Source organism: Abrus precatorius, unplaced genomic scaffold, assembly GCF_003935025.1.
Source record: "Abrus precatorius isolate BTA unplaced genomic scaffold, Abrus_2018 Scaffold7, whole genome shotgun sequence".
NCBI classification, from domain to species: domain Eukaryota; kingdom Viridiplantae; phylum Streptophyta; class Magnoliopsida; order Fabales; family Fabaceae; genus Abrus; species Abrus precatorius.
The window spans coordinates 4,764,460-4,826,210 of NW_020874417.1; the positions used below are offsets into that span (position 1 = coordinate 4,764,460).

Sequence of the window (61,751 nt, forward strand, 5' to 3'; positions counted from 1 at the left end):
AATATTGATTCCTTATTAATAATAGTATTTATTAATACCTTACTCAAATATTTACTAAATGGTTTCATAGTTAATAATCATTTTAATTTATTAAATAAATTTATCATAATATATTTTTAAAAATGTCATCTTAAAAGACTGATAATATAAAATAAAAAATATATTTAAGAGAATAAACATATTTTAAGAATATTACTAACTTTATCCATTATTATGAATTTTTTTAATAAAATTATGTTTTTATTAAGAGGTTGAAGTATAAGTTTGAATTAGCTAAATAATTAGATGAATTACTAGTAACAGATAGCTTAATATTAATGTATTGTTAGTGCAAAGAATTTTACACAGTGAACCAATTAAAATTTATCATGGACATAATTTTTAAAATATTTAATATAAAAATCAACAAGTTTTAATGACACAATGCTTAGTGATTAGCTGAAATTATATTTTAATAAAAATATAACTAAAAATAATTGAAGGGTTTAGAAATAATAAATAAGCTAAAATAAATAAAAATTCTTAAATAAATAAACAATTATAAACGAATCAATAACAAATAAATAATTTATCTGCTGAAACAATCAAAATCTCCAGCAAACACGTTTAAAAAGAACACGTAAATAGAGAAAAAAAATTGTACCCCTCCTCCTTTCAGAAAAAAAACTTAATTTGAAAGAACTTTTGATACAGGAAAGTCTTTAAACTATAGATTTTTGTGATTAATATTTTTTAAGTGAAAAAATATTTAAGCTAACTATCACAATTAGAAGTAATTATAAAAAACATTTTCTAAATTTAAAATGTATAAAATAATGTTCATTTATCTAAATTGGCTCTAGATAGAAAATGCCAAAAGGGGCAATGAGGGGTATTGGATGGTTGTTTCCTAGCTGTCTCCCTCGCCTTTCTTTCGTTCATCAAAGGAATGATTTGGAATCACCAAAAGTGAAAAGGGTAAAAAGGCTACAAAGAAATTCATGATTTTAGGTTAGGCTAACTAAAATTATGCTATTTGACTAATTCAAAAATTAGACACGCATTTTAGGGACGAATTCAACTTATATTTTTAAATATTTTAACCTAGTACGTTATTTCGTATTTTTCTAATTTATATTTTTAATAATTGTATATAAAAATTACATTTTAAATTTAATTAATGTTGTTTTACATGGTATGATAAAAAATTATATTTATATTAATATCCTACATTATTTTAGCCGTTAATTTTTTAATTAATAATTATAGCAGTTTTTTCCCTTCAAATTCTACTCACTTATACAAAATTAAAATCGCGGTGAGAGTATTCTATGTTTGGCTATCATTTACCTCAAACATAAGTTTAGTGATCATAAATGTAATTCTGAAAAATAAAAAAGTATATTTAATTTTTTAATTAGAATTAAGTTTCTTTTACAAATAGAATAAAATTTTACTATAAATATATAAAAATAAATACAAGTTATTTTATTTTATTTTATTCATAAGCGAAGTTAATTTAATAAAATTTAAATTATTTAAAATTAAATGTCAAAACTATTTGCTGACTCGAGTTGACGTTAGGGACAGACTGACATGACACGTGTTTCCTGCTTCTGTTTCCACGCAAATACTTAGGAAAGTTAATTAAATTTATTGATTAAAAATTATATAAATCATGTGAGTTTATTTTAAATTTTAATTTAATATTTTTTATAATTATATAATTTTTAACAAAATTTAATTAATAATTAATGTGTAAAAAATGTTTTAAAAATGTGTTATTAATATTTTTATATTTTTTGACAAAAAATTAAAAAACTTTTTTTAGTTCCATTTTTTTTAATTTCTTATTTGCGTCGGGTAGACATTGGACTTTTCATGGATTAATTCTTCCTTCAACAAATAATATGATTATATTCAAATTAGACTGCAGTTTTAACAATATTTTAAACGGTAGCATTTTATATAATTCACCGATGACAAAGTGTTGCGTATAATGAATTTAAACTAAATATTAACAAATATATTTAAGCAAAATCAAATTTCTCATACTTAGTGTTGTTTGTCAACCAAGTTTGATGTATTCAGAAATATTATATAAATCACGTGGACGAGATTATAAACGTAGTTAAAGTTTAAAAGCACCTTCATCATCACCTAACGCTGTTTACTTTATTGAATTATTCTTCATTAATTTTCAATAAGGAATAAAGTCAACTTTGTTAATCTAGCAGCAAACGAATGAATATTAATTCACTAAAATAAATTACTATACATATATACAAACAAATTTGTATCTACATTAGTTTCATTTAAAGAAAACATACTAATTTAAATATAATAAAATGTAAGGATAAATTAAATTTACTTGTATGTTTTATAAATAAAATTACTTTTACAGATGTATACAAATAACCGCGTTATTAGAAAAACAAAAACAAAAACAAAAACACCGCGTACGGTGTTCATTGTCAACTAACGTTTGACGTACAAATATAACAAATATAAACATTATTGCTTGACACTTGACAGTAGTGCTTCTAATTATGGATTTTCACTGTACATTCAAATTTCAAAATAAACCACAACCTACTAAAGTTTTCTGATCTACCTTCTACCTGACAATGACTGGTAGATTCAAATAATCAGAATTATGCACAATACTTAATTTCATGGAAGTTATACATAGAATTCCATATACCCCACGTAGCAGGGTTATTTTCTCCTTATTTAAATATATCAATTGATTTCACCTCTTTATTTTGCATTAAAAATAAAAAAATGAAATGAATGTCTTCATTTCAGTTTAAATTTGAATTCTTACAAACAAGACATGTAAAATACTCAAAGGACATTACTAATGTTCAAAATTATTTCGATATTCTTGGTAAAAGTAAAAAATAAAAAATATGAAAAAGATCTTCTCATGTTACATGAGGTTTATGTTCCGTATTTTTATATTTTTGTTTTATGTTTCATATTTTTGCATTTTTAAACACGGAATATGATCCTCGTATTTTCATATTTTTGCATTTTTAAACACGGAATATGATCCTCGTATTTGCGCGCAAATATGAGAGGATTTTAGTTGAATCAAATTTAACTTGTTCTTTTTCTTTTTTTTTTTCTAGAAATGTTGTTTTGAGACTCCGTCAAAGGCACTCGTGTGAGGACACGGTACACGTGCCCATTTTAAAATTTTAGGAGAGATAATAATTATAATAAAATAAATTATATGATATGTGCGTTCAAGATAGATATTTAAATAACATGGCTCTTTTTTCTCAATGACTTCATATACTATGTTTCATTTTTTCCAAAGACATTGATATTAAAATGGACAACCAATCTTTGTTGGAATGGAACTGACCTCTCGTTTTTTTTTAAGTACGAAAGATTCCAAGTTCACACTTAACATAAGAATAGCCAAATAGGGAAATAAAAAAATAAAGGATTTAGAAACCGAAATTCCATCATCTAGGAAGTTTCACTTTCCCTCACCGTTTCCTTAAAACATGTTAATGCTTATCAATGAATATATATATTGAATGCCCTTCCAAGTTCCATCTCCAAAAAATCCATTCTTTTCATTCCCCTCTTTCATCTTCTGCTGATTAATTGATTAGAAGTCCCTAATCTTCGTTATCTTTTGCTTCAAATTAACATGAAGCATCAAAGCAAGGTCACACTCTTCCTTCCAAATTTGTTAATACTATTAACCATCCTACTACAATCAACAATATGGATTAGAGCACAGGAAGTTGGTAAGCATAACAAGATCCTTTTTCTTCTTTTGATTCATTTGATCTATGTGGCTTAATTTGAGTCAGTTGATGTCTGTACGTACATTGATCTATGCGGGTATTGTGCAGAGGATGAAAGCGAGTTTGATTACATAAAAGGGAGTGAGAAGGGTCCCTCACACTGGGGGGAACTGAAGAAGGAATGGGCTACATGTAAAAGTGGCACGATGCAATCTCCCATTGATTTGTCAAGCCACAGAGTGAGAGTGGTACGGAAGTTAGGGGAGCTAAAGAAATACTATAAGCCTCAGAATGCCACGGTCAGAAATAGAGGCCATGATATTCAGGTAATCAATCAAGAATATCACTCGACTCAAAATTTTTCTTTTAACATGTTTGAATGAATACGAGTTACGTTTATTTTGAAGCCTATTAACTATAACATTTGTGTTAGATTTATATTTATTTGTGTTTCAATGTAATACAGTTTCTATAGTTTTGCCTTTAAGGATCCTTAGTTCTGTATCTGCACCTGGGCAATGTCTGCACAGTTGAGAATTTATGAAAATATGTTTTTATTTCACTCATGTGGTTAAAAAAGAAAAACCCTTCATTGTAGCATCTCTCTTTGAGTGTGTGTGGGTTTCCCCTCTCATCTGAAGATATTTGCAGAAAACTGCTGATTCCTGAACTCACCTACATAAGCGAGTGGGAGAGACATCATAGAGTCCCAATAATGCACCCTGAAAAATCATAGATATTTAGTTGTACAGTAGTATTAGTTTTTACAAATGAATAATATATATATTCCTACATTATTTTCTTAACAATTTTTTATTGATTTATAAAAAATAATTAGCATAAAATAACTGAACCTGATGCAATTTATAAATTCAAGGATTCTTTCTTATTTATTTAACTTATGTAAATTTTATAATAAAATGAAATGATATTTTATGTTTGGGATACTGTGTATGTTTTCTAAATTATTGACCACCCAAATCCTTTTGTCAACATCTCTAGCCAATTAACTGTCATCATATCATAGGTAGCTGGCACTTAATTAGCACTAAACGCGGTTTTGTCCGGATTAAGTTTTTCTTTTTTAATGACCGAGATTAAGTTAAGAAGATAAGATACAGTTTGTTTTTGAAAATAAGTTTGAAATATTTGTTAACATAGATTTAACATCTCAATTACAACTAATAACAATATAAATTTATATTTATTTAAACATGAATTGAAACGTGCTAACAATATATTATTTAATTTGATTCGTGACTTAACCTTAGATTACAATCTGAAATCTCTTGATATAAACATTTACTTATAACGGATGCAGCTGAAATGGACGGAAGAGGCAGGATCAATAAACATAAACGGCACTGAGTTTTTTCTGCAACAGTGCCACTGGCACTCACCTTCTGAACATACCATCAATGGCAGGAGGTCTGTTTTGCTTCACAATCATTTTCTTTTACTGTTTTCATTTTTTATCCACGTAGTGAGTCTCATTTGTTTTGTATAAAGGCATTCACTATTATTTAACACAAGAATTCTTCTTACTGATAAATATTATTTTACGGATAAAGATTAGGTATAATATATTCGTCTGGTGTAATTTTTTTTAAGTATAAATTTTATCATTGAATTTAGTTGAGTTTGAAATAGACAAGATACAATGGTACTATATATTTAATTTATTATTTTAGTATGCATCAAACGGTTAATAATTCTAATATTCTATCATATTATGTCTATCAAACAAATGTTGATAGTTATTTTTAGTGTTTCCTTTAAATTAAATTTAGAGTTATAAGTAAATATTAAAATTTTTGCCCTTATTTTATTTGAGGAAGAAGATTAAAATTAATTTTTTAAATTAAAAAACTGAAATATTAGGTATGACTTGGAGCTCCATATGGTTCATGAAAGCCCAAACACAAACGGGAAAAGCAAGACAGCTGTTGTTGGACTTCTGTATAAGATTGGTCGGTCCGATCCTGTTCTCAACAAGGTAAAAGCATTTTGTTTGATGATCCAAATTGAGGAAATGAAAACACACACAAATATGTTCTATAATGGATCAATAAAGATTAAAACGGGTTTTTTAGCATATTTATTTATCTGAATAAGTGTGCTTGAAACTGTTTCAGTTGTCAAAATACATAAAAACCATGGTGGATGAAGAAACAGAAAAGAGCATTGGGGTGTTTGATCCCTCAGAAATCAAGTTAGGTGGCAAGAAGTACTTTAGATACATGGGCTCCCTCACTGTCCCTCCTTGCACTGAAGGTGTCATTTGGACTATTAACAAAAAGGTTCCATTCATTATAACTTAACCTTCAAATACCCTTTTCATTCACTCTTTTAGCAGTTTTGATATTCTTAGCTATCAATTTTTTCGAATTTCTTATTCGTTTTTACATTATAATCTCATCACTCTGACGTCTTTTATTTCTCTCTTTTTCTTTCTTATTTCTTTTATTGTATCACCCTGAGATCTTTTTTTTCTTTTTAAGAAATTTGGATTAAACTATTTAAGGAAAATTAACTTTTAAAAAAGAGATACATGGACATCATTAAAAAAGTCTTTCAAATTTTTATTTGCATTGGGATTATCTTAATTAGCTGTTTACCTGAACATTTTAACTTACATGTCCTTTAGATAAGAAGTGTGTCAAGGGCCCAAGTCAGGTTACTTAGAGAGGCTGTCCATGATGTAAGTATTCTACTTTGATTTCCTGCATTAATAACACACACAATGAAAATAAACATATAAATTGAGTTCAATAATATTGAACAATTTCTTTCTGAGAGAAAAAAAGAAACTAGGGATATCAACTTCAACTGTCTCTAACTCACCTATGTATGGTCCACTCTATGGCAGCATGCAGAGAGGAATGCTAGACCAATACAAAGCCTGAATAAACGAGGGATACAACTCTATGCCCCCAAACGCAAGGAATAAATTATCCACATAATTTGTTTTTTTCAGCAATAATATTTTTTGCTTGCTAGTTTTAAAAATTCTTTGATTAGTCGTTGCTCCTGTAGTCTAAATAATTATGTTTATAGCATTTTGCTTTATATTCCCCCCAACCCTGATTGAGTTTTGTATACTCAATTATTCATATGGTTTCGGATGGAAGAACATAAAAGACGATTACATCAAAAGTTGTGTTTTATCACATTTACTTATTACTTATTCTCTCCAGAAGATTATAAAAAAACTACAGTCTGGTCTCTTAAATTGCATGTCTTCAAGGACGAGTAAATGAGTCGACACTGGGTGTTAAACTCAGGTATTTAACTTTATAAAGTTTCATAAAAAATAAAATTAATAAATATTTTGTCGTATTATTTTATTTTAATGAATAATATATTTTTAAAATACAAATAAATATTAAAATTTTTGAATAATATATTTATAAATGTTTAAAGCATATAAAATGATTCAACAAGTTGATTGACCTCGTACTTTATAAAAATTTATTAAATAGTTCAAACAAATAAGGTTGACATTTCGTATCTACATATAAAAATTGTATCTCTTTCAGTGTATTCAACTCTACTGAAGTATCATACTGAAAATATTCATTCAACATATTTAACTTGTTTTAAAAAATTATATTATACTAATTTGCTTAAAAAGCTGAGTCTTTCCAAACACATGTTTGATGTTAAATTAAAAATTGTCTTCATACTTCCTCTAATTTTTATTTTGACCTGTACATGAAAATATTTTACATTTAGATCTCTACATTAAAAATATTTATGAATTGATTCGTACGGTTTGCCAGCATTATAATGATATTAGATTTGGTTTCTACATTGAACGGCGTTTCTCATTTCAGTACACATAAAAATAAAACACCTCATTTTAATTCTTAAACACAAATAAGAGTTTAATTTAAATATGTCGAGAATGTAAAGATTTTTTATATTATATTATATATATATATATATATATATATCTATATAATGATAGCAAGTTAAACGACACACACACACACACACATATATATATATATATATATATATATATATATATATATATATATGAAAATAATTCTACATTTTAGTTCTAATTCTACATTTTAGTTCTCACACATCATATTATCTTTTAATTTTGGTCTTTATTTAAACAAAAAATATTTAAAAATTCATATAAAAATGTCAGGAATTACCTTTTAATTAAACCGCATAAATGTAAAAGCATTAAACAACTTCTGACGCTAAAATTGTGATTATAAAATATGTAATAATCTAGAAAAATCAGCCCATGTTTTGTATGCAAAGAAACCCAATATCAACGTGAAAAAAAGAAAAGAAAAGAAAAGAAAGAGGGACGATAAATGAAATTTTTTCTTGTCAAGGAATCATTTATTAAAAAATATCAAACAACATCGACAAAGTAAAATATCTTAAGATATTAGAGCATTATAGTAGTATAAGAATAGATAAATAAAAAAATTGTAAACTTGCATACATATTTAAATCTAAAAAATCTTTGCAATCTCAGAAGTTACAAACACAACAAAACAAAATCTTAATAAATTACAATTTTTTTTTTAACAAAACAACCTTAATAAAACAATAATAGATAAAATAGAGACTCTTTTTTCTCTTCCAAACTTTCTTGTATTGGAATGTTTTGTCACGATACATTGGCCCTGCAAAATGTTATAGATACTAAATATTTAGATTATCCTTAGTCCTTACCCTATTAATCACCCTCAAATCATTTTTAAAGTACCTAAATAGGCAGTTCACAACAACAAAAAATATTAAGGCGACTTCTTCATCTAAAATCCGAAAAGATAAAAATGGTTCACAGAAGTTCACTGGGAGCATAAAGATTGTCTCCTTTACTCAAATAGTGTCACCTTTTACTGTTTTTTTTTATAAATATTTTCACTCTGTGATTATTTATTCTATTCATGAAAAGGTCAACTTGTTAATCTACGTGAAGAAACGTACGAAAGTCTAGACATGCTACCGCATTTTTATCATGGGCAACTATAACAAGGGAATTACTCATTAACACCTAACAGCGCAGTATCAATATTATTAGAGTTACTACATAGTTAAATGATCTCTAAGAATTACAATGGCAATCATGTTAGTTCTTGAAAGATAAAATTTATATGTGTGATTGTTAAACATATTTAGTCCTCAAATTAGTTTCTTAAAGTTCATATATTTCATTAGCCAAATTAATCATATCAAAATTCATGACTTAAGAATTATTTTGAAAAAGAAAAGAAATTTAAAGACCTTAAAGCATAATTTCTATTGTTTATAGACTAATATTTTAATTAATGGTTTATATAGTATTTGACTATTTATTACTATTAGAGCTATAGAGTGAGTTAATCTAATAAATTGACTTGAATATACTTGAGAAATATGAAGGTTTGAATCATTTAAATTAAAGTTCGAATCAATTCAAATTTTTTCAGTTCAATTCATTTAAACTTGCATCACAGGTTCAAGCTAACTTGCACAAGCTTGAGTTGCCCATATTGGAATAGTTGCTTTAATATAATTGAAACTACTAAAAATATGTGTGTTAAATTTAGTTGATGGAGAAGTTTTAAGTTTTAATATGTTTGACTTTATTTTAAATTTATCAGATTATATTTATTGGTTATTTTTTACTGTAAAAACTAAAATTAAAACGCAATATTAATAAATAAAACATGTTATAATAATTTTTTTAAAAAAAGGAAAAATATAGAATGAGCTGAAAAGTAAGGTAGCATGCAAAAGTCTATCACTTGCATAGGGTTGAGTTTGAGTCATCATTTAAAAAAAACTGAATAATTTTATACTTAGTGAGCCTAACTCGCGTAAGTCTCCTATTTGTATAAAATTAAACTTTTGAAATTGAGTCCATTTAAGCTTTACATAATTGGTGAATTCAAATGGGTTGGCTCAAGCATGCTCAAGTTGCATATATTGAAGTGTTTGGTTTAAATAATTGAAACCATTTAGATTGATTTTGTTTAAATTTGTTAGATGAATTTGTGATGTTTTAAGTTTTACTATGTTTGAGTTTATTAGATTAGATATTTTTATTTATTTATAATGTAAAAGTTATAAAAATTAAAAGTAAGCTGTAATTTTGATAAGTATTGCTATAATAGACTTTTTTATATATAAAAAATATTATGGGTTGAAAAGTTGGTTGACTTGCATAGGTCTACTGCATATACAGTATCATGTGAGTTGCTGCTATTTTAAAAGTCTGAATAAACCTTACCTTTTTTATCCTCATGTTTTATAAGCTTGCTACTTGTACAAAGTTGGATTGAATAGCTTCAATTCACAATCAACTATATTTTTGTAGTTTTTTTTGCATTATATGTTTGTGACTTTAACATAAGTGACTTAATATTTATGTTAAATTTGACTTTTGGTTGTTGGTGTTTGATATCCACACAATGATATTGATTCATATGCTGAATAAATTTGGTTAAGTTTAATAAGTGTAGTGTAAAAGTAAATTAAAATTAGGTAAAATCAGTGCTTTTGTTTTTTTAGAGTGAGTTTCAATTTAATGCTAATAAAATTATTAAATTATTTTTAAATAATTTCGAAGGACATATTAGAATATGCAAAAATTTTTATAGAAGTAAAAGTATTAAAAGAGATTAACGAATTTTTTTAATTAGCATGCTTTAGTTATTTTTTGTTTATATTTGAAATCATAAAATTTATTTAAATGAGTGTTATATGAATCCATAATACTAGAAATTATAATTTTTATATTAAAATATAATTTGGTTCCCATTACGGTCCCTGATCCACGATACCAACGTGTGGCATTGACGATGACGAGGCGCGCGTGGGGATTTCATAGTTTTTCCTTTGCAACACAGAACCAAAGTGAAGGAACTGTGAAGTCACAAGTTAGCGGCGCGCGCACACACACACACACTCTGAACTGTAACCCACGAAAGCAGGATAATCTTTGTCCCTCCAATCCCGACTTAGATTTACTGTTAAACCGTTTCTTTCCTTTGCACTTCTTCAATCAATGGCAGCAACCTCAACATCACTCTTCTCCAATCTCCGTTCTCTCAACTCTCAACCTTTCTCTTCCTCTCTTTCGTTCTTCCAAAACGTCCATTCCAATCTCTCCTTCTCTTCTCATAAACCTGCGCGTGGCGTAGTTGCCATGGCTGGCTCTGGCAAGGTACTCACTATTTTTTCAATCAATTTTATTATCATGCCCTTTTTAAAAAGTCACAACTTTCTATGGGGGAGTTAGATTCGTGTCATTGTGATTTCACTGAGGAATTTTAATTCTTCTTAACGGGCTGCGTTTGTTAGTTGCTATCATTTCCATTGTCATTTGTCTGTGTATAACTCAATGTATTATGATACAATTTTGCGTATAAAATCTAGCTAGCGTTTATTTAATTCAGACATTTTATCCTTAGTTATTGGTTTAGAGATAGTTACCTAGAAAGTGTGTCGCTAGTATTCTTCTTATTGTATATATTGATTCATCTTTTCCTTTCTGTGTGGTTGCAGTTCTTTGTTGGTGGCAATTGGAAGTGTGTAAGTATAGTTTATACCCTATTTTCTTTTTGATTGATTGACAGGGGTTGTTCACTTATTCTTTACTAGTATGTAATACTTCGCATAGCTTATTTAATATTTAATTTTTTTAAAAATAAACATCTTGCTTATTTAGCAGCTCATTAGTAATTATTGGAATGTAAAGTCCCCATGTTAATTCTTCACATATCTTTTTTAGTTGAAGATCCATCGCCATGGTGAACTTGCTGAGTTTTCATCTTCAACTAAGCCCTCCACTTTTGATCTGTCCATAATTAGTCTCTAAGGACACATTTAGATAAATAGCTTAATCAAACGCTTATTTTAATAAATTATTATAAAATGTGAGTTTATTTATAAGTTCAGTTGTGAAGCTTATTGAAATAAATTAAAAAAGAGTTTCAAATAAGGTCATAAGACATTTTGATAAGCTTAAATAAGCCATTTCAATTGCCCCCTTCTTTCTATCCATCTCCCCCTTCCCAACCTGGAATTTATAGTGGAGCAAGCTTGTTTGAGATGCACTTTAGCAATGTTATAATCATAACTTGTTCATGTTATGTGATAAACTACTCTCAATGTTAGAGAATCAAGAGAACTCTTAAAGTTTATTTAATTATTCTTCACTCATTATGGTGGAGTGATGGATTGTTAAGTATAAACACGAGCTTTTTGACACTTTCTTAATATTTTTGGGAAATAGCTTCATGTAGATGTTATCTGTCTGTAAGATTTTTCCTTCATTGTTCAATGTTGAGTCTGTTTACCTATCATTCTTAAAATAACAAAATTGTTTCTTATCAGATTTCTGAGGTAGGAAGTCCCTTTTTGTTTTCTTTGTTCATTCTTCTTTTGTTTCATTTGCTCAATTACTTATAATTATGGATGGCACATTTATTGTCTTTAATCTATAAATATTTCATTATCTTTTGTTACCAGATTTCTGATATTGGCACTCCTTTTTTGTTTGTTTTGTTCAGTTGTTCTTTTGTTTCACTTGCTCAATCACCTATAATTATAGTTAACACATTTTATTCGTCTTCACACAATAGCTAATTCATTCAGCTACTAGCCTACTACTTTACATATAATAGTATTTTCTCCTTCAATACACTGCCTCACTGCCTCTATCTTTAAATACTTTTCTTAAAAAAATTATTTCTTATCTCTAGAATGGAACCAAAGACTCCATCAGTAAGCTTGTCTCTGACTTGAACAGTGCAAAATTGGAGCCTTACGTTGGTAAGATATATTCAATTTTCTACTTGAATTTGATGTGTTTCTAGTAGAAAGTTGAAGTAGACAAAATAAAAGGCTCATTTTCTTATTTTTAACTCCTAAAATCTGTAAATAAAAGAATATCAGTTACTGAGATTGAAAATGCTTTTTTCCCCTGCCATGCTGATACATTTGGGTTACCAAAATGTTGATATGAAATATAATATCTATTCCCAAATTCCTAATTATGTGATACCTTGGTTCTAAGTGGACTTTTTCTGTCATATTGAAATGGACTAGGTGTCTAGTTGAGATTAATAAAAGAAAAACAAAAAAGTACACATCTAGTAGGTGTTTATGCTAGAAACTTATTCTTGATAATCCTGTTGATTATATTGTCTTTTTATTCCATTTTTAATCCTTTCCATTTTGTGAGAAGTACAGATGTTGTTGTTGCACCTCCCTTCGTATATATCGATAAGGTGAAAAACTCAATAACAGATAGGATAGAGATATCTGCTCAGAATTCATGGGTGGGAAAAGGTGGGGCTTTCACTGGAGAAGTCAGGTTAGCTTCCCCGTTCCTGTTAAGTTTGGCATGTTAATTATTGTTGGACTTTTGTTATGTTAGGCCTGTTGAATAATGATTACAACAATTTGCAATAGATATTTTGAAACGAGAAAAAAGGAAGCTGAAATTGAAGGAAAAATGTTTATTTTCTCTTAAATCAAAGTCATCTTTTTGGTTGAGCCATCTCTCCCAAAAGCTTAAGCTATTACGTGAATGCTTATGAATATTTTTATATCCAATAGTTAAATTGCCAGTATTATAACACAGACCAAAGTGGGCGTAAAGTTTTCTTTTGATTGAATCTCTTTTTTTCTCCAATTCAGTTTGAGACAGAAGGTTTTCTTTGTGATTTACTTTGAACTTCATTGACCTTATGTGATCTTTTACTCATAATTGTTATATTAAGCTGAATAGTTTTTGGGAAAATGTGTTCTTTTGTTTCATATCATAACTTGTACTTCTCAGCTGTAATTTCTGAAATATTTATCCGAGTCTTATTAGAGAAAAGCTTCTGGAAAAATAGAGAAGCATATTTTGTTTCTAATTTATAGAAAAATTTTATTCATTTTTTATATTGCTCTTTCCTCCTATAAGGACTTCTCTTGAAGTTTACCCAAACTGAGCCTTTATACTTTTGGCATCATGCACTAACAGCACTGAAGTTTCACTTTATGGGTTTTCTGAAGACATGAATTTGGCAGATCACATGAAAGCTTAAAACCAATCTCTTTAGGTACATGTGCACACCATGATGAATTGAACATCTTCTATTCTTTTTTAGTATTTCACTAAGACATTAGCATCCAGAAATATATTTTTGTGCATGTTATATCTCACCTTTTATGCGCTTACATTTCCATAGGTTCTAACTGCTCCAAATTTTGAGATTTTCACCAGGATAAGTTCCTTTATTGGAGCTAGTTGGTGTCTTCCCCTGCATGGTTTCTGTACTGTTTTGATCTTTAATTTGGGTATCACTTATGGCCCTGCAAAATGGTTCCTTTTATGCTTTAACATTTTTACTTTTCTCATAAATGTATTTTTTTTATGGTGGAAGTTACTTGTTCACATTCTAGTTATTGGAGTTTTTTATATGATTTTCAATTCAAACCAATGATATCATTACCTTCTTGTGGTTCTTTGAACAAGTTCACTTGATTACCCCTGATTTCCATCTGACTCTTGTAGCGTGGAGCAACTAAAAGACCTTGGCTGCAAATGGGTTATTCTCGGACATTCTGAGCGAAGACATATAATTGGAGAAAATGATGAGGTGAAAAATTTCAGATATAATTTCTATAGTGGTTTTCCTGAAGATCAGTATTCTACTTTTCTTTTTAAGAGATGCAAATGTATAATATATTAACTGAAGATTGTGAACTCCAGTTTATAGGAAAGAAAGCTGGCTATGCTTTGAGTGAGGGTCTTGGAGTGATAGCGTGTATTGGGGAACTGTTACAAGAAAGAGAAGCAGGGAAAACATTCGATGTTTGTTTCCAGCAATTGAAGGCTTTTGCAGGTGAAAGTTTGTATTTATTTATAATCCATTTTCTTTTAGGTGGAGAAAAGAAAGAGGGAAGGGGATTGCAGTTTGATTCCATAACATCATTCATGTCCATTATGTGCAGATGCAGTGCCAAGTTGGGATAATATAGTTATTGCATACGAGCCTGTATGGGCCATTGGAACTGGCAAAGTGGCCACACCCCAGCAAGCCCAGGAAGTCCATGCAGCTGTTCGTGATTGGCTTAAAAAGCATGTCTCGGCTGAAGTTGCATCGAAAACGCGAATTATTTATGGAGGTATGTCAGTTTTATAACTTTGCATGTTGTTAGTGTCGGTGAAAGTTAAGATTCAGTTTATTAAGATTGCAAATTTTGATCAAAGTCATGTACTTTTGGGATTTTAAAACAATCTTTGCAATCTACCCTGGCCTTTTTTAATTAAGCATGTACCTCTAATTGATATTAGATTAATAGATTGACCCTGAAATTGTCAATTGCGAAACTTCCATTTAAGAAGTTTGGCTTTATTGACATCTTCGAAATTATTTCTTATTTAATAACACAAGTTATCTGTCTTGCAGGGTCTGTAAATGGGAGCAACTGTGCTGAGCTCTCAAAGCAAGAAGACATTGATGGATTTCTTGTTGGTGGTGCTTCATTAAAGGTACATGCTTTATTAAAAAATTCTTTGAGCTGAGTGTGCTTTATTCCTTCAGTTTATAAGTGAACTTGAATGATTGCTTGTCAATGTTTGTTTGCTGTACAGGGTCCTGAGTTTGCTACCATTGTCAATTCAGTCACATCCAAGAAAGTTGCGGCTTAACTACTTACTATGGTTAAGTTAGTATTATTTGTGGCAATACATGGAGTTTTTTTTCATTACTCGTAGCAATTTTCTCTGGCAACGAGGTGCATGTTTGATTTAGTTTGATTTGAAGAAATAATCGCTTGTTGTTTTCAATATCCTGATAGAAAGGTACTTTAAAAAAGAAACGATTATTTCTTCAAATTTAAGTGTTTCTAAGCATGCAAGGTATGAAAAACATTTTTTTTAGCCATGATTTTCTTGGAGCGATTACAGATGCAAAGCGTCTTAAAAGGCAATAAACGTTCCTAGATTGTTGGTCAACACATCGCATCAACATTGAGAAATCTTAGTTTAACTTAAAATAGCACTTTAATAATAATCATGTGAACTAATAGAGTAATGATTTATGAAATGATGCATATGCCCGATGTTTCTTCTAGTAGTCCTTATATAGGATTTGGCTAGGGGTTGAATTACTATCAGGTCAACAAAGCCTTACCACAAGTTAATCTCAGAACGTAGGTGCCTCCAATGGTTAAATTCAAACTAATTTAATTGCTTCAATTCAGCCCAAATCGCATTAAAATGATTAAAATCAAAGAGTTTGAGTTTTGTGATTTGAAGGATTGAAATTACATTTACATGCGTGACACAGGTTGACCATTAATGTATCATAAACATTCCAAACCGAAGAGCTTCCATCTTTCCATTTTTAAATTATCATTCCTGGGCCGCTGCGGGTGGGTGTGGGTGTGAGTGACTTATAAAGACAAGTTCATAAATAAATCCAGCAAACCCACCACCAATGAGAGGCCCAACCCAGTAAACCCAATGGTTGCTCCAGCTCCAGTTCACCACTGCAGGCCCAAACGACACAGCTGGGTTCATGGATGCCCCATCAAAAGCCCCACCGGCCAAAATATTCGCTCCAACGATGAACCCGATTGCAATTGGCGCAATCGTTCCCAAACTACCCCGCTTTGGGTCAACGGAAGTCGCGTACACCGTATACACCAACCCAAACGTCATCACCATCTCTAACACCACGGCGTTCCCCACTCCTACACCACCCGAAAGTGCAAAAGCCGGTATGCTCTGCGTTGCACCGTAACAAAGCTCACTTACCGTTACGCAAACTGTTAGTTGCAACAAACTGGAACTTATTATAACGGTAAATGAAACGGTCGTACCTTTCCTCCGGTGACGAATTTGAGGAGCAAGCAAGCGACGATGGAGCCGAGGAGTTGGGTGATCCAATAGAGGATGGTCCGGAGGAAGCTGATGTTGCCGCCGAGGAAGGCGCCAAAGGTGACGGCGGGGTTGACGTGGCCGCCGGAAATATTGGCGCTGACGGAAACGGCAACGAAGAGGGTGAATGCGTGGGCGACGGCGGCGCAGGTGAGGGCGGTGGGTGCGTCTGCGGTGAGGTTATTGACCGCGATGGCGGAGCCGGAGCCGGCAAAGACGAAGATGAATGTGGAGATGAATTCGGCGAGAGCGGCCCTGAGGTTGTCCGACTGAGTGGCTTGTTGAGCCCTTCCGACGATGATGTTGCCGATCGGCATTGTCCGTGTGATCAGGATCCAACGGTGATGGGTGCGTCTCTGATCTGCTACCACTTCGAGAGTTGGTTTGACTTTTATCCCACTACTAAGCTCAGCTCATGTCGCCCTTATATTGAGAGTGAGCCCTCGTACGAAACTGGCTGCAGCCGGTTCCGGTATGGCAATATAAGTCAACATTGAAAAAGTAGAGTAAACTATCTTTCATTAAAATAAGTATATAAACTAATTAAAATATTATTTTAGTGTTTAATACATGTAATTATTAATTATTTTAATTTTGTTAGTTTTAAGAATTTATCAAAATAGTCAAAAATTTAAATAAAATGCCATTTTGATCTTTAATATATGTAATTATTAATTATTTTAATTCTTAATATATATAATTAACAATTTCTTTAATCTTTGATATCACATAGACATTAATTTAAAATAAATTAATTTAATAGAGTTAAGTGTTAGTTAATTATGTCACGTAATATTTAATGATAATGTGATGATAAAGTAACATGCTTTAAAATTTATTTTCTTAAATATTTAAATATTTCTTTTTTCATCACGGAATGTTAAGTATCATGTCTAATATAGCATTTAACATGCAAAGTTAAGTTATTCATAGTAAATTTAATGTGTAAGTGATTACAAATGATTGACGTGTTATTAAAAATTAAAATGATTGATAATTGTATGCATTGAAAATAAAAATAATATTTTATTTATATTATAAAATATTTTAATGAATTTTTAACTAAAATGATTATTAACTAAAATAATATTTTACTTAATTTTAAAAATATTTTACTATATTTTAAAAATAATATAGGCTCCCGATCCTACGCTAAAAATTAAAATGATTGATGATTGATGATCGTATGTATTAAAAGTTAAATAACATTTTATTTATATTATAAATTATTTTAATGAATTTTTAACTAAAATGATTATTAACTAAAATAATATTTTACTTAATTTTAAAAACATTTTACTATATTTTAAAAATAACATAGGCTCCCGATCCTTCGCTAAAAATTAAAATGATTGATGATTGATGATCGTATGTATTAAAAGTTAAATAACATTTTATTTATATTATAAATTATTTTAATGAATTCTTAACTAAAATTATTATCAATTAAATATGTTAGAAACTAAACTAATGTTTTACTTAATTTAAAAATTATTTTAATAAATTTTTAAAATAACATAGATTAAAATGATAATTTACTTAAAAATTAAATGTGATTTTGAATTTAGATTTCACTTTAACATGTCTAATCAAAGGCGATGTAATGGAGAAGTTATTTGAGCCAGTTATAAAGGCTTTTAAACTAAAAACACTTGCATTTATTTACTTCATCTTAACAAATGAATGACAGAATGAGCAGTAATTTTACCACTTAGTCAAATGTTACATCAATTTGTAGTTTTCGTCTTATTATTCCTTTTCTACCTTTAACTTTGATTTATTGAAATAAAAAGCATTTAGCCACCTTCAAATAATAATTAAAAAAAACACTTTTCAAAGCATATGGCTTTTATTGTTAATTTAAAAATAAAATATTAAATTATCAATATTTTAAAACAAATTTTTTTTTTGTCATATGGGCTTTCTGGTGTTTATGTTTATTCTGAGATATGTCTTTTTGTCGTAAGATAGAATACCCTCTTTTTTACCTCAAATTAAAGCCAATAATATTAGTGACATTTTCTTATGTAAGAAATTTAAAAAATTGTGGCTGCTGGGATTCGAGCCCAGGTCTCCACGGCCACAACGTGGAATTCTTACCACTAAACTACAGCCACAAGATATAACATATTATTTAATCTTTAATGAAATGTTGAATGAAATCGTATAGTGTCATTTGCTCAAACTTTGGGTAACATGTTTTATATTAATCTAACATGATATCAGTTAATTATCATGTCAGCCACTTATTCTAATAGTTGTTATAGTATGTGGCAAGGACGCTTGGCAAATAAAATTATATGTAAATTAAAAAAAATAAACTGAAGATTTTTTTTATAGGCAATGTAATGCCAATATTGATCGGGAATTCCCTAAAGCATAAATAAATATGCTATGCTTCACAACTGAGATAAACCAAAATATTATCTTTTTGTTTTTAAACCAAAGTCATTCTTATATAGCTTACTGAAACAACCAAAATATCAATTACCCCTTATAAGATAACCAATTTATGGCTAACGAAACCGTAGTTTTTTGGATCTTAATTTTTTTGCGACGAAAATTATTTTTGAAAAATAATTACTCTCATTATATTTTTCAAAAAAGTAACTGTGTTATTTTCTTACAATAGTTTAAACCAACCATGTAGATCATGCTTTTACATAGTTTTAAATTATTTTTAGTCAGAAATTATATGGTGTTTTCAAGTCCAAAGGATCCAAGATTATTCAAATGGCACCGTAAAATTCAAACATGACCTTTGATTTTTGCTCCATGTTTGTATGCCAGAATCAAATGGTATTAGGGGTAAAACTTAATAAATTGGCGTACATCTAATAACATTTCTTATTAAAAATAATTTTTTTAGAAATTAATCCAACTATTGATTCTTATAATATTATTATAAAAATTATGTGTGTAAATTTTTACATAATATAGATATTTATAGATGTACAATTCATAATAGCTATTTACTAATATTTTAAATAAGTTATCATCCATTAAAATGTAGTAAAATAATGAAGTATCAATTAGTATTCAAATTATGTAAATTTTATAAAAATTTAAAATTAAAGAATTAAATTGATATAATTTATTTTGGATTAAAAATTTATTAAAAAACTCATTTAAGATTTAACTAACATATTCAGTACACTGGTTTCCAAAACTTACTAGCGTGGGTAGTGTGTGTGTGTGTGTGAGGGTGATTGACTGATAGTATTTTACGTAATCAGTTAATAGCGACCCAAAAGAAGAAGTATGTAACACAGTATATAGCTCCATAAGCTCCATCAGTTAATAATCCTAGTAATATTATTTTTACTGTTAACTAAAAATTATAAAAAATATATGAATATTAGTTATTTTCATTTTTAAATAAACCTTTTTCGTCCTTTTTTAATTTTTAATCAATTTTAATCGACAGTCAATGATGCGTTAGAGAAAAATGTATAGGAGAGTATATAGACGCAATTTATATCATACATTCATGATGATTAAAAAAAAATAAAAATAGAAGCGCATGCCTTTACTTTTAACAATAATAATAGTAATGTTCACACTATCTTACACGTCCCAATCTTACATTTTTTTTTAAAAATTTGGCTACGTTATCAATTTCAGTAACAATTAATAATAAAATATGATATATTAACATAATTCGGTGAGCGTTGATGGCAAATTATATCTATGTCTATCTATCAGTGCAAATTAATATAATCTATACTCAGCACTGTTGGTGATAAATCTCATAAAAATTAAAAAATAATAATATGATAAAATATATTTATTTTCACATATTTTCTTAAAAACATATATAAGTATTAAACTGTAATAATTTTGTGAATATTATCTCGTGCTCTAAAATTCAAACCACTAATGGTGGAATGATGCATGTGATCAAGTAGAATATCATACACGGGTATGGGAAGCATGTTATTCTTTTATTAAGATTATTAAGCAGTGAACAAGATGCTTTGCTTTAAGCCACTAACTGCAACTAATATATACCTGATGCTGGCGTTGGCTGTTACGTGCCCAAGACAAACCCTCCATTCGATAAGAATTCCATACGCTAAGAATCTCTCTTACCCTATTATCTCCATATACTCTATACCTTACACCTCCAATTGAAAACCCCTACGGCATAGCAACCGTCCATGCACGTATAAAACTTTTGGTATAATGTTATATTAGGCCTTATAACTTAGCACTAACTTCTATTCAGCAAACTGCATAATAAACATGTATTATTCAAATATTAAATGAAAAAGGTAAGATAATAATAATTTAGTCATTTAGTTCATGAATGAGCGATCTTATATTTTCTTAAATCCTAATGTCATTCCGATCATTTGAAAAATTTAAGTAATAAAGTAATTATTCCGGGACAAATTAATTTAGGAGAGGAAAAAAGGTAGCTGACCCTTTATAGCTAGAATATAAGAATGTAGTTTCGTTGGTATGAAAGCCCCTACAACACAATTAGTTCACATTTTAATTAACTAGAAGAAAATATGGATGATCATCATGAGGTTGTGCATTTATTGATTGTACTAGTTAGGACTAAAGGCGGAGTCACACTCTGGATATATAGTATATAAATTTTATTATTTAAGTCACTAAAAATTAATACTAAATATAATATTATGATTTATGCCAATTTTTTATAAAGATTTTAAAAAAATATACCGTTGTATAAAAAAGATAGCTTTAAGTGCCTATTATCAGTGATACAATCAACATATTTTCCGTAACATATAGTGCTTTTTACCGACACCAAATGATTGGGAAAGACTATGAAATATGAATCACATAATAGAGTGATGCATATATCCGGCGCGATTGTTGGATTATTGTCCACTAAGGCAGTGACAAATGTCGAAATAAGTGGTTGGGGTCAACTGCACATGAATTCCCTTCTTATTGCAAGTGCATATAGGTACTATTAATCATGAAGTCATGGCTCCAAGCTAAAATAATAATTAATAATACAGCATAATCTCGCTTCACAAGCCATAAGGATCGTGTCCAACCCATAATTTCCATGCTTAGAGTTTGTTAACTGATTATTAATTCAATTGGGCTCAAAATTAGTTAAATTAAAAGCTGTACTGCTATATAAACAAAGGAAACTATGTACATATTAAGAATGAACAGAAACACAAGCAAGAAAAGCAAATAATTAAAAAGGAGATAAAAAAGTGAGGTGAAAGTTTCAAATTCTGTGTGGTTCCAGGCTTGCAAACCGATTCCAGAAAGGAATCGTTGAGAAAAAGTAATGGGTTTGCTTCAAAGCCAACCGAATCTCACTTCTTGCCTCGCCTCATCATACTTCACATTGCATCTCTCTCTCTACACTTCACACCTGTCTAATACAATATTATCCTATCCCTACTATATATATAACTTCCAAGGTTGGAAACGCAAGTCTGGCAAAACCAAAACGCGGTTGTATACTATTCAATTCACGGACTATAACCTTTTGCCTCTACTTGAAACCTTCTCTCACACCAGCCACAAATATATAATTAACTCCCACTCTCATCCATTGCATCTTCCATCCCTCACACCCACATTCTCTTCTCTCTTTATTCACTTTTCTCTCTATAATATATTTGTTGTCACTCGCTCTTGATCACCTTGACACGTACAACAACCACAACATGCATGTCCAAGAGGAATTACTTGTGGTTTCCAATGATCACACACAAATGATCATCAAAGGGAAGCGCACCAAGCGTCAAAGGGCACCATCCCCTCTTAGGCTAGCCATGCCTTCAACCCCTTGTAGTGTTGGTGGAAGTAGCACTAGCACTTCCATAGGACTTGATAGTGCCACAACCTCACCCACCACCACAATTGAATTGAGGGAAAGAACCGAAGAAGAGGAAGACATGGCTAATTGTCTCATTCTCTTGGCTCAAGGTAATCATCACGTGGCTGCACCTACACCACAACGTCACAATAACAATAATAATAATAAGTCAAGCCTATTACTTTACCAATGCAAGACTTGCAACCGATGCTTCCCTTCATTCCAAGCACTTGGGGGACATAGAGCCAGCTACAAGAAACCTAAGCAAAACGGTTCTTTCACAGAAGAAAAGCAAGCGGTTACTAGTTTTGTGAAAGAAGAGGTTGATCATTGTGACCCCACCACAAGCACCACCCTCTCCTTGCAAATATCAAATAGGGTTAACTTGTGTAGCAGCAACACTGCTACTACTTCTTCTACAACAAAATCTAAAGTTCATGAGTGTTCTATCTGCGGTGCTGAATTCTCATCTGGGCAAGCCTTGGGGGGACATATGAGGCGGCACAGAAATTTTGTCAACACATCTACAACAAAGTCTATGAGCAGTGGAAATATTGGTGGTGGTAGCCATGAATCGCAAGAGGCCAAGAAACCCTTGAAGTTTGACTTGAATCTTCCAGCACCAAAGGAAGATCAGAGAGAATCCAAGTTTTCGTTTCAGCCTAGAGAAAACGTTATTGTCTTCTCTACATCTTCTTTGGTGGATTGCCACTACTGAGGTTCAGCTAAGTCCTTTCTATAATTTACTTAACCTCTCCAGGAACCAATTTGTATCAAGTGACCTTATTGTTATTTATTTATTTTCAGTTAAGCTTGTAAATGTCGATTCTTACGATTCATTCTATTGCATACAATGAAAATTGAATTCATTCAGTCGGTGAATTATGAATAAAAACATTCACAATTTCGTAATTTAGTATAATTTATTGTCATGATGCGTATTATTTTTAAAATTTCGTTTTTTTTTTCATTTTTTAAATCCTGATTGACTATCATCATGCATGTGAATCAGAAAATAAAATTATGATCCCTTCAACATGGATACACCTTTGGTAAAAAGAGAGGAGTACAAAAAGAAATCAGGATTCAAACAGGAATTGACGAAGAGCAAGCTCAAACTGTACAGCAAACAAAAAGAAACTTGACAGGAGTTCGCCACCAACAACACCACAGACTGAAAGTTATCCTTTAGTTTCCTTTATGTCTTCTCTTAATTTCGTGTGCTCAAAAGAATAGTTTAATGAAACTCACCCCAGAACAAGGGAGAAAAGGACAAAAGAAAAGTTGGCAGGCAAATTAATTAGTACCAAAGCAGTTGCCTAATCTGCAGACCATAAAGCAAATTTCCGCGTTATATCTGTGGAATCACCCGATTCAGTCACAAGTCAAACAGAAATAATGTTTGAATAATTTGTCGTATCTTTTTTTAGCGTGTAATATGACACGTATATACAGAGAAAATATACAAAATAAACGAAATAGCACAAAAATAAATAAAAATTACAGCATAAGTGTTCCAATTAATGGTACAAATAACAATTTCAAGTCAAAGCTTAATCGCTGCTGTTTATACTGCGGGGTGTAACTAGTACTCTTCTTCCCGGTGTGAGGTTACAATTTTCTATGGGAGAAAATTTATGTATTATTTTACAAGTGTTGTTAGTATTGTTAATTAATTAAAATTAAAACTTTAATTTTAATTAATAAACAGAATTAATAATATTTATAAAATTGCATCTAATTTTTTTAATCACTGTTTCAGCGAAAAATACCACACTTTTTTTTTACTTAATTGGTTAAATAAATAATATTATCTGCACATTATATTTTACGCCGTTTTATCGTACGTAGGGATAAACAAAAATGCATGTAAAGTTTAAGAGGAGATAGTGCCCCAATTTTCTGGTCATGACTCATTTGTCAGCCTAATCATCGTAAAAGCTTATTTTAATAATCGCTGATAGACGAGAGTGGTAGAGCTGAGATTTCTAATCACAAGCCCACGTAAAATGAGTAACCGGTCAAGTTATTAATTTTAAAATGAGTAAACGACCACATAAAATGATCAAATAAAACTTAGTTTATTTTTTTAATTTTTTTATTTTGTAAAATGAAATATTAATAAATAAATTTTAAAATTTTAAGAATTAAAATGTACGACTTATACTATTTTGAAGTCTAATTTAAAAATTTACTCGGCATAAAATAGTCCTATGTTTTGGTAGTTTGGAAACTTGGAATAATTTTTGGGATCTTCCACGTCACTAATTACTGTCTCTTTTTTCAAATTGCAACGTGTTCCATGAATCTAATAGTTAAGTCTTTGTCGTCTGAGAGGTAAAGAGAAACGGAGATGGTGCAATTCCCCCACCTTCATTTCTCTCATTAATATTTTGCTTATTAACGTATACAATTCTTTTTTTTATTATAGCATGAATTTCATGCGAGTGAATTTAAGGAGTTATGAAATATTTATAAAAGTAAATAAAAATTTGATAAATTAAATTTATACTAATTTTTTTTATAAACATATGCATATTTTTCTTGCTAACTTTTTTGAGATAGACATAAGAGAAAACACAACCACGAAGAATTAATGTAAAAATTCTAATTTAGAGAATTGTGACACATAAACTTTTTTCTTAACCACCTTAGTATACTTAATTTTTTCAAGGCAACTATTTAATATACGTATCTTATGACACTTTGAAATAATAGTATAAAAAAAAAGTTAAATATAAATTAAAATGTTTTTTATTGATGTAACTTGAAACAAAAAATACCTTAGTTAATATATAATTTTGACCTTTATAACTTTTTACAAACATGAATAATGTAGAATTTATTTTAAAATACTTGATTACTTTAACTGACTCGAACAATTTTCACTTCCATTAAAATATATATATTTTTTGTTTTTATTGTCTACACCAATAATTATAATTCAAAATTAAGAACTATCAAACTTCATCATAAAAAAATATAATACACATCTCACATCAATTGACCTGTATCATTATGTGTGTTATCATCATATATATTTTTATCAATGTCAACTAATACTCATGTGCTATTATCATACATCTTATATTAATGTTAATTAATATTTATGTATTATCACAACACACTTTATATCAATATCAATTGATGTCCATGTGTTATCACCACACACCTTACATTAATATTAATCAATGCATGTGTATAATTATAGATTTGTTTATAATAACTTATTATTTTCCATGACACTATGGTAATATTATGATAATACACTTCTCATCTTTTTTGAGAAAATCTCTCCCTCCTATAACGAGAGAAATATTGTTAATATCTATCTTTTATTTAAAAAGATTTCACTACATTTCTTAACACTTGAAAGGTTGCAAATCTTGTATCACACTTTTTTTTGACGTGGAAAATTAAACAATTCTAAAACCATAAAATATAATAAGAATGCAACATTCTATTGAACCAAAAACTTTTGATACTATTGTTTAGAAAAGTTATAGATTTTTTTTAGATCCTACTAGAAATAAAGAAATAAGATAATATATTTGTAACATAAGAATTAACATAAAAATTCTAAAACTAGAAAACAAACTATAATCATTATCTAAAAATAACTATAAAATAACAATGTAATTATCACATCACTTAAACTTTACTCTTAACTACAATTCTAATAACTCACCTACACTCTTTAAAACAACTACCTAATATACATATGACAATAATCTAAAATAAGAATATAAAAAAAAGTTTAAAATAAATTTAAAGTGTTTTTAACTAAAGCGATTTGAAACAAAAAACTAATTTGAATATATAACCATGATCTTATTGCTGATCACTTTTTCCTCCGTAAATATGTCATTGTCATTTTATAACTCGTTTAAATAAGTTTTATATACAAGATAAAAAAAGTTTTATATAAATAGAAATCAATATTTTTTGTTTAATTATATAACAAAACAAATTCTGAATCATTTTAACTAATACTTAATTTTTCATCACCGTTAAGCATAATAAAATATTTATAAATTATCATAAAATTATGTTACATAAATTAGAATAATTTTAAAGCTAAAATTGTTAAATTCGTGATTTTATGTGATTTGATTTTATTAAAAATAAAATATTTTAGAACTTTTATATATATATATATGTATTGTTATATATATATATATATATATATATGTATTGTTAAGAATAAGGGTTAAGAGCTTAAGAAACAAAATAAACTAAGGAGTGGACTTAGGGGTCCAGCTGCCACACCAATTTAAACACAGAAAGGATAGCAAATCATTAGAAGCTTTCTCAAAGCTATAAAAGGAGGAAAGAGATTTAAAACTAAATTTAACTAATTTATATGCACAATAATAGACTTAACAAGGCTAATATTATCCCTAATTTTACATATGACATGAAATACAAAGTAGGAAGAGCTATAAACTTGTTGAATGGTTTGCAAAGCTTCCATCTAACATAAATTTTGATTAGTATATTGTAAAAATACTTGAAAGCTATAATAAATGTCCCATAGCTTAACTTCAAGGAGAGTGCAAGGGAGTAAGAAACCGACCATAAAGCTAAAAGCTATAATAGATGCCCCGTAGCTTAGCTTTAAATTTGTGCAAGGGAGTAAGGAGCAATAGGAACCGACCATAAACCATAAATTAACAAATACTCATACAATAACACATAATATATTTCTGAATATTTTTTTTTTCAAGATATATGTCGTAGTTTAATGAATACATTAGGGCTAGTTCAAGTATATTTTCGGCTCCGAATAAGAAAGCCCAAAAGGTTGAAAATAGCGATACTGAAGGGCCCAAAACAAAATGTACTACAAACCAGCCCGCTTGCTGAGATAACAAGTACGGAAACAGTGGATCGAGGTTACCGATTACTTTTTACTTAAATTTACCTATTTCATCACTAATCAATAATCATTGCTATCTTTTATTTGAAAATGCCCCTTTTATATGTTTAGTGTTGCTTTTTATTTAATCATTTTTATTAAAATATTATTGATATTATTAATTTAGTTAATTGATAACAAATTATATAAAAACTATTTTAAATATAATTATAGATATTTTGGATTGGTGATATCTCCATTTTTTTTATTTCATCTATTTATTATAATATTGTAAATTAAAAAATAATTTATTATTTTATAGTAAATCTGAAATAATTTCTTAATCTGGAGTTTTTTTGCCACGTGGATCAAATTTTCGCCAAACAGCTGACGAAAGTATTAATTTTTAAATTTTTTAATATTTATTTCGTTACAAAGAATATGAAATATGACTTCTTAGAACGATTATATTAAAACTGCTCTTATAAGTCTATTTTAGACTACAACCGCTCTCTAAAATAGACTTATGAGAGCAGTTTTAAATTAACCGCTCTAAAAAGTCTTATTTTTGTAGCAAAATAGATATTAAAAAATTTAAAAATTAATACTTTCGCAAATTATTTGACAAAAATTTGATCCACATAATAAAAGAAATCTCAAATTAAAAAATTATTTTAAATTTACTATAAAATAATAAATTATTTTTTAATTTACAATATTATAATAAATTTGCCATTGGTTCCTTGTTTTTCACTCCTAAAAGGTCATTCCAAATAAGAGAGAGAAAAAGAAGAGGCGGCGTCACAGAAGAGAGGGAAAGTAAAGTAAGGATCAATGGCAGTTCCAGGGAGGCGCAATGGCATGAACGACGACGAAGAAGACTTAGACGACAACGCTCTTTTCGAAGAAGAAGGTCTCCTCGAACTCGAACTCGAAAACGACAGCGACACGCCTCCTCATCTCCGTGACCTCTCCGCTGCCGCTCAGCTCGGGGACCTCCACGCCCTCCGCCTCGCTCTAGGTTCTCTTCTCTCTCTCAATTACCTCTTCAAAACTTCAATCCAAACCCTTGCAAACCAGATAATAACGATTTTTATATTATATGTTACTGGAACAGACGATTAACATAATTTGGAACCGATGTGCTTCTCTTTCTGTTACATTAGAGGAATAATTTAAATCTATTGAAGGTTGGCATAATTGGCAGTGAAATTTTCAAAATTATCAACAAAAATAACTAGTAGTATGGTTTGGTTTTCCATAATTGCAGATAACTTGAATGGCAGTATCGATGAGCCTGTGGAGGACGGTGATACAGCTCTTCATTTAACATGTTTATATGGCCATTTGGCGTGTGTTCAGGTTTATTATCCTTGCTTGTTCTTGCTTTCATATGATATTATTGCCCAACAGGTTATGAATTATTGATATAAATTGCAGCTGTTGCTAGAAAGAGGAGCGAACATGGAGGTTAACGATGAAGATGGTGCAATTCCTTTGCACGATGCTTGTGCTGGAGGTAGTTTGAGTTTGGAATTTGAAATGACGTTCTGAAAATTTAACTGCTTTTTTTTTCTTTGGATGAGGTTTTTAATGTTATTTGGTTTTGGATGGCTGTATCAGGATTTATCGAGATAGTTCAACTGTTTCTTAACAGAGCTAATGATGCAGAACATATAAAAAGAATGCTAGAATCAGTTGATTCTGAGGGTGATACTGTGAGTGTTTTTTTATGCTTCGAAAAATTTGAGTTCCTACTGCTGATGCCAAAGTTGATCAAGCATACCCATTGCTAACCGTATTCAATCATGTTTCGTGAATTTCTCTTGATTTTTTCTGTATCATTGTCTTGTTTCCTGCAGCCTCTCCATCACGCCGCAAGGGGTGAGCATGTTGATGTAATTAGGTTGTTGCTGTCTAATGGGGCGTCTTTGACAAAGGCAAACTTGTATGGAAAGGTAAGCTCTTAAAGGAATTCAGGGCATGTTTTTGCTTGAGCAAACATTTTTTGTTTTTACTGATAATTATGAAAAGATGAGTGCTAGGAACACAGTGTCTAATTTAACTCTATCTAACTAATTCTCTCTTAGTTGTTGGTTGAAATTTATTAGGAACTACAAAATAATGAAAGAGAGTGATTTAATTGAGAGTGCAATTCACATAGTTTTTATGAAATTTAATAAATTTCAACTAATAATAAAAAATGTATTTAAAAGTGTGTTAAAGAATCCATTGCTAACATTTCTTTTATAAAAATATTATCTTAATTTTTCTTTGTTTCTGCTTTTAAATATTTGCATATGAAATTGTCAAAACATTGTTTTATTGTTTTTATTATTTTTCTGTAAATCTTCATAAACATTGAAAAGTAAAAAAAAAAGGTAACAATTTTGTAATTATCAGCAACAGCAGAAAATGTTTTCTCAAGCTAAATAGGTCCTAGTGAATTAGGCCATTCTGGTTTTTCATTAATTTCTAAAATAATTTTTGGCAGACCCCGGCAGACTTACCTGATCAGGACACGGATGCTAAGAGGCTGCTCGAAGCTGCCGCTACTGCCATGGCATGTTAATGGCGTTAGCATGTTGGTTAGTAAAAAGATTTAGATTCATTTTGGCACAGACGTTACACTTTTTGGACCATACAATTTGTATTACATTGCACTCTGTTTTCGAAGTTCAAAAGTGATTTATTGGAGGAACACCTTTGTGAATTTTAACTTTGGAGAGATAAAATCGAGGATTCCCGGATCGAGTTATTTATAGTGGAGACCTTGTTTGCTTACACTAGTTTGCATTACATATATTTGCTCTTCAACATGTCACTGAACTGAACTAAGACTGGATAGTTATACTTCTCGTTTAATTGGTTTCTTAAGCATAATTTTGAAGGTTGTCCTTTAATTATATCATAGTCTTAAGTTTGGTTATCATTTATTGTTATTATGTTCAATTAAATTCGAGTAATATATAATCAGGGCGGTGTTTGTAATTTTTTGAAATTAAGGAGAAAATATTCCAATTTTTCTTCAAGTTAAATGTTACATACACGTTGGTGTTGAAGCATAAAATGTGGTTGTAAAACTTGTGACAACGCGTGTGCGCCCATTGTCCAGTTTGCGTTGCACTGAATTTACGTGAGCATGTTGTACTGAATTAAATTCTTTTTATTTAGTCAGCACCGAGTTAAATTTTGAAATTACCATATTCACAAATTGAAAGGTTCGATACTACAAGAATTGATTTAGCAAGAGTTGAAAGTTCAAATAATAAAAAATGACGTGTGTGAGAATATTTTTAAATTATGAGGATAATTTTTGTTCAGATGATAAATTATAATTAATTTTTAAAAGGCAATGGTTTGTTAGCACTCTTCTTTTGCTTTTATGAGTGTTTGAGTGATATTTTAATAGAATAAATAATGGAAAATGAGAGATACACACGAAAACCCTAAAGAAACAAGTTTTGGCAGCTCCCTCGCAGATTTTAACATAGCACGTGTCAGTTCATCTCTTAACATGTTTAAATTGATAGGTAAAAAGATGCAGCAGTTGCATAATATATCAGGATTGACTATGGAGTAAAATATATCTTTCGTAGTTGCACAAAGTTGTGGAGATTTGAATAAATAATAGGCTGGAAACAGTAACAGAAGGCAGCGAAATTTACACAAGGTATTGGCACTGCTGTTGCCAATTGCCCATTTACATTGATACAAGTAATTAAGCAACCAAATGACACCAATAGGAAATCACGGAAAAAGCTTACATGTACAAATATCAGTCCAAGATGTGCTAGTTATGATTCAGTGTCCACCTTACAGCAATTAGGAACAACAACCACCAAATTCGGATGGTTGTGGTTCCTGTTTTTGCTTTGAAATACTCCTTTTTACTGCTGTTGATCCTTCTTCCAAAAGACTAGGAACTTCCATTATCTATGAAATGGTATCATATTTGTCACTATTGAAAAGGAAAAGCAATGCACAGCAAATAATCTACAAGAGATTTTTATTCATGCAAGAATACCATCACTTCCGTTCATAGTTCCACTCTTTCAACATTATGATTACCTCTGAAGAATTCAGTGTAAATTTATTTCTTAAATTCAGATGAAGAATTCACCCTTCAAATCCTATTCTCACTGATCCCTAAAACAAACATTATTCACTTAATTTATTTTTGTAGATTGTCCATTAAATCACTGGCTAATAGACCCTTTACCTGTTGAAATCTTAAGAATTGAACACACATGCCACTTATTTTTGTAGATTGTCCATTATTCAATTAATTTATTTTGTAGATTTTCCATTAAATCACTGGCTAATAGACCCTTTACCTGTTGAAATCTTAAGAATTGAACACACATGCCACTTAATTGAAGTAAATAATCTGTACAAATAAAATGATTAGAGACCATTCTTCTCTCACAACGGAGCAAAGAAAACTTTTTTTCCCTAACAGGTCGAGACTGACATAAAAAAGATCTTTGATTTTCTGTTCTTTTATCATTCAGATTTGTTACATGCTTAAGTTACTGTATTCAGTGTTTCCCCTACCGTCAGTTAATTGGAAAATTGACTTTTTTACGTGAAACAAATGTCATAATAAGATGCTTCTAAAACTGTACCTTTAGTGCGAGTTCCTTGAAGCACATCTCCACATTTTCTAGAGTTTTGGCACTACATTCAAAAAACAAACATCCCAACTCATTGGCAAGCGCTAAACCCTCTTCTTTGCTGACAACCCTTTCAGAATCCTAAGAATAGAGAGATAAACTATTAAAGTTATTCAACAGAATACTTGACGACAAAAACTGGAAATTAGGAGAAGTCTATGTTCTATAATTTGATTGCACAAAAAATATAAAGCTAGTGTCTACAAGTGAGGAGCCTCATATTTAAACATCTTAAACTGCTGTTAACCACAGGCTCAGGTTGCTTGACTACATGGAAGGTTCCAGATGACACCTCTTTTCTGTCTAAAGTCCATGCATGTATAATCCCATTAGGTCAATATTCATTGAATTGTCATGGAATTCGTAAAAATATGCTATATAAAGATGGAGTGATGGACTCAAAAGAGTTGAGATGTCAATTCTCATATTATCTGGCTAAAAAATGTAAGGATCTAACTTTCTGATGGATGTCATTGTTCAATCATAGTGATAGTGGAAGAAGCAAGGAAAGTTGGTATAAGCATTAAATGCTTGTATGGATGTACCGACCATATGCAAGACAAGATCAAAATTTGATCAATTTTAGTTGGTTTCTAAGTTAGTCTTGCTGCTTGCACCTAGAAAATATGACTAATAACGAATTCTACAAGTGTAACTCATGACACAGACAGAACTTGAATATTGCTTCATTATCGTAATGCAGAGTGCAAACATGCTCAGAGCCACATATTCATTGTATTTTATAATCAATTTTCAAACATTTCATTGAGGAAAAAAATCATGGTAGTTACTTATTCATTTCCTTGGCTCAGACATTAATGAGCAAGACAAAAATACCAAACTTACTCTATCAACTTTATTTCCTACTAGCACCTTCACGCAATCCTGATTAGTAGAATAGAGTTCCACTTCTTTAGACCACACTTCTGATAAGTTTGTAAAGGTGTCTCTTCTTGTTACATCATAAACTATAAGAGAAAAAAAAAAAGAAACCCTATAAGTAGAAACCTTGAATTTATAAGATGTTCACTAGCAATGATTCAAAAACATGCATATCTTGCTCATTAAAAACTGGTTATTTCAGAAGCCTCACCATGAACCTAAGAAAACGATGGTTACAGATTCTTCAAGGAATCAAAAGGACGCAAAAATAATGGCAAAAACTTCCAATAAATATCAAGCAACACTAGCAAATTTAAGACCTATCTAATAATTGAAACTGCTTTTAACGCATGATCCATAACAAATGTTATAATTCCTTGTAAATGCTTATCATATTCCCCGAGTGCAGGGTTCAAACTTCATCAGATGTCCCAATAGGGTCTATGAAATTAAAAAATCAAAATACAGTTCAATACACGTCGCAACCACTGAACAGAGACCTCTAGTGCAGAAGAAAAATATTTTCATAAGTCATTTTAGCATACCAAGAATGATTCCTTGCGCTCCTCTATAGTAAGAACTAGTTAGTGTTCTGAACCTTTCCTGCCCAGCTGCAATAGATGTAATGTATACGCGTCAATATATTACTCTAATCAGTCATTTAGGTCAATGGACAAGCAATCCACATGATGCCAGGAACTATAAAAAAGTCTAATTTCATGAACTAAAAGCTAAGGATTTAAACATTTATTACCAGTGTCCCAAATAGTTAGTTTCAATCTCTTCTCACCAACTGTGAGCAGCTTGATCTTAAAATCAACCCCTACATAACATAGAACAATAGAAGATAAGAACAATTGCATCAGCTCATATTAGAACTAAAATCTTATAAAAAAGAAATCAATTCAAAAATTCAATGTCAATTCCAATGACAAAGAAGGAACAAAATAATAGAACAGTTATTTTGTACAGAATGATATCTGCCAAAGTATTAAAGCAAACTCAATATTTAAGGACCATGGATTCAATCATCACAGACCAAAAAAAAGGAGAGAAGAATCAGTGTTGTTTGGTCTACGACAGAACAATTGAAACCCACTTAAGAAGTTCAAACTTCAATAATTACTTACTGCAAACCATGGATCAACAACCATCATACGACAACGTTTGGTGGAGAACACTACAAGATTGCTTTGACAATAATATCCCATGACTGTTTGAGGTTGAAGATAGTAATAACAGTGGTAAAAAAAACAAAAAATAGAATATTTTTTTCATGGTTTAGGTGCAAAAAAAATTAGTGGGGGGAAGTATGAGATAGAAAGAATGGATTTTTGGAAGCAGGAATGAAATACCAATAGTGGGGGCAATATCTTCAACAGAATTGGAGATGAAGCTAACAAGTAGGCTACTTTTTCCCACAGCAGAATCACCGATCAGCAAGATCTTGAAGGAGAGATCATAGCCACTGCTCTGACCAGAAGAAGAACTCATTCTCTGCCCTGAGTCTGAATGATGATGATGATCACAATGAAGTGCTTTGCAAAAGAATGTTTCTAAAAGGAACCTATGAAAGTGGAGAGAGAAGGAGAGAGAGAAAGAAAAGAAAGGAGAAAAGGGACCCTGTAATGAAATGCAATGGGGTATAAACTTAGCAGCATCTTTCATTTATTTGCCGTTTGAGAGAGAGAGTGAAATAGAAGCTAAAGAAAACGGCTATCTTTGCCCGAGTTCACGAACAATATGATCAGGTGACACCACAACAACGTATATATTCTTTTCTTTCTTTTTATGTAATCCTTTTTGTTTTTGGAATTATTCTTGTCACCACTCTTTTTGTTCTTATTCTTTTTCTCTTTTAATCTATGTAGTGACTCGTATTTAGGTCTTACATGATGGAAAAAGAGAAGGAATGAAAAATAGAATGAAGAACGGGTGAAATGGATAGCGAGAAATTCGCACTTACAATTTATATTTTTCATTTTAAATAATTAAAATGATTTAAGAGGATTATTTTCTAATAGAATGCTTATTTTTCTTCATGTTTATTATAATTCCTCTACAATCAAGAGAACGATAAAAGGAAAAAAGAAAAAGATTTGTAAGTTAATTGGTTGATGTAATAAGGAGAGATAAAAAGAAAAAGGGGTTGTAAGAAAATATAGCGAAAAGAAAAAGAAATGCGAGTTAATTGGATAATATAATAATAGAGATAAAGAAAAAAAAATGAATTGTAAGAAAATATAGTAAAAATATGTTTTGAGAATATTTTTTTTTCTAAAATAATTTTGTAAATTGTATATGAAAAGTAGGTAAATTACCTAATCAATATAATAAAAATTAATCTATTGTCAAATTTATTTAGTATGTATTTAAATTAACATACTTTGAGATTGCAAAATTTATTGGCAGGTTTTTAAAACTTGATTATTTCTTTAAAAAAATTGTACTAGTTATACAAATAAGTACACAAGTAATTAAATATGTTTCAAAATAGGTCAGTCAAGTAATGCTTGTTTTGGTTAAAGTTAATAAAATGATGTTACTACCTCATTACCTCAACAAGTGGCTATGTCTAAGTGATTAGGTGCTCGTTTATTTTATATTTTGATCAAATTAATTTTAAAATATTAAATATGATTTTGGAATGTGTGTTTTGATACCTGAATTTTCATGACTTATACTTCTTTCTTATATTGTGAGTAATTTTTGTCTAAAAGAAATTAAAATTATTTTTATTCATTTCTTACAAATTTTTTTATAATTAGGAGAAATATAATAAAAAAGAGAGAAATATACGATAAAAATATATAATATAATTAAAAATAGAGAAAATAAATTATAAAATGATATTATCAAAATAGAATAATTCTAAAAAATAGCAAATAGTAAGAGAGTGATTTAAAAGTGATTCCTTCCACACTTGAATATATTAATTATATATAGACATCAATTACATCTGTATACTTTTTATCATTTAATATTCTTATGTAAGGTGTTAAAGAAGAGTAACGTATAATAAGCGTTTTCCAGTTACTCAACCAATATTTCCGGCCGTTTATTTATTGTTTTGTGAGGGTTTTTTCTTTTTTTCGGGTACATAAATAATAAAGTGGCTCAAGTGATAAAGTAGAAATTGTAATTGAGGCTTTCTACAATGATAATGATTGAGTCTATGTTTTTTTTAAGAGTAATTGTGAGGGGGCATCTACAGTACCACTAACTAGGATAGAAGGATTAGTCCTATATTTAAATAATATTATAAGATCTATAAAAACCAAAAAGAAAAAAAAATTCCTCTTCAACGTATAGGATGTAAAACAATGTTTATAGTATTTATCGTATCACGTTAGTATATCAATTGCTATTATATCCTAATATTTAAGATTTAGTTTCTTTTAAAGTTAATTTTTAAGATAACATCAAAGTAGAGCTCATAAAATTTGGCTTGTCCCATTTTTTCTTTTTTGCATGAAAGTCTGATAAAATGTAAGGTTTAAGTTTTAAATTTTGAATTCACGTTAAATTTAAATATTTTTTGAAATCTAAATTAATCAAAATTAATGTGAATTAAGCACATAAAATTGACAAAAGTTTCATAAAAAAATCAAACTCTATCAAGTTTGGATATCATTACGTGAATCTAAATTGAATTCAAACTATTTTTAGCTCCACCTATTAAAAAGGTCATTGCCCATAATAGTTGACAAAATGAACTTGATAACTCATTTTGCAAGCTCCACATTGTCTTAATGACTAATTATATATATTTTTTAAAATATATAAAAAATTTAATTAAAGTAAGTCATTTTATTTTATAAATAAGATAAATAAAGACATATATATATATATAACTAATGATCAAATGTTTTTATCTTATCAATATTGTGGTTATGTTAGAATAATGTCAAGTAGTAGCTATTATAATAGAAGGTACTAAGCCACAACAAAAGTGAAGAGTATTAGATGATATTAATGACAATAATAATGAAGAATAACATGCACCAATGATAGTACAAGGTGCTTTGGTTATAACAACAATAAAAGTCATTAGGTGATAGTGGTGAATGGTGTTAAGTGAGAGTGGCAGTAAAAAATATAAGATAATAATGTCAGCTATAGGAATAATAAAGGATATTAGATGATAGTATGGATGACGTTAGGTAATTGTGGTAGTAAAGGATACTCCTATTAGATAATAACAATGAAGGGTGTCAACTATCATTGCAATGGTAGTAACAATAATATATGAAATGATGTTAGATAATAATAACTATAATAAAATGTTGAATAATATTATCAGAGATGATAAATTGTTTTTTGAATTATGATGACAACAGTGGTAGAAGTTAACTAATGATAATGATAAATAGTTTAAGCAAAGATGAGATAGAAACAAAATATTTTCTTTCTCTTTTTTAACCCATTACCTTCTTATAATGAGATTTATATTAAAACGATATAATAAACTTATTCTATTAAGTTATTCTTACTTTATTTACCAAACTAGGCATTATTATTATTATAAATAATATTTTTAAAAGAATATCTAAAAAAAATGCTTGTGGTTAGGAAGACAAAGTAATAGTGTAAATAGCTGATGGAGCATATGATATTGATTATCCAACTTTTCTGCGCTGCCGTTTCCGGAATGCGGGTGGTTGTTCCAAAGTCTACACCCCACGAGAAGTGTGATGGTGACATTGGGAATGGTTTGCTTTGAAAGCAATGCTCTTCACAAGGACAATTTACTTTTGCTTTTCGGCCAAATCCAGCACTTGATTTTTTCTCATATTACAACACCCTTTTAAGGTTATATTTATAATTTGCTGCTACCTGGTACCTGCCAAATGGTAAAAAGTTCAAACTAAAATTTACCCGTTTTCCGTAGAAAACAGTATTAGCCTTTGTTTCTCATCCCACAAAGCTATACCAAATCATTATGCAGTTCAGATGTCTTCACTTTGGTTAAGAGTCTGAATTGAATCTGATTCCTCATGTTCATGGCCGTGTGTTCACGCATCCTTCTGCGTTCTTTTTTGGTCGAGACGCATCCTTTTAATTAATAAATATAATTTATTAAAAATATTATAATTTATATTTTAAGTTTTATAAGATAGAATTTTTTTAAAAGAGATAAAGTCATGATAGGTAGTACTTAATCAATTTTTTTTGAATTCATGAAATCTACTTTGTAGTTAAAATTAAAATAATATAATTAAAATTAAAATTATTTGATCATTTTATAATTTTTTAACTTAAAGTTAGTTTCAATTGTATTTGACACTTTTTTTTTTGTTTTAAGTTAAAGAGAAATCTTATAAAATGAGTAAACACTACTATAATAAGATAAATGTTTTTTAAAATTTAATTATCCTTAATAAAATAATATTATTTATTAAATTATTACAATATTTTAAAAAAATCATAATAAAAAAAATTGGGACTTACAGCAAGGACAGTACCGGCTTTAGGCTTGTAAGACAAAACAAAACGAAGAGTTTGAATTTCGAGTGGGCATTGGGTGCCCGACTAGTTTGGTAGAATTTTTTTATTTTAAAAAAAGGAGACAATACTCAGTTCAAGGCATGAAAAGCCTCCAAGTTCAAAGAACATATTGTCGTATTTCACTCGGCTAATGCCTTGAGTTTATAACAATAATATTTGGTTTTATATAGTTGTTTTTTTTTCAGTTTTTTTTAAATAAAAAATCATCTAAGTTAGAATATTAACTATAAGAAACAAATACAACAGAAGTATAGAAAAAATTGCTCCGATAAATTCATAATCCAAGTATACAATGTTGAGTGTTAGCAAGGATTCATTTTACTACTTTTTAAAAGAATTATAAATTAGATAATGATGAGATGATTATTTCATTAACTTAACGATATTTGATACGAAGTTTCTTAGTATATATATATATATATATATATATATATATATATATATATATATATATTTGTTAAGAACACATATGTCCTTTGTTCTGCAATTAAAGTCTGTAATTCTATCTTTGTCTATTTTTACGTTCCGTTATGATATTTTTGATGAAATTACAAGCTCTTTGTCTATTTTTACGTTCCGTTATGATATTTTTGATGAAATTACAAGCTCTTTTTTATTTGAAATGAGAATACCTGCAATGATACTCCCATGGTCAAGTAAGTATTTGGTATAAAATAATAAATGTTATTTAATATTCTGTAATTAACTTTTTTATTTGTCTTTTTTGTTTTTCTTTTATAGTCACTATATTGAGTTAATAGACTTGGTGAGTCAGTTTTGTATTAATTTTTTGATATTTTAGATAATTAATCTTTTTTTATTAGTTAATCATAATGTTAGTTTATTCTAAGATGACTGAAGGGGTGTTGGTACCCTAAGACAAGACCAACGGGGTTATTTGGCACTTTTCGTTCAACAGTAAAGCCGAAGAGATTGTTAGCACTTTTTGTCCAAAGATAAGGTTAAAGGGGTAGTTGATACCCTTTGTCACATGACAAAGCCGAATGAGTGAGTAATATCTTTTGTTTTAAGATAAAACTAAAAAAATACTCAGTTCTACTTGGTTACGAAGTGACTGAATAGGGTCTTATCTGATATAGTATCATTCGTCCTAAAATAAGACTAAAAAGATATTTGATTTCTTTTGTTTTTAGAGTGACCGAATAGGATGTTATATAATATAATATAATATATAATAAAAAATATAACTAATGAATTTTAACATATAATAAGAAGAAAAATAGGAATGACATTCCTTTTTTTTTTTTAAAAGCAATTAGGAACGACGTTGGAATTCATAAGCTTAGCTCGTGACGTGGGAAAGCATACATATGTAAATAAACTGAAATCATTTCCTTCTACACGAAAGCGAAATGACCCTTTTTGACACTAAAAAAAGACAAGCCAAATCTTGGCCTTCAATGAGGCATATTGGTACCCCAGATGCAGCCAATAAGGGAACCTCGCGTGGAAATATGGCCCATAGACTCATGGGGTTAAGGGGCACTATCAAAATGGGGTCGCCATCAATACATGGCCACACAACCAAACATCGATTCATTTTTATTTTGTAAGGCGTGGAAGGTCAATTTCTTCCTTCATTACATTTTGTTTTTCTTATACTTTGAACCCAAAATGTGTCTTTTCCCAAGACATTTTTATTTCCCAGCTGCTGCTTTTGATCGATTAAGACTATGAATCAGGTTATCTTTGTAAAGAAAATGACCTTCTTATTGATGGAACTCACATTATTTTTCCTCCTTTTTAAAGAGGCTTTGTTGTTAGCAGCCCCCCCCCCCCCCCCCCCCACCCAACAACAACAACAACAAAAAAAGATTCGGAAAAGACAACAGTTATTATTTGTTTTTACGTGACTAAACTGTTTCTCTTAGCTAATAAAGTGAAATGAGATACAGGAGAAATTAAATTATGTTTGAATTTTATAGTATTAATGTAATTTTATATAAACTTCAAAATAAATTAATGATAAAGGAAAGTGAACAAATCTTTCTTTCGTCTAAGGGAAAGTTCAATAGTTCATAGTAACTTAAAATGACGAGGTATAGAGAGGGAATAATGGAATGGGAAAAGGGTAGCTCCCATCGTGGAAGATTAAATTTGTGTATTCACAATACATGTCTTATAATTTAATTTATTTATGTTAAATATGTGATGTTGAATTTTTATTCCTAATTCAAGAGGACACTCTAACACTCCACACGCAGCAGGTTCGAGGCAAAAAGATTTCTCTTGTGGCATAAAAGAGGTTCTACCCAACACTGATTTTTTTAACATTGAAAAAGCTTGGTACACTGCTATACATGGGTCCGGTGTTTTGTCCTTCTCTTGCAAAATGAGACCACACTCTTCCTCCTTCTACCTCTCCTAACCAAAACAATTGCTCCATAACATCTTTAATGGAGCCTATCAACGTTCCACCCCTCCTAAATCAAGCACACGGTCAACAGTGGTCGTCACACTCTAGTTGGTTTCACAGTGACAAGAGGTGGAAGAAATTTGGTGGTCACGAGACCTAGAGCCCCTGTATTTCTTGTTTTGCCACGACCCAAGACAATAATGCATTGTGTGACACACATGCCATTTAAAACCCACGGTACCGACGATATGTGATAATCTGCTTGTCATATCATCACTTAACATAATCATTGTAAGCCAAGGAGACTAAAATGATCAATTTTAAATTGAAAAATGACCAGAATTTGAATTTCATATATTTATTAAAACTAAAAATATTCAAGTCAATTATAGAGCATGAACAAAAGGAGAGAATGTGAAAATGTACACAATTTCTGAAAAAACTAAGTGGTTGAATTTAACCCCCAAGCTTTATCCTGCCATTTCATTCGGTGGGAACACTTTCTGAATAAAATCCAGGAAGCGACGTGAGTAGAATGTAGGGTCCACCGCCGAGATAGATAATGAATCAAACTGGATAGATTTATATGCATGTTCAATCTTCTTAGTCATGTTGTACTCTTGCAATATGTCAATTATACCCAAGTAAAGTACGACATCGTAAGCCTCATGGAACATTTGCACTTCCTCTTTTCCTGGAATCTGCTCTGCCCTAGCTGGCATGTTCACGCCTAGCTGGATTTGTAGTCTGCGTAACAAGTTGCAAAGCAGGAAAAACCCTCAGCCTAAAATATTCTAGCAATTATCCAATGATAGTTAAGTGAAATGCCTAGACTGTTACGGTAATAGAAACGGATAAGATCTAAGCTCTTCCACGGCAAATAGACAAATAAAAGTCTATCAATGTGCAATGAATATGACAGGTTTAGGATCCATGAAAATTCGAGCACCGAGAGATTGTTAAAAATATTAAGAATTCCAATTATTTAAAATTGTGGCAGAGTACGTCATATATTTTCTCCAGCTTGAAATTTATCAATTAGCTTCTTTTACTTTTCAAAATCACTTTTGACACGTGATTAAGAGAGATTAACGAGAATTAATTTTCATATGGGAGCACACATGCAACCTTTGGCAATGACTAGGTGATCTCTCAATCACACCACACAGCCTTAAAAATGAGGGTGCCATAACATAACAAATTTATTAAAAATGATTATGAATTTGAAGTGCAAGGATCAAACATTAAAATAGGATAGTCAGACTGTAATGATGTTAAAATGTAAATAACACTATAACAACTTATTGAAATTCACGAAGAAACTATACCTGGCTGTACCAGGTAGAAGTAGATCCACCTCCTCATCACCAGCAGCTGAAGCTCGCAATCTGCTACCCCTTATATGTGACCCTACAACAACACTATTATCATCTGCACCACGAGGGACCAGAACAAGGCCTTGCGGATAGTTGGATACTTCATCCTCGAGAGGGTCTGTCAGTTTGTCATTATTGACGTTTTGAAATTATTCAGTACCATGATTATAATTGTAGTAGAAAAAGCAAGAATATAAGTCATAGATGCAACTTGAAAGCATAATGAGTCAAACAGATAAGCAGATAAAGGTTTCAAAAATGGTGTGGCACCTAACCATTATCGTAATCTAGTAAAACTTCAATTGGATGTCAACAAAATTAAGCACCCAATTCAAGGTTTCAATTTCCAATCTCAGTCAGGAAAACAAGCCCCCCAAAAAACTGCTTCTAATTGTAGCCCCTAACATACTATCTTATATTACTTACATTACTAAACAATCAGGACAAAATTGTCAATAAAAAAAGTTCAGATGGTCATTAGCCAAACATAACCCTCACCCTTTTCATCATCTACAGTACCTAATAACACCAAAACAAGAACTCTTTACGTCGTCTTTGCCAGTCATGTCAGTGATGTTTAGAATAATTGTAAATAAATAGGAAATATTTATTTATTACTTAGATAATGTTATTTATGGTAAATATGAAACAAAATATTTTGTAATTATTACCTAATCATTGTAAATGAAGTCCTCCTCAAAGTATCAACAGACAAATTTCACCCAATGTTTCTCAATTTCTTCTTTCTCAACATGGTATCTAGACTCTAGAAACTAACGAGAGACAAACCTTAATCTGTATTTTATTTGATTGACCCATTGCCCACTGGTGAAAATTTTATTGTTCAAAAACTGTGGTTCAAACTCCCCTCCCTTCTTTCCTCTTTTTCTTCCTTTATTCTCTACCCGTCCTGCTACTGGTCCCACAACTGTTCTGGCATCATTGCTTCTGTCCAGCCTCCAATGTCACCAGAGACCACATCATCAGCTTTGTCTCCCTCTGATCGGCATAACCCCAGCAGCCCAGTTAACATTGGAGTTGCTATGCACCCTCATGCACTGCACTGTTTAAGCGCAGTTCTCTCACGTGGCAATGCTTTTGGCCGAGCATGGTAGCACATCTAGTGGTTGTTTTAGTTGGCATTTGGTTCATCACACTCGTCTCTCTCTTATCCTTCTAAATCTGCTCTCCTTTCTTCGTTTTGGTTCTTTCTACCCCTAGGATTGGAGTGTTTGCCACTTTTTGACATTGTTCCTACACATATTTTTTTCATCCTCACTGCCTATGGTGTCTTCTGATCCTTCCAAGGTTTAGCCCTCTATCTTCAGCAATCACATCATTCCTCTACTCTTTGCAAAGATGTCGGATGGTATGAGTTATACTACTTAAACTTCTAACATTCTTCTTTGGCTTGTAGGGCAAGATATGAGGAACACCTTACTAAAAAAGTAGATGATATATCAATGGCTAACTTCCCTTGATGGAAAAAGATTGATGATCAACTTTGTTGCATCATTAAATCCACACTTCATCCATTGTTGCATCTCATTTTTTAAGCTCACAAGACTAGTGAAACTATTTGGACACAAACGAATACCCTGTACACCAATAATACTCAACGTCCCTGTAGGGTTTATCATGACCTCATGATTATTATTGATACTCGTGTTGATAATTCTATGGCTTAGGTAAGGTGTCCGGTCTCCACTGTGACTTTAATGAGCTACTTCTTCTGACTTCTACACTGGCTTTAGAACTTGAGCAACACCAGCAATTTTTTATGACAGTTACTATATATGGTTTGCATGTGGACTATCTCCATATTCATGATTAAATTTTGGATTCTATCACAGTTTCCTCCATGTATGGTACTTGGTCTACTATTTTCCATGTTCCATCTAAAACACATCTTAAGATTGTTACACCTCCTATCCCCGTTGACTCATCTACCTTAGTCTTTTAAAGGAGTGATTGTACTCAGTTCCATAAATCGGAAAAATCTCGCCTTAATTATATATGTAACAAGCATATTATCTATATGCTTTGAGTATTGAAAATAACTATAAATAAATAAGGAATATTTATTTATTACTTACATAACATTATTTATGGTCTATGTAACAAAATATTTTGTAATTACTACCTATTTATTATAAATGAAATCTTAAACTGTGTCAACCGCACGGATTTCACTCAACGGTTCTCAATTTCTTCTCTCTCAACACATGATTAGAGGCATAGTAGTATCTCTCCATACCAGGTCATTAGTTTCATTCTTCTAATGCATGAAAACGTTTAATTAAAGACACCTCAACATAAAAAATTTTAAATTCTTGCCAGAAATAAACATCAATTATATAAAAGCAAATCCCAGATCAATAGCTTTCTAGACTGGATCTAATACCCACCTTCCTCAGCAAGCATTGCCAATCCATCTGCACTTATACTTTGGTTGTATGATGTGAGAGGACGCAACTGCCGGGGAGCTCGATAATGAACACCTAGGAGGAGGCTGTAATCCATTATGTGCTGTAATTCCAAGAATTTGCTGTCAATCTCTATCTGCCTGCACAAAGGTTATGACTAGGACTGTAAAGGTAATATTCACTTTTTAAAGCCAAGCATTTGTAGGACTATACAAAATAAAAATTTGTGAAGAACTGACCAGCCAAAATTTTGGAATTCAAACAAACACAAGCAGTTACTATTTTTATTAAAAAATACATCCAGGGGGGATGCAAAAAACATTTTCTCCTTAAAAAATTGTACATACTCAATGTATTCAGTATTAAAATATCTGATAAGGGTTCCATTGCATTACAAGAGACAAATGTTTTATAAAATCATAATGTAAAATTAAAAATATACATTTGTTTCTATTTGTTTTGTTCTTAGTTACTTCCTCAACAGAAATATAATTTATCTTCCTTTTACTTTATATTCCTAGTATTTTTATTTTTATTTTTGTAACAACATGAACAAAAAGAAAAATGCAAGATTAAAGAAAATATTTTGTTAATATCACTTACTTTAATAAAGACTCCCGCCAAGATGGTTCCAAGTAAAAGCAGTAATTCAGATCCAAATCTTTAAGAGTGGTATTCTCATCAATTTCTATCTTGTCTGAAGAGCGTCCAAGAGATGAACCTTTTAAATCGTATCTCTTATGGATCCTTAATTCTGTGCAGAACATATTTCCCATTACAACAAAACGGAACTGCAAGATAGAAATGTATATACAAATATTAGCATCCTAATTAAATAAAATGTCGATTATTAAGTCATTTCATGGAAGAAGTTAAGTCATGAACTCGTGATAGGTTCATAGATGATGTAGTACATTTGCTCTATGAAAAATTCCATTCTTTACATATTCCAGATTTTCTAGTGGTTAAGGTGCAGGTCTAGGCAATATTAATTGATTAATACTCCAGAAAATGATGCAGGTGCAGAAAAATGCACCTTACCTTTTGACCACTTGAAGGTATAATCCTGTGCAGACCAAAAAATTTTGTGATGAGTGTATTATCATATGACTTCACATGATGATGATAGTCTGGAAGCATTCTTAGAAGAACCTACATTTCAAATTTGGTCACTACAATTTGTTATTTATACTTAAAAAAAAAGTAGACAAGAATGAGTGAACACTAAGATATATTTATTTATGCATATGCTCCTCAACCTCAGAATGTATGGTTTCAAACTGTATCATGTATTTGAACTTCAAAAGAGAAACCGGTGGAAAACACTCCAAGGCTGCCATTTTATGTATTTATATCTGCACCTGCAACAAATGCCAATGAACAAGATCCAAATAAAATAAAAATACCTTTACTTCAGATCTCCGTAGTGTCTTAATCATGAATCGATCATCCTGAGACAGGAAAAAGACGCTACCACTTTTCCCAGGAGAAGATAGTTCCCTCAGTGCATCATTTCCACAAATGGACATCATATAGTCAGCAGCATCAATCTTGAACAACTCTCTCAAATTTCTGCAACAGGTCACAAGTTATATATAACAATCACAGGTAAAGTGAAAGGAAACGAGAAAAACTGGAGCTGCAAAGTGGTTTCTTACCATGAAATGAACTCAATTGCAAAAAATTAAAGGTTAAACTTCATTTTGACATGACAAGTGATTTTCTATTTTATTCCCTTTCCTTTATTTTCATATTCATCAAGAAAAAGAAAGCATGATTGCAATCCTATACAAGTCAACATACAATACAACAACTGTGACAAGCTTACAGATCAACATAATACTTTTGACTAGAGGTATTTGTGTAGTTGAAGCAACTAGTATGGATTCAACATGTAATTCATGGTTTAGTAATTTAGTCAACAATTACACTACTGCAAATCAATACTGAATAATTATTTCACAATTATATTCATGTCTAATTATCAACTAGCATTGTAATTTGAAATGGATACTCAACATCAGAAGCATAAAATCAATTGTGTACACAGTTTCCCCCCTTTTTTTCTAATAATAGAAAGTTATGGAGAATTATTAAAAATTAGTTATTTTAAGAGGAAAATGAAAAATTGGATGAAGGAACCAGTCAAATAGGTAAACGCTGTCACCACTCACCAATGCATAGAGTGATAAGAAGTGAATATGGAATCGGGTGATCAGGATATGAATATTATAAACACTTTTATTCAGAAATATAACATGCCAATAACAAAGTAGTTATGGACCAAGAGCTGCATACAGAAACAAGGATTGGTTTATATGCATGCCAAGAGACTAGATGAATGATACAACAGCCCCATGAAAGCAATGAGCCTAAACAAGTGTCAACCACTTACCTGAACACCATCGGGCAGTAATCTTTCCATTTAAAATCCTCTGACTGATGAGGAGGTGTCAATTGAGAACCTTCTTTAGGAAAATTCATCCAAAAGCTTGCTCTGGGACCAAAATCTGATGCTCTAACTTCTCGTCTTTGTATTGGGGTAATCTTTCCCACAGTATACCTAGCCATGTTGAAGCCCATTTCACATTACTTACAGAAAAACCATGCAAGAGCAAATGTGGATATTCCAGAATAACAATTTTTCTTCTAAAGTAGGTAGGCTAGGTGATTTTATTGTTAATGGTTGCCTCATAACATTAATAAGGTTAAAAACTCATTAAAATCCATCTAAGTTCTCCTGAAAAATTGTGAAATAAGCTGAGAAGCAAATATTTCTTTACTGAGGGTGAAACATTTTCCAATTGTCAAGTTATGCCCAATATCAAATGGGTTTTTTTTTTTGTGTGGGGGAAATTGCAAGAAAGAATTATTAATATAAACAAGCAGAAAAACAATTTATCACTCAACTAGTAATGGTTACAGATGTACAAGGAGTGCTTGCTTTTGATGATTAACCTCTTGGGTGTTTAATTGTTTCTAAACTGAAAATATTTATCAAAATGCCTTATTTGCAATTTTCCCTGTTTTCAATCATCACATTTCTTTGAGTTAAAACAAGCAAAAGATAAGGAATCTCCACATTTCTTCCTTCTTGAAGCACTGAGTGATAGTTTAGTCATTTCTAAGGAAATTACAGTTCAAAGGATAACAATCTGAAAGTTGAAAATTTAAAACCTCAATCTTTTTGGGGGCCATATACATCGGATCTCTATTCTTTACTGTTGGTGATAGGGAAGAATAAAAGATATTCCCACAAACATAAAAGGAAGATGGCCATGAATATGATTAATGAATTTGAATACCACCCAACCATTGGAAAATTCTTATTAAAAAATTCAAAATTCTAATCATGACTTTATGTCCTCATTCCATAATGGGTTCATCTTGGAATTTTTGTTACATAACAATAAATAAATAAAAATATAGATAAAAATTGCAAAAAGAAAAATCACGTAACACTGCTACAAATGGTAACAAATAAAGCAGCTTGAGTGTGCAAATAGTCAGGATAGTGTCTTTTACCTTATTCCAAGCTGCAAACTAAGCATCAGATCATAGCTCCTGTGACCTTTAATGATTGCTTCACCAGGTCTTTTAATCTCTTTGGCAAGTTTCTTTTGAAGCTGTTTAGCCCTTCTAGACATTGATGAAAAACTATTATTTAACACTAACTCACTTATTAACACACCTTGCATATACTCCCGTTCCAAGATGGGGACCTTTGCATTAACCTCTTTATCCCCATTTCCTAGTATTGAATCTGTTGAACCTAATTTTGAATCATGCCCAATCACTTTCTCAATAGATGCCTCAAGACTCCAGCGCCTTTCAAGAGAAATATTCACACCGCGCGACTGTTCCAGATTTAACAGGTTCCCTTTGGCTAGCTTATCAGATGAAACACGACTTGATCGCTGGCTCTCACCAACCTTGACATTTCCCATATCAACTGAAGCAGCATGATGAATATGCACTGGATTCTGTTTTCTCAAATCTGGCAACAGCCCTCTTTTCCTCAATGCATTGAGATATATTTCTTGTGCAGATGAAAGGTAGCTATCTTTTGGATAGAAAGTTCCTTTGCCATCTTTCAGACCACGGGTCCAAGTCCCAACATAGCAGCCACCATCACTCCATGTATATACCCCAAGCCCATGCATCATACCATTTAACCAGCTTCCTTCGAATGAGTCTCCATTCACCCAGGTGAGAGTTCCTTTTCCTGACATTCTCCCACCTTTCATATTTCCCAAATATACATTTCCATTGGCCCAGGTATACTTGCCTGGCCCCTCTGGTGTTCCTTGGATCCAAGAGCCTTCAAAGATATCTCCATTCGGATAAACTTGGTAACCCAACCCATGTTTAAGATTCAATCGCCACCGACCTTTGTAGGTGAGATTATTAGGGACAATATATGTTCCTGTACCATGAATATAGCCACCTGAGAACTCACCCTCGTACGCTACTCCAGAAGGCCATTGTATTTTCCCAATTCCATTTCTCATCCCCCGTCTCCACTCTCCCTCATATACACTACCATTTGACCATACATACTTACCCTGACCCTCTGGAATGTTTCCAAGAAGGGACCCAGAATATGATTCTCCATTAGGAAGTAAAAGTTCCCCTACTCTAAAGCCAGCAACTTCAGAGGAATGACCAGCTTCACCGTTTGTCGAGATAGATATATGGTCTATTTCAGAAATGGCATCAAGAGATTTTGTTCTCTCTGCACAAGAAAGTGCTCCATCCAAATTACCAACTGTGGCCACAGGGCCAGACATGCATAATGATCAAAAGAGGAATATTTCCTTATATAATTATAACTATCCCGAATTCTCAACAGCTACAAGACAAGAAGGGTTGCATATAGGAAATCTTACCAAGAATTTGACCCTTGAAACTCTTTGTCCTTTTGACCAGAGAAGAGAAGTCAGGAAAATAAAACAAATTAGATGTCTATCATTACATAAGCCTGAAGAGATATACGTTCATGTCATGTAAAAAGAGAAGCAAACAAAATTTGTCAAGAACCTAAGAGAACTCATAAGAGTATAGAAGGAAACAAATTTAATTCTAAAGAGCAGATGCAAACACACTACTTCCTTAAAAAAAAACAAAAACTAGTAGACCACAACAGACGATTGTAGTATAAATTTGGGAAACATTAAGCAATTAAACAGACGCCACAACTACAAGCAATTGAAACTTTAAAAGAACTTATCAATGAGGTTAAAAATTAAAAGAACCAAACAAAATGAAAAGTAAAATAAGCATACACAAAATGGAAGGACAAATGCTTGTCTTGAAAACAACGACCAAAAAAACAAAAACAAAAAAAGCAAAAACTAGAGTCTGTTCTTCAGAATTGAAACAAACGAATCTGCAAAAATTATTGCACAGCCAAGCAATAAGTGCTATTCCAATTTCCCAAGAGATTCTATCTTATAACACCAAAATTGCTAAACTCATAGTTCAACCATACAGTTTCAGAAAAATCTCAAACACCTTCAATTTCAATTTCTAAACATATAAACACTCAAATAACTAACTTAAACAAAACAATCGATAAATTGTGGTTGGAGTCAGACACGATTGTACGATTGGTTCCGTAACTTTGATTCCGTGAGGAACAAAACCTTCTAAACAATAAGAATACATTTAATTCTCTCCTGAGATCCATATAGCAAACTGAACACGGAAAAAAATCACAGAAAAAAAAAGCAGGAGATAATAAATTCTCACTTGTCACACACGAATGAGGATAAGCGATTGCACATTATGTACAAATACAGCAAAAATCCATAACCACAATTTAATAGAAAGACGGATGAAGAGAAACAGAAAGCAAGAGAGAGGGAAGAAGAGTACCTTGAAAGCGAAAGAAGCAAGTCAAGTGTGAGGTGGTGAAGGCAAGGAAAATTATAGAGGTAGTAGAGGCTTGTTTGGTCCTACATCATCGTAACGCTCAACTCTTTTAGCTTATTTTCCTCAACCGGATTTGGAAGAACTAACACTGCTGATCCGATCTCTAACCCAAACACGTTATAAACCCGTTATTTAACTCCCGTTTGTCTTTTCTCTATCCCAAGCAAGTGGAATCGCCTTTATTATAAATTCAAGCAACATTTTTCTATGATTAAATGTGCCTAGATATTACAAATATTACCAAAATTCACAATGATATGATATCATATAAGAATGCGATATAGCGCGGCCGTTGAAAAGACAAAATTGTCCGCGTAACGTTGGACTGTAGTTAGTGGATATTAATCTCATGTTTATGTGCGATTATTCCCAACCATGCCATGTTCAGACAAACAGCGTCACAACTATTCAAAGACTCAAAATTTGGATTCCAACTTCGAATTGGTCTCTACCTTCCCCTGATACCGTGCTATATATGTGTATAAATTTTCCATCATATATAAATGAATATGGATGGAAATATTATAATAAGGGTACATAATTTTTGTCCATTAGTATATATAGTATATAGTATATAAGCTGGTGTACGCTTAGTTTCTAGATCAAGCATTGGAAAATCTGTGAGGATTTTATTCTCGTCGAGTGCATCAGAATAGGACGCACCGTTTTGGGATTGGTTCGGAGCTGGTTGCGTTTGATGGAGACGGGGTTTGGGCGTGAAATGTGGCCACTCTGTGCAAAGCACGGTTTGAAAAAAGTTGTCTGATTGTTACTTTTTTGTCCGCGATATTCTTCATCGTTGAAGACATGAAAATTGACCCCCGAATGAGAGGGAGAAGCTTTGCAATCTATCGTGTAAACATCCTTTGCAATAGTTCCTCTTTTTTTACTTACCGTGGGTCCATTTCGCCTTTATTTCTTCCCTTTAATGTGTACATTTATTTATGCAGAAATTTCAGATCAGATTTTTTTATTAATATTTTTTTATCTATATAAATATTTGAATAATTTAAAGAAAAAAAAAGATATATGGTGAAAGATCAAATACAAAGTTTAATAATTAATTCGAATAAAATTAGTATTTTTTTTAATTTGCATATCTTTTTTGCTAAATTGATAAATAAAAACAAGTAATATTATTTTCCTATTTAAATTATAATATTATGTTGTTCGTCTAAGTTGGTGGAATTAATAACCTTCACACACGATTACATACATCACTTTACTTCAAGTTTAAATGTTATTATAGCATGAACTATGTTGAATTAATTAGTTTAAGATTGGGCTTATTAAGATAATGTCATCCCCACATTGTAAGTATGATCAAAGAGTCACCACTAGTGAAGGTGAGAAGAGAGAATAGCCATTAATAGATTGTGTGAAAACTTACGAACCATTGCCTTGAAGCTTGCTAGGCCATAGATGGATTTGTACAAGTTGTAAGTTATACGTTAGTCTTAGATTGCATGGCAATTGCATATATACCTGTTCGAAGATGTCATTAATAAAAAAAAAACATTGTTATCCAATGTAACATGGTCTAACTTTTGACAGTTGTTACAGAAAGAAGACACAAACAACATTGTACTTTGCAATATGGGAAAAAGTGTTCAAGAAATCAATTTCGGCTTGTTATGCATACCTTTCACTCATAAGTCAATCTTTATACTGTTTGTAAAGAGATTTATAAAGTTTGTATTTGACCTTGTATATTCACCATTCTACTACCTTTTAATTTGCCAGAGGGAAAATGGAACCAAGGCACAAAATTTGTTTTATTGGACTCCAAAGGAAGCGTGTGTATATATATATATATATATATATATATATATATATATATATATATCATGAATGGGGACAAATTGGGGTAGAAGATCTTGCTTCCTTGATGATCTTTGCAAAAAAGGATATGGATAAGGGATAGATGTTTGTAAGTATAATAAGAGTATTTCACATTTCATTTAAGGGTGTGAAATGGATGAGGTCTTGAAAGAGGTAGGGAAAAAAAAGAGAAAAAATGATTATAAAAAAAAAGAAAAAACAAGAAATAAATGTAAGAGAAAATATGTGTTATTATTACAAAATTTCAAGAATGATAGGGTCTAAATGTGAAGATTTAGGGAGGTGGTGGGTAAGGAATTTAAGAAGAAAGTATCCTCATTGAACACATTGGCGGATGATAATTTTTTTCAAGCAAGTTGAATAGTTAAATTTTATTAAATTTATATTCTATTCAAAATTATTAAATGAAGTAAATATTTAAGACTTACTCTTGAAATCAATAAATTTATTCTGTATTATTAAGGGTAAAAATTAATTTTATTTCATAATTTTATAAATATTAAATTTTATTAATTTAATCATTGGATTAAATATTTTTACAAAAAATGTTGGACTATCAAAATAATTTAAAATCATTACTAGCACATCAATAGATTGTCGTATTAAAAAGTGTTATGATCCGTGAATCAAATTTAAAGTCTTTATTTGACCATCATTTGTTATTAACATTTTAATATATAAATTTGTTATTAATTTATGCAATAAATATGGGTAATATATCTTTCATTGATATAAACTCTATTGCCTTGACTCTCATGCAAGCTAGACATTCTTCAATGATCTCCCTTCAAGATTTTTTATAGAAACTAATGCTTCCTTATGGTGGCGTTCGATTATTCTACATAAGCTTGTGGCACGTCTGGCCATGATGGCTTCGTGGGTTTAGAGACGGCGGAACACTACTGTTTTGGGTGGTATAACATGGACTTCCCATTATGTGATATGGAACATTACTATGGACATATCTGATAACCTAAACATTCAAACACAAGACAAGCCTTGGAAGACACGTGTGATTTGGCAGCCTTGAGATTATCCTTACATTAAGGTTATAGTAGATGGTAGTTGGTTGCCACGAAACAACATCATGAGTACTGGTGGTGTCATCAGAGATAGTACTGGAAACTGGAGGCGTGGTTTTGCAAATTCATTCAGGAAAGGTGACCCTCTAAGGGCTGAATTATTGGCTATGGTAGAAGGTTTTTCACTCGCGTGGAACATGAAAAACTGGTTTGTGATCTGTGAGTCGGATTGCCTTGACGTGGTGACAACAACTTCGTCACCTAACCAGGGTCCTTCGGAGTGGCATGTCCATGCTGATGTCGTGTCTAGATTGCGAGAGTTGATGAGGAGTTGGACACTATATATTTTGTATATTCCTCGAGAGCTAAATAGAGTAGCACACTGCTTAGCTAGTTGTGCGCCTTATACTATTTAGGCCAACCCTCCAAACTTCATCTTGCATGATGTGAGTTGGGACATGGTGACTTTGCCTTAATTTCTGTTTGATTTTATTTTCATTACACTACTAAAAAAACTCCAATTTTAGATTTATTTTATATATAATTTAATCTTTTATATTATGTTTAGCTAGTATAATAGTTTTTTCAGAAAAAAAATCTCTAAAATATTATTATACAGTTCATCAAAATTTTGAACTATTAAAATAGTGCTTCAAACATTTAAATTAACACCGTACCAATCTTTAAAAGATTTTGGCATTAAATTTATCTTTTAATTTTTTTATTAAATTAGTTTCTTAAAAAATTGAAAATATCATCAAATAAGTTCTTATAGAAGTTTAAAGTGCAGAAAAAAAATCTATTGGAACAATTAATTAGACAATTAATAAATTAATACTTTAAAGATAAATTTAATGATAAAATCTTTGTACAACTTTTTTTTTATAGGTAAAACATATATTATTAGAGAAAGTTAAAAGAAAACTCAAAATCCATATACACAAAAAAAATTACTTACTTAGAGAAATAAAAAGTAAAAATATATTTATACAAAATTAAGACAAATGCAATTTTGTGGGTTCAAATATCAATTAGTTAACAAAATAGTTTATCCCTTACTAACAAGTAATAGTCATTTTCAGGACTTCAGAATAATAGAATCTAGGACTTCCCTCTCATCCAAAATACCATTTGAAAACACAATTTTATTTCTATGTAACCACAAAGACCACACCGTACTTACTCAAATAATTAATAAACATATCCATTCTCTTTTACTATAGTCAACACCAACCCAAGAAAGCAAATGAGTTGATAAATCTGAAGGCAAAATTAATGAGAATCCAAGTCAACGCGCAGTAAAGTATCAGATTTGAGATGAAACTGAGCACGTTAAAAATAAATGAGTTGGAAGTTCCTCCAAACCATGACAGAAGCAACAAGTTATATCATCAATTTGAACACCACAATCAATCAACAAACCTTTACAAGGAAGTGCATTCAAGAACAATTGCCAAGAAAATACCAGACACTTAAAAGGGACCTTCCTTCTCCATAGCCTTTGCAAGGCATCTGCCGTACACTGATTTACACTATTAGGACCACCAAAAAGTTCAAACAGCTATGAATACGCAGATTGCACTGAATAACAACCTGAAGAATCTGCCCTCCATACCCATTTATCTTCTTGTAGTAACTTAATAGAAACCTCATCCACAAACTCCAACAAAAGATTAAAACTTGAGATCTCATGTTGAAAGAGTCCTCTTCACCAACTAACATCCCAAACCTACCTAGTACCATCATGAAAACCATTCTCCAATACACATGTTTTAGCATTCCTCGCTACCGCAAATAATCGCGGAAATGCTTCACACAATCGCACCCTGATTACCCACTTATCTCTCCAAAAAAGTGTGTAAACCTGCACCTACACTCCTATCAAACTTCTCACCCAGCCATGAATTCCCTTAATGAATAACCTACAGCAAATCACGCCACTACAAAGAACATATGTTGTGGACTGATGAATACTGAATAAAAGAAGCTAATCTTCCATATCTAGATTCCAACACCCGCACCCACAATGAACTAGAACAATTAACACCTTGCCACAACCATTTACCAAGAAGCGTCCAGTTAAATTACTGCACATTCCTAATGCCCAAGGCACCATTCTTCCGCGGTCTACATACCGTTTCTCATTTCACCCAGGAAATTTTAGATCCATCCTTAATACCCTTCCATAAAAAATTCTGTTAGATAGTGACAATCTCTTTTATCACCGACTTCAACACCTTAAAAAAGAATAACGAGTGCAATGACATAAAATTAAGAACGGCATTAATCAAAGTTACCATGCCTCCAATCGATAAATACCTATGCTTTCATGACACTAACCTCTTTTTAAAAGCTTCTAACACACCTTTCCATGTACTAGGCTTTCTGGGGTTAACACCTAACTGTAACCCGAGATACTTTAATGAGAAACTACCAATCTTACAATGTAGGAACTCCACAACTAAGTTTTCAAAGTTATCACTAGTGTTAATCTTTAATATATAACTTTTATGAAAGTTAATTTTCATTCCTGATACTAATCAAAATCTTTGTACAACTAATCGGATCATGATTTAACTCTTTAAAGAAAAAATTCAGTGACCCAAAATTTTGAAAGATTAATCAGATATATATTACTTATAGATCTGGAAGACCAAAGTAAATATTTTCTCCTAGTTTTAATTTACTTTACTTTACTATTTACATTGCATAAATTTGGAAAAAATACATCACCTTTAAAACTATTTTTACTGTAATATTTATGTTCGTTCATATATATGAAAATATGGACATATATCTTAATCCAATTATATTCTTTCATTATATATAAGATCATTATTTTTGTTTTGAGTCCAAGACAAAAAGCTATTTTAAAACCCCCAATCAATATTAATCTTTGGATTATGCAGAAAAGAGATGAAAAAGGGCAATATAAAGGTACAGCGAATACTGCAAGTTAATAGGGGCAAAGCTTAAAGATCAGACTTTGGTGAATCAGATTCCTAGAAAACAAAATTGAGACCTCAAAGTAAAGGAAACGTCAATGAGAAAGTTCCAAGTAAAGACCACACAACTTGGCAATTTATCTTCTCAAGAATATTAAGTTCGAGTGGAAATGATAGGATGCTTCCACTCTCTCAAAGTATCTTTTCTTTCATATTTAAATCTTAAGATACCAAAGGTGTTTTGTCGTTGTTTTCATTGTTTAAACTAAAACTAGGTCTTTATACAGTTTACGTCATTAATAGAATAATATAAATTTTCAAGTTCGTACACTGTGACTCTACGTGCTAGTTTCATTTATAATTGAAAATTATTGTTTTTCACTTTTCATTTAAATATGCATGTTTGAATAAAAGTTAGTCAAAAAAATAATTTTGACACATATTCTAATTATATTTATTGATTTAAAATTATTTATATTAAAATAATTTTAATAAATTCTATAATACCAATTGTGAAATGAGAAGTAATTTATTTTTTTTCATACGTAAAATAATTATTACATTAATTTATATCAATTAATGATTTATTTTAAAAAAATAAATATTTTTTAATTTTTAAAACATTAAAAAAATCACAACCTCGAAGAAGATATAAAATGTCTCCTCAAATTTAGAAATGTCATAAGCATTGATGAATTTTATTTAATTAACCTTAAAATAAGTTATTCATATAAATTTACATGGAATACACTCCATATACATACTTATTTCAAAAACAAAAGTGGGTAATGTTAGCCGTCCATTATTAAAAGTCTTCTTTTACCTTATTCTCTTTTTTTCCCATATGTCTAGAAGTAGATAATAAAAAATGATTAATAAAATTTTATTAAAAAACATAATATTTAGTGTTATTGTATAATTTTTAATATATTAATTTTTATAAAAATATAATACATATGAATTTTTACTTGCTTCATTGCACATGCATTAAAAAATTATTTCAATTATTATACTATTTTATGTTTTACTTCTAATGGCTTCTGGGGCCTACCAAACTTAGCGTGACTCTTAACAGATGACTACTTTAGATAAACTCATTGAAATGATCAAACCATATGAAAGGTAAGCATGAAGATAATGTATTTTAGTAACAACTAGCATTTGAGTTTCCAAGTGCTTTCATGGGAGGATACACTACATGCTTCGTACGTATTTTGTATGACAAGTGTGACACTAATAACAAAAGGACAGTTTTTAATTCATCAGAATTAAATATTTGAATCCATCATTGTTGTAATTGTTATATCGCATGGTGTAGATTCAAAGCTTTTTCACACTCCAAATTTTAAACTCGATCTTATATTTTTATATGTCTCTTTTTTTTTTTACACAATAATGATTATATTTATTACTTCATCTCTCTTCTCGATATCTAGAGGGTATACATTCTTTAGAGGTTGAAATATTAATTTTGACATTTTTATTAATGCCTATAATAAATGAAATTTTATTTTTTTTCTAGTTTCATAATCCATTCCCATATGTTTTCATAAGCTGTCTTTATCTTGTTAGCCAATTCAATAATTTTGGCCATGCCTAGCTTTAGGTTTTTGTTTGGTTAAACCTTGAAGCCTTGTGCTTACTACACGTTATTGTTGTAGTGGTTCCTTTGAGCTAAAAAATTATGGCTTTTACTAATTAGTGTTATAAGAATATGAAGTAAAACTAAAAACTAAAAACTAAAAGCTAAAAACTAATGTTTTTTCTTAACAATATTAAAAATATGTTAAAATAATAATATATGTATATTAATAATATTTTAAATTTTTTAATTAGTATCCTTAAAACAGTAATTATTATTTTTTAAAAACAACATTGAAGGAAAGGAAGTTCCGTGCATGTCTTTGACAAAGATTGGTTTTAGAATACTCATTATTCGGCAGAAAATATGACACGGACACACAATCACTCAAATAAAGCATTTTAGAGTTCTTTGTATATTATATGCACTTTAAAGCGAGACAATGTATTATTGTTTGGTACTTCAATTTACATTTACATTCATTAAATTCAAAACCTCAATTTATTATTTTGAACTTTGAACAGACAATTTCTTTACGAGTTTAAAATTTAAATCCTGCTACCAAAAATGGACTTCAATTTTGGCTTAAACCACGTTTGGGTGGACTTAAAAAGTTATTTCGTTTATTGAAGCATCCAACAATCATACGAAAGACAGGAACCATTTGTCTATATTTTCAAAGTCAGTTTTTAAGGCAATTTTTATATGACAGAGTTAGAAAGCTTTGGTAGTACGTAGGTTATAATTACATATTTTTATTTGACAAACCATTATTAAAAAAGTGAATATTTTCTTCTTTGAAATCAAAGTATATTGTTGATTATATAAGTATTCAACATTTTTTGTTCGCATCTATCAAAATTTGACACTCAAACTAACACATGCCACGAAATAATCTTTTAATGCAGAAACGTAACTTGCTCTTATTGCTTTTCTGAAAACTCTTAGCAAAAAAAAAAAAAAACAAATACTCTTTCGAAAACAATTACACAAGTTTGATATCCAGTTTACAATTGCGTGATAATGATTATTTAGTGTAGCTAATATTATTTTTTATTTTGTTTTAAGAGATATTTACTAAGATGTCTTACTAAAAAAATATGAACATGTAATATATCTCGAAAGGTTTGAATAATTACACTTCATCAAATTTCTTTTTTTTGCTCTCTTTTGCTTGTTTACTTTCTTTTTTAAGTGTTTATTGTGGGGTCAACATGTGTTTTGAAGCACATGGATATATATATATGTTAACGTGAGACTGAAATTGGTGGGTAGGGTATAGGGGTTGAGGAAGACATATATGAAAGTCATCTCATATTCATATATATTAATTAGGACCATAACTTTTGGAAAGCTCAGTCCCACTTTCACCCTTCTTATGATTACCAATTATTGTATTAATGACTATAAATGTCGGTAAATATTGCCACTTTTTTAACTCAAAGTTTGGGCTGAAAGAGGTTCTTACTTCTTACATTTCAATACCTGCATAGCAAGTCGTGCTACAACTTCAGCGTGGACTTATCATAGTAATTGCAAATCCATGTTTCACACTTTTAAATACCTTTAAAATATTTTTAATTACTTCAAAAAGATAGATAAATTCATATTTATAATATAGATTTTGTTAACCTCAGCTTTAGTTTAAAATTCACAAATAAATTGTTTATAAAAAATACATAATTATTATATTAGAACTATAAAAGTATAATAAATACTTCTTTTTTTAATAAAATTTTAATTATAAAAGTATAATAAATATTTTATTTTAATAAAATTTTACTATTATTAGTTGCTTATTCTCAGCCTTAAGCTGAAGTTAATAAAACTCTTATAATATAATATATAAAAAAAAATTTATTTTTTTTATTTTTTTAATTAGTACAGCTCAGAATGTAAAACAATTTTTTGATGTTTTAAAAATATATAATAAAAAAATTTCAAGTAGTATTTTTATTTATAAAATAATTATAAATGCAAAAAATTTTATGACATTGCATAATTTTTAATAAAAATACTATATATAAATTGTTATTATGTATTTTAAACAACTTATCAACACTAATAAAAGGGTGTTAAAGTATAATTTTTTACACATTTTTAATTATTTGTTAAATTTATTAAAAATTATTTTAGTAGCTTGTGCAAGTATTATTTCATATTTTTATAAATATTTATAAAAAATTATTTGACTTGATTCTATAATTATGAATAATATGTATAAAATAATAAAAAATTAATGAAATTAAATAATTTTTAAATAATATTTTTATTGTATAATGTTAATATTTTTAAATAAATATTAATATGTAATATATATTAATAATTATAAATTTAAGAGATAAAATTCTTAAAAATAAATTTTAATTTTGAAAAAATAAAAAATGATAAATTATTTTTTATAAATATAAAATAATTATTAAAAATTTAAAAAATGTATAAAATAAAAAAGATAAAGTTAATCTCCAAAATTTATATAAGAATTAACAAACGAGTCAAAAATAAAACTACTGTAGAAAGATAATTTTTTATTATTTTAATCTTAAAATATTATCACAAAGAAGAGTAATTTTATTGAATATTTTACGTTCTATATAGTAAATTATTGTTTATAATAATATAAAAATTGATTATAAAATCATGAGAAAGAATTATTAAATTTAGAGTAAAATTCATATGATTTTTAATAAGTTTTAACTGATAATTATAAATACGTTTTATTAACATTTCTTGAGGTGACGATTAAGAATCCTAATGTTTTCTTGATGAATACTTGTTAAATTTTACCAATTAGCCACTGTCCAGAGATTCACGAATTGTGGCGTCTAGTCATTCTATTTGTTTGATTAATTAGTGACAAAATTTGTTTCATTCGTGTTTTAAAATATCAATTTGATCATATTTTTTTTATAGCTTTATGGACGTTTATGGTGTGTGGTGTGCATTATTAGATAAATGATGACCAGTGACCAATCCTAAAGAAGACTATGAGTAATCAATTATGTTATTTGATAATATGAATGGTTTTTTTTAGAGAAAAGTGTTATAAACGACTTTTTAACCAATTCAGAGAAGAACTAACATTTGAATGGAGAGTCTGTATCCTCCCTAGTAAAAAATTAAATAATTTAATTTTGATATACTGTCAATTGGTATCAAAAAATCATTTTATCAATCAATTAAAAAACATTATTAAAATATGATTTTTAAAACGATTATTGTAAAAGTTAACAATTTTAAAAAATATAATAATTTATAATTAAATTATTATGAGGAAATTCTTTACAATTATTGCCTCAAAAGCCCAACTTACAATCGGGCTCAACTACATGTTTGGGCTGAGTCCATTTCTCACAATTTTTATGGTAGTTTCGCTGAGAGAATAGTGTAGTGCCTTAGTCCTGATGTATAGTGATAGCAAGCACTTTCTCTGCTAGGTTCATCACTTTTGTTTCCCATCCTAAATTCCTAATAATATCTAAGGGGGGAAATGAGTTTTACTTATACACCAAGATTAGCGTGAGAACCTTGCAATTTAATTTGATTCCAATGTGTTCTATCACCTGAACTTTCTATACCAAGAAGTAAACATTTTCCAAGATTTGAGAGATCTCCATCAATGCATGCATCACGTAGAACAGAGTGAAAGCAGAACTCATTATTTCAATCGATATATCATCACAGGTTCTAAATGAGTATTGATGTGGAAATTTTCGAATAGAGTGAAAGAATAAAAAAAAACGCTAATTGTTGCACGCATTTTTCATGTAAGAATTTCAAGCAACAAATCAGTAGATTCGAGACATGAGACATACGTTTAAACCTAACATAAATTTTGTAAGAAAACGAACCCGTACT

At 30.2% G+C, this 61,751-nt stretch overlaps 6 protein-coding genes, 1 non-coding gene and 1 pseudogene across 12 annotated transcripts; 4 read left to right on the plus strand and 4 right to left on the minus strand.

Annotated features, from left to right (window-relative positions):
- Positions 1-3,646: 3,646 nt before the first annotated feature.
- On the plus strand, positions 3,647-6,696 carry LOC113873470 (alpha carbonic anhydrase 7-like). Its single transcript, XM_027511600.1, has 7 exons — positions 3,647-3,746; positions 3,855-4,072; positions 5,068-5,174; positions 5,628-5,742; positions 5,882-6,046; positions 6,394-6,447; positions 6,616-6,696. Exons 1-7 carry the CDS (start codon positions 3,647-3,649, stop codon positions 6,694-6,696), a joined length of 840 nt encoding a protein of 279 aa, XP_027367401.1.
- A 3,875-nt stretch (positions 6,697-10,571) lies between these two features.
- LOC113873664 (triosephosphate isomerase, chloroplastic-like) lies at positions 10,572-15,717 on the plus strand. Its single transcript, XM_027511902.1, has 9 exons — positions 10,572-10,929; positions 11,271-11,297; positions 12,470-12,539; positions 12,960-13,083; positions 14,275-14,359; positions 14,473-14,605; positions 14,715-14,888; positions 15,173-15,255; positions 15,358-15,717. Exons 1-9 carry the CDS (start codon positions 10,771-10,773, stop codon positions 15,412-15,414), a joined length of 912 nt encoding a protein of 303 aa, XP_027367703.1. The 5' UTR covers positions 10,572-10,770; the 3' UTR covers positions 15,415-15,717.
- Positions 15,718-16,174: 457 nt separating this feature from the next.
- LOC113873665 lies at positions 16,175-17,031 on the minus strand (annotated as a pseudogene).
- A 1,661-nt stretch (positions 17,032-18,692) lies between these two features.
- Positions 18,693-18,764, minus strand: TRNAH-GUG. The gene has a single exon. It is a non-coding gene; the product is annotated as a tRNA-His (tRNA).
- A 3,549-nt stretch (positions 18,765-22,313) lies between these two features.
- Positions 22,314-23,183, plus strand: LOC113873599 (zinc finger protein ZAT5-like). The gene has a single exon (XM_027511787.1). It carries the CDS (start codon positions 22,314-22,316, stop codon positions 23,181-23,183), a length of 870 nt encoding a protein of 289 aa, XP_027367588.1.
- Positions 23,184-28,068: 4,885 nt separating this feature from the next.
- LOC113873140 (tankyrase) lies at positions 28,069-30,320 on the plus strand. The gene is made up of 6 exons (XM_027511137.1): positions 28,069-28,344; positions 28,594-28,685; positions 28,764-28,842; positions 28,947-29,041; positions 29,186-29,281; positions 29,818-30,320. The coding sequence occupies exons 1-6, from the start codon at positions 28,158-28,160 to the stop codon at positions 29,893-29,895; spliced, it is 627 nt and encodes a 208-aa protein (XP_027366938.1). The 5' UTR covers positions 28,069-28,157; the 3' UTR covers positions 29,896-30,320.
- Positions 30,321-30,898: 578 nt separating this feature from the next.
- LOC113872503 (ras-related protein RABC2a-like) lies at positions 30,899-34,441 on the minus strand. Of its 2 annotated transcripts, none has more exons than XM_027510102.1 (6): positions 34,237-34,441; positions 33,636-33,704; positions 33,427-33,492; positions 32,846-32,967; positions 31,952-32,080; positions 30,899-31,259 (listed from the first exon to the last, which is right to left on the minus strand). In XM_027510102.1, exons 1-6 carry the CDS (start codon positions 34,373-34,375, stop codon positions 31,149-31,151), a joined length of 636 nt encoding a protein of 211 aa, XP_027365903.1. In that variant the 5' UTR covers positions 34,376-34,441; the 3' UTR covers positions 30,899-31,148. The 2 variants fall into 2 exon arrangements, with proteins under 2 accessions (XP_027365903.1, XP_027365904.1); XM_027510103.1 differs by lacking the exon at positions 30,899-31,259 and adding an exon at positions 31,617-31,713.
- Positions 34,442-41,061: 6,620 nt separating this feature from the next.
- Positions 41,062-50,970, minus strand: LOC113871362 (phosphatidylinositol 4-phosphate 5-kinase 9). 5 transcript variants are annotated; one of them, XM_027508446.1, is made up of 10 exons: positions 50,446-50,567; positions 49,458-49,486; positions 48,094-49,303; positions 46,964-47,131; positions 45,975-46,140; positions 45,610-45,720; positions 45,172-45,359; positions 44,551-44,708; positions 42,095-42,260; positions 41,062-41,513 (listed from the first exon to the last, which is right to left on the minus strand). In XM_027508446.1, exons 3-10 carry the CDS (start codon positions 49,077-49,079, stop codon positions 41,237-41,239), a joined length of 2,220 nt encoding a protein of 739 aa, XP_027364247.1. In that variant the 5' UTR covers positions 49,080-49,303; positions 49,458-49,486; positions 50,446-50,567; the 3' UTR covers positions 41,062-41,236. The 5 variants fall into 5 exon arrangements, with proteins under 5 accessions (XP_027364247.1, XP_027364243.1, XP_027364244.1 ...); XM_027508442.1 differs by having other exon boundaries at positions 48,094-49,486; positions 50,446-50,970; XM_027508443.1 differs by lacking the exon at positions 50,446-50,567 and adding an exon at positions 50,320-50,417 and having other exon boundaries at positions 48,094-49,486.
- Between the last annotated feature and the right edge of the window lie 10,781 nt (positions 50,971-61,751).

Coding starts and splice junctions, on each gene's coding strand:
- LOC113873470 (XM_027511600.1), top strand. CDS start 3,647: ATGAAGCATCAAAGCAAGGTCACACTCTTCCTTCCAAATTTGTTAATA. Junction 5,175..5,627: donor CATACCATCAATGGCAGGAG/GTCTGTTTTGCT, acceptor CTGAAATATTAG/GTATGACTTGGAGCTCCATA. Junction 6,047..6,393: donor TTTGGACTATTAACAAAAAG/GTTCCATTCATT, acceptor CATGTCCTTTAG/ATAAGAAGTGTGTCAAGGGC.
- LOC113873664 (XM_027511902.1), top strand. CDS start 10,771: ATGGCAGCAACCTCAACATCACTCTTCTCCAATCTCCGTTCTCTCAAC. Junction 11,298..12,469: donor TTGGTGGCAATTGGAAGTGT/GTAAGTATAGTT, acceptor TCTTATCTCTAG/AATGGAACCAAAGACTCCAT. Junction 14,889..15,172: donor AACGCGAATTATTTATGGAG/GTATGTCAGTTT, acceptor TCTGTCTTGCAG/GGTCTGTAAATGGGAGCAAC.
- LOC113873599 (XM_027511787.1), top strand. CDS start 22,314: ATGCATGTCCAAGAGGAATTACTTGTGGTTTCCAATGATCACACACAA.
- LOC113873140 (XM_027511137.1), top strand. CDS start 28,158: ATGGCAGTTCCAGGGAGGCGCAATGGCATGAACGACGACGAAGAAGAC. Junction 28,843..28,946: donor GCACGATGCTTGTGCTGGAG/GTAGTTTGAGTT, acceptor TGGCTGTATCAG/GATTTATCGAGATAGTTCAA. Junction 29,042..29,185: donor TTGATTCTGAGGGTGATACT/GTGAGTGTTTTT, acceptor TGTTTCCTGCAG/CCTCTCCATCACGCCGCAAG.
- LOC113872503 (XM_027510102.1), bottom strand. CDS start 34,375: ATGAGTTCTTCTTCTGGTCAGAGCAGTGGCTATGATCTCTCCTTCAAG. Junction 32,968..33,426: donor AGCGCAAGGAATCATTCTTG/GTATGCTAAAAT, acceptor TTTCTCTTATAG/TTTATGATGTAACAAGAAGA. Junction 32,081..32,845: donor TAGGAAATAAAGTTGATAGA/GTAAGTTTGGTA, acceptor CTCTATTCTTAG/GATTCTGAAAGGGTTGTCAG.
- LOC113871362 (XM_027508442.1), bottom strand. CDS start 49,358: ATGTCTGGCCCTGTGGCCACAGTTGGTAATTTGGATGGAGCACTTTCT. Junction 47,132..48,093: donor AGTTTGCAGCTTGGAATAAG/GTAAAAGACACT, acceptor CAACATGGCTAG/GTATACTGTGGGAAAGATTA. Junction 41,514..42,094: donor CTTCTACCTGGTACAGCCAG/GTATAGTTTCTT, acceptor CTTGTTACGCAG/ACTACAAATCCAGCTAGGCG.